The 72,089-nt window shown below is 34.6% G+C and overlaps 1 protein-coding gene and 1 long non-coding RNA gene across 2 annotated transcripts; one reads left to right on the top strand and one right to left on the bottom strand.

Moving 5' to 3' along the window:
* Positions 1-47,376: 47,376 nt before the first annotated feature.
* On the bottom strand, positions 47,377-49,045 carry LOC127126151 (probable inactive patatin-like protein 9). Its single transcript, XM_051055025.1, has 2 exons — positions 47,932-49,045; positions 47,377-47,778 (listed from the first exon to the last, which is right to left on the bottom strand). The coding sequence occupies exons 1-2, from the start codon at positions 48,862-48,864 to the stop codon at positions 47,572-47,574; spliced, it is 1,140 nt and encodes a 379-aa protein (XP_050910982.1). The 5' UTR covers positions 48,865-49,045; the 3' UTR covers positions 47,377-47,571.
* Positions 49,046-63,732: 14,687 nt separating this feature from the next.
* On the top strand, positions 63,733-65,243 carry LOC127129049 (uncharacterized). The gene is made up of 2 exons (XR_007806133.1): positions 63,733-64,234; positions 64,871-65,243. It is a non-coding gene; the product is annotated as an uncharacterized LOC127129049 (long non-coding RNA).
* The last annotated feature ends 6,846 nt before the right edge of the window (positions 65,244-72,089 follow it).

Here is a 72,089-nt window from a genome sequence, read left to right as displayed (position 1 = left end):
CTAAATACTTATGGTTGAGAGTTGCTACAAGATTGTTGAGTGATCATATAGACCTGCATTGAAGAATGTGTAAGTCCACTTCCGTGCGGTATGGGACGTACGAGGTTGATCAGTCGCCTACAATCCCGACGGGGATTATTATTTATGCATGCTAGGCAAGACGAGGGTCTTGGCCTGAATCCTCAGGGACGATCGACTTATAACACCTGGACTCCATGTGAAGTTAGGTGGCGTAGCTCTTGGTAATTGGGAGTACGTTGGTGGCATGTGGTCTTGTGATATCTGATCTTGGTAAATGGGATAGGTATCCTTGACAGCGTTTAGTGGCCTGAGTCAGCATATAGTTCAGGGATGCATTAGAATAAACACTTATAGAGTATAGGTAAATATGGGATAAAGATACGCTTGTTCGAATAATTATGGTTTTCATATATATATATTCCTATTTTACATCCTATTCCCACTTTTAAACTAGTACGTAAATCTTAGCCCTGTATTCTTTTTGTCTTGCATCTTTGGATTGATCTATGACGATCAGGCGACGAGCTAGACCATTTAGAAGGGAAGGCTATAGAGTGACAGATTACGATAATGTCAAGGTTGAAGGTTGCTAGCGTTTTGTCAAACGCTTATCACATCGTTACTACTACGTAATATTATATACAGTTAGTATAAGTGTCAGTCCTGTTGGACTTAGGAGGTCCTTATGTTAAGCTTTCTTTTGATTTTCTTCATGTACTTTTATTTTAAGTTTTATCTATGTGGCAAGGCCACTAGTCTTAACGGTGTCAAACTTTATGTAAAACATATTTGAAGCATATATGTGTGAAGTAGTATATCTTAATTAATTCAGTCTTGTTATTTAAAAAAAATTTAAATTTTTTGTATTTTATTTTAGAATTTCACTAATGGGACATAGGCTGTCTCAGAATACACATCATCAACATCAATGTATTCCTCCCACAAAACTCATAAATCTTCAATTAATGGACTTAGATAAACATCTATGTCGTTTCCAGGTTATCTTAACCCCAAAATCATCATAGATAACAACATAAATTTGTGCTTCATGCACAACCATGGAAATACGTTATAATTCATGAGAAGAACATGACACGAAGTATGGTTAGTACTCAAATTACCAAAGGGGTTCATTTCATCAGTGCCAAGTCCAATCCTAAGGTTTCTTGGCTCATGGGAAAAACCTAGAAACAACGAATAAATTTTCTTCCATTTCAAAGAATCAGCTACATGGAAAATGCTTCCATAACATTTTCTTTCATCAACATGTCATCTAATATTCTTTTCTTCATTAAGATTAGCAAACAGTCTCTTGAACCTTGGAATTATTGGTAGGTATCATAACACTTTGGTAGAAGGATGCTTCTTGCTAACACCATCATTGTCACGATCACTGTTGTCCTTCACCTTATAGCACGACTCCCCACACTTTGGGCGATGATTCAATTTTCATTCTCTTTCCTGTATAATATACAATCATTACGACATACATGTATTTTGATATACTATAAACCCATTAGACACATTACCTTATTGGCCTCATAACTATAGTCTGACAAATTTTTACCTTTTGGAAGCATTTCTTTCATCAACTAAAGAAATTCTGTGAAATTTTTATCCAACCACCCATTTTTTGCTTTCAGACTAAGAAATTTTAACATCACAGACAATCATATAAAATTTGTGCACCTCTTATATAATGACACATCATTGTCACCACATAAAGTATCATACATATGGGCTTCCTAAAATAATCTTCTCCAATATAATGGATCATATCTTCTATTCTATCATATATATCTATATCAACATCATGTCTTTGTGATGTCGCATTTTGGTTTTAATCTACTTCATGATATTACGTCCATATTGTATAATTTTGACAAATTTCATCATAACATAGGTGATGAATATTACTTTCTTTTCAAATTTTTCGATATTCCCGCATATAACACAAAGACAATAAAGATTCCATTATTGTTAGGAATATGTTTTTTGCAAATTCAAGGAATTCAAGAACTCCTTTCTCATACATTGGACCTAATCTATCAAATTTCATCCAACTATGATCCATTATACATTCTAAAATTTATATCAAATGCTTGTAAAATCATTTAAAAATAAAAAATTACAACAACAACACAATAACAATCTTAATACAATAACTTACTAAATCACTTTTAAACAATATGGGAAAACAATATATATAACAATATATATAACAATAATACAACAATACAATAAGAACATTCTTAATAACACAACAACTACAAGAACAATATATAACATTCTCAACAACACAAAAATAATCATAAACTCACTCAATTACAACAACATATAACATTAAACAACAATAATAACAACAACAAAAACACAATAATATTCAACTTTAAAACTCTATGGTTTAGGGTCTTAAGAACAACAACAACAATATTAATGTAACATGAATAGTGGTAAAGTGTTTCATGTCCCGTAAAGGTGGAGAAGAAGAGTCAAAGTTAAGTTTCGTGATCCCTTCTTTTGAGTTTCAACTTTTCTTTCCTTGATTCATAACGAATATGATAGATGTTAATGAAGAAAGGAGTTTAATGAAGATGAGTTTTCACTAGGGAGTTTTTCTGTTTTGAATGGTTTTCGCTTAGGGCATTATTCTGTTATGATGAAAATAAATTTCAAAAGGAATACTTTCACCATGGTTGCTAAAAACGAATGTGGTGATAAAGTACCACATTTCATCGCAATTATATATATAAACTATAGGGAAATGGTCTACATATTTTTTCTATATAAAGGCTTAGCAATTCACCTTTTCACTAACCCTAAATCATTCGGCCTCCAAACTCCACCTTCCATTCTTGTTGTGTTGTTGTATCATAACCCTGGAGGTTTAGGATTTGAAGATACTATAATAGTTTATTGAAAAACTGGGTTTAAAGATTAATGTCAAGTTTCACTTTATCAACATGGTTGAAACATAACATTGGTCTTCAATGCCAAAATTTTCAAGATATATAGTAAAAACTATATTGTAATGTAAAAGTGTCATAAGAATGAGTGAAAAATAAAATTGTATACATTTGGGATTCTAAGTGTGTCTCTGAGAGGGACATTTCCCCACGATTGAAAATTATGATTGTGGTGAAATGTTATTTTCATTTTGATTTAAAAAAAGAAAGAAAGAAATGCACCTAAATGAATAGATTTTACTACGGATGAAAATATGACCAATGTGAAAGTACAAAATGTACATTTTTAATAGAGCGACCACAACACTAATGACTCCATCCATATGAAGGGTTCCACTGAAGAATTGATAAACAAGGGACGCCTGACCGAATACTCTCATGAAGACAATAGGAAATATAACAAGGGAGGGAGTGGGAATCACCAAAACTAAGAAGGTTCACCTAAGAGGAAGCAGTATCCCTAGAAGAATGAGATATCCCTGAGAAGATTCATTGAAATTATGGTCTATAGAGAAGAAGGTGACTGAGGTGGGAAGCATTTGTACATTGATTATGTAACAGATGGTGTTACGGGGCTGAATAACCCTTTGAAAGGCACTATTAAAAGGTGGATAGTCGAGATGATGGTCGCCAGTAAATAGCAAGGAGAAACCTCATCCAAGAAGGCAGAAAGGTTTATCCTCGATTTGTAGACAACAAAAATGTGGGTGCTATTCTGAATGATATCTTCCCTATGAGCCAACCTTGTATTTTACTTTCTAACTAAAGATATTATAATATTTAAGAATGTCATATTTTATGAATATGTTTTCCTGTACAAATATTCAAACTAATAACAAGGAAAAAGTTGTTACTCCCACAACCATTGAGGACTTAACCTTCATTGAGGTTCTTGATCAAGAAGACCACACACAAACCAATAATCAAATTCAAAATATGGCACTCCTTCCAAGCATATTGAAGGAGAATGGTGATCCAAAATGCAGTAGAATTTTAAAATTTCTCCTTTAGTGATCCTTACGAATGGGCATGATTAGTGATAGAATCGTTACCTCTTGTGGCGATTGAAAACTTTGATGCAGATCTACGAAGCCATCACGAACGTTTAACGGTGACTACGCCTCTACTCAGTCCACATGAACGGATTCCTTCAATCTCAGTGCTAGCTGCTACAAATGAAGGCTTTGAGTGAGAGAGAGAGAGAGAGAGAGAGAGAGAGAGAGAAACGAAATTACAACTGCACAAATCCTTCTGCACAAGGGTTCTATTTATAGAACCACTTGTGTGGGATGCAAGCTAAAAATCCCACTTAAGTGTATGTGGCCCATATCTTATAATATGCCAAAATCACTTAAGCGCGTGGTACCTTACCATATTTCGTATTCTACTTGAGTACACTGTACCTTACGATGTTCTACAATTCACTTAAGTGCATCATACCTTACGGTGTTCCTTAGTTACTTTATCTCTCATCAATCTGTCCTTTTGTGTGTGACCTTGTAGGTTTTCGCGGCATTGGAAATTATATTAAATCACGTATTTAACATAATAAACAGTGAGCGGTATCTAGCAACACATCACTGCTACCCAAGACACGAAAATGTCATGTGATCTGACAAATCCTTTTGTGATAATACTTATGTGTACAATTACCCTTTTGCCCTTATGTCTATATTGAACACAAGGCATAGACCGTGTCATCCTTGTCCAGTTCAATATTGGGCCCGTAGACATTTATCCTGTTACACAGGATGGGAAAATTCCATCTAGGTCACTCATGTCCCTCACGATTGCTTCGTGGAGTACCCATCAACTGTCTTTATGGTCATCTAGTTACGGACAATGTTTGATCAATAATAAGGCACTCGACTCTACATCTAGGGTCCATAGTGGTTTCAAGTCGAAGGGTGGTATACACCATTATCACCATGAGAATAACTTATGACACTCTGTATAACATTCTATATAGTATTCTCATAGCGGGTCATTCTAGTATAAATACTACTCTTAATATTCATACCTATGTTTAAGACTTGATAACTCCTTATCCATGATCCATGAGATGTGATCATCAGTCTATATACATAATAGTCTTAATGCTTTAATGTTATCCCATTTCATAATAAAGCTCGACTACGGATACTTTAAGAATATTGTCCTTATGTTTAATGAGATCTCATGATTAAGTCACACTTGATACATTAAACGGACTAGCTATTCTAGGGACTTTATTAAACAAACATAATAAAGAAAAAACCTTTTATTATTAATAAATAATTCGATACAAGTACCAAAATTATTGGCCTCTAGGGCTTACACCAACACATATTACTGTAAGACCCCAATTTTGTCCCTAAGATCCCTCATGGCATCATAACATTTCATTCGCATAGCCTCAAGGATCATTAGCATCTTGGTTCTCTTTCCCTTTGGGTGGGACTCCTTGTGAATGGTTTGAGATCACCAAGCATGCTTGAATTGTATATCATTGCTTTTCTAATTTTTATTCACTAACCAAAAACACAAAAATATGTCACTAACATCTTTTGTTTGTAGCTTGAGTAATCACAAGGCCAAAAGCTTCAAGGAGGTCATTGGTACAAATGCATGGCCAAGAGGAGGTGGAAGCAAGCATGGTAATGGTTCCCAAATCTCTCATCCATCAAATATGCCCCCCTAATATCTCAATTCATCATGTTTGATCAAAGCAAGTCAAAGGGTTTGATGTTTGTTCCCCAGAGAAACCCTAATTCATCTGTGCACCACAATGCCTTGCTCATGAAGCAACCTCAGCCCATGGTCAAATATAATCAAGGGAAGTTCTTTAATTCATAATTTCATGCATATTTGAACTTATTTGAGTGTCCTAAATCATCAATTCATCAAGATATGAGTTGTGGACTTGAAAAGTTGATCAGTCAAATCATCTGACTATTTTGAAATACACTGAGACCTAACTTTTTATGTGTTGGTCAAATGGAGATGGTTCCAAATGAAAAAATGTTCTTAAGGACAATATGAACAACTTTCATGTTCATCAAAATTTGATTTGAAGCTTGGAAAACCATCTTCCATTCCAATACATTATAGGTCATTTTGACTAAAACCCTAATTTTGGGTCAACTTCCCAAGGACATAACTCATTCATTTTTTATGATTTTGAGGTGGGATCAAATGCATTGGAAATCTTAAGATATCTACTTCAAATGTTATGTTGAACAAAATTTCAAAATCTCAAATAAAATACATGTGATAATGCAAGACATTATAGGTCCTTTTGGGTCAAAGGCATTAAAAGTCAAAAAAGTCCAACTTCAAGTGCCCATAACGTCTTCATAAAAAAATCCAAATGATGCAAAATTTAAGTCCATGTTGATTGTATTGAAAATATCTACAACTTTGATGTTGGAGGTTTTTTTCATTTGAAGCTTACATCATCAAAACAGAAGGGCTTAAAAGTTGGCCAATTTTAGAAACCTTGCCTTGGCATGTTTTGCATATCACACTTTAAACTCAAATTTCATAAATTTCCACATTCCAAATGGATTTTTGACCAACATAACATTTGTTCCTCATACAAAAACCTTTCCAACCATTACCCATATGCCTATGCTTGGATTTTCTAAATGGTATTTTCGAAGAGGTGAATGATTAGGTTCAATTGTGGAATTCATGTTGAAACCTTGTTGCACAAGCCAATTCATAGCAAATTACACGTCCAAACCCTTGGCATTTGAACTCAGCTTGCATTTGGATTTGCTTTTGGGCCTTGTGCATGATCATGCAAGCCCATGCAAGTGGTATCCAAGTTTATGCACACGGATCATTCCACCCTTTCCTTGCCAATTCAGCTATAAATACATGCTTCATTCCCTCCATTTAGACACCCAATTTTAACCTGAAATGCTGCTGAAATCGTTCCCTAACCATCACTAAAGAAGCAATTGCATTTTCTTCAAAAACTTTCAGATCTTGAATTCAACTTCATCTGGTTGTTTTCATAGATCAAATGCTTCTAGACCTTCACTCCACACTCCATTGAACTTCTGTTTTGATAAAGCAAGCAAGGTTTCAAGCTCAAATCACCAGAACTCAAACTTGAACTCCAACTGGTATTTTCTTCGATTCTCCTAATCCTTTGACCTATTGGTTGTGATCCTGTGTTGGCTGAAGTCCTCTCAATAGAGGCATCATATTTATGCTTTTGATTTTTGCAATTCATTAAGTTCATGATGAACACCAGAATTTTCAACTTCTGATTTCTCAAATCATAGAGATCTAGAAGGAAAATGATTGGTATAGAGATGATGTACATCATCTTAGCTTTCTATTGATGTATAGATCGCACGTTTTGGTTACCATTTTTTTTCTGCAACTTGGCCGGAATCTGGGAAGCTCACCAGAGAAGACGGTGGCTCTGGTGGCTTCATCATTGCCAGTTTAAATCCTGGCCGTTTGATCCATTCTCCAGATTGAATCTCGTCCCTTGTTTGTTATGACTTTTAATTGTTTCACATGTGCACGCATTGACTTGGATCAACCATACGCGCGCGCTTCCTGGCCTCATGATTTGCCAGCTCAATTAATGAGCTTAGATCAGACGGTCCACGCTTTTTCCAATTTCTATTTTCTGTTTTATTTTCATTTTATTTGCTTTAATTCCAATTATTTTCAAAAATTAATATCTCTTTCATTTTTAATCCAAAAATTATGGGACCAATTGCATTGTTTCCCAAATAAATTCTAGTTTCTATTTCTGATTTTTAATATTTTTTATTTCATCATTTGATATTTTTTGTGAATTTTCTATTTTTTGGTTATTTTTAATTCATTTTAAATAGTTTTTGATATTCAAAAAATACAAAAATATTTTTCTAACCTATTTGAATGATGATGGATCTATGAAAAATATTCTCATCAATTTTTGAATTGATTTGAGATTTATTTGAGATTTTAGTTCAATTAGGTTATTTTTATTCATTTTTAATTGATTAAAAATAGTTTCTGACTTTTAAAAATGCTGAAATTTTTTGTCAAACCTTGTTTGACCTTGTTGGACTTAGGATAAATCACTTGGAACTTTCAAGGTTGATTTGAAGTGATTTTGAAGTTTGACCTTTCCATTTATTTTAATTCAAGTTTATTTTTAATATTAAAATGCCAAAAAATAGTTTATTCATTTCTTGACTTCCAATCTTCATCTCACTTATGTTTTTGATAGTTTGACCTTGACTTTCAATGTTATTGGTCAACATATAAGGATTGGTACATGAGGTTTCATTTAATGCACTTTAATTTTGTCATTTCCATTTCTCTTATCCATCTCTTTTTTCTTCTCCTTCTTCTTCTTTTTTCTTTTTGATCAATGAGTTGAAGGTTGATAAGTTAGCATTGATTAGAGGGATTTAACCTTCCTTGATTCAAATCTAATTCATCTTTATCAATTGATCAAGTGAATGGCTTTGCGTTAAGGATAGGTTGTCTTTTAAATCATGCATAAGGCTTAAACCAATACAAGATCAATTCTCTTCTCCTTTTGGCATGGCAAGTTGTTGGGACTTGGTTCACTAATCAAGACTCCTAACTTGTGTTCGTTGCCTACATTATTATTGACCGGCCTCAGATAGTTGTGACTTCTACATAAGTCCAATTACGATTGCTTAACATAGCGCTAAATTTGCATTATGGCACACTAACTACTAACACTAACTATTGACAATTAACATTTACTTTACGCAATTTACTTTAATGCAATTTACTATTCTTGCACATATTATTCATTTGCTTTTCTCTTTGCTCATTTGAGCACATGTTTATGTTAATGTCATTTGCCTTTTGCTCACTTGAGCACATAATTGTGTATATATTATTTTGCTTGTGTTTTGTTTTGATTGTGGTGAACCAAAATGCAAAGAAATGGACTTAGTTTCTAGGGCTTTCCCTATGCATAGAAATGGAGAATTGGACTTAGTTTCTAGGACCTTCCTTATGCAAAATTGGAGTGAAAGGATCTTAATGATGAAAATGGAATTAGAAGGACCAAATCTCTAAACTCTCTCTTGTCCATTCTTGTTTTACTTCATGGAACTTTTGATGTGTGTGCTTTTGTGCTAGGAGTTTCCATTTGAGCTTAATTGGAGGACCATTGCCATGTTCATCTAAGTGGAAGAAACAAGATGCATTGAGGATCTCTTTTGAGACTTGTTTGATTGCTTATACTTTGTGGTTGCTTATTCCAAGGGATGGGAGCTACTTGGATCATCAATATGACCTCAAGAGAGGGACTCCTAGTGTGGTTTCATTCCTTTCCCTTTCCCTTTTATTTTCCTTAGGACTTATCCATTCTTCTTCTTCTCTCCACTCTAACCCAAGCCAAAATTTTGTGCAAACATTTAACCATTATTTTCAAACATTAGAAACCTAAGCCTTATGCTTTTGATCTTCAAACCTTCTTTTCATAATACTTATTTTGAATTGAACCTTTTAATCTACTTTGACCATTTTTGTATATACTTCTAATTGGTAAATATAACCCATTCAAATGTGCTTCTTGTGGTTCCAATGGCCACTTTCTTAATCAACTTTTCATAACCTTTAGCTATTAGGTTTGAGTTATCTTGATGGTAGATGTAATACTCACCTATATCCTTAGTGATGGACAATGAGTCTTCCATGCTTATTATAGGGTTAACCTCTCACTAGCATGTTGAAGCTATCCTCACATGGTGGATTTGTGGTTTGGTTGAGTTTTCTCCCTTTGATAACAAAAGACCTTAAGGCTTTTGGACCAATCAATTCACCAACTTGTTTTGAGATTTTTACCCCGAACTACGAGGTTTTGATCCTAATCTTTTTATAAGATGGTACGTAGGCAATGGGCTTATCCATCCAAACACAAAATGTAAATAAACTTGTATATTCTCTTCTCATATCTCCAATCATGTTTGCACAAACAAACTTTCACAAAACCAACAACATTTGCAACAAGTGTGAAAAGGGCTCCCTAGGAGTACCTAGGATGTTTTGGGTGCCTAACACCTTCCCATTGCATAACCAACCCCCTTACCCAGATCTCTGTTTCTTTTACTAGTTTTTGTTAAAACTTTTAGGTTTTTGTTCGCTTTCTAACCATTCCTTTGGATAAATAGAAGTGCGGTGGCGACTCGACTTGTATGATTTATCTTGGATTTAATCAATATCTCTAATGGTAACGAATACCCCGCTACAATTACAAATTAGTATACACCTCCTGAAGTAACTTCTCTTATAAAATCCAACAAACTCAAGACACCTTCAGGATACCTTCAAGATTTTCATTACAACATAATTTCACAAACTGGTACTATTTCTCCTTTATATCATATATTGTATGAACTTTCATATAGTAGACTCTCTAAATCTCATTTTAATTTCCTAATTTCCTTAAAGAATTCTATGTAACATACCACATAGAAACAAGCAATTAAATCCCAACATTGGATTGATTCTATAAATAATAAAATTTAAGCACTCAATTAGAATAATCCTTGGGATATAATTGAGTTATCACCCAACAAACATCCAATTAGATGAAAATGGGTATTTAAAACTAAAGATAATAGTGACGGTTCCATAGAAATATATAAGGCTATGCTTATAGCTAAGGGATTTAACCAAGTAGGTAATATAAACTATTTTGAAACCTACTCCCATGTTGCCAAACACACCACCCTTGAGTTTCTTTTTTCCATTAATACTACTAAACAATTATTTATACACCAACTAGAAGTTCATAATACATTTTTTCATGGTATTTAAAATGAATAAGTCTATGTGAATTTACCCCTAGATTTATATTCATTTTTATATAGTCTTGTTTGTAAACTACACAAGTCCACTTATGGTCTCAAACAGTCTAGCCGACAATGGTATACAGTTACATGTCTTACTTTCTATAGGGTATTTTTAATCTAAATTTGACCATTTTTTATTTATTAAATCATGTTTTATATATTTTATGGATGTCTTGATTCATGTTGAAGACATGTTGATCATAGGTAACAACCAGCAAGAGAGCACATCATTTCAACAATTCTTTCACCCTTATTAAATATTAAAGATTTGGGACAACTTAAATACTTCTTAGAGATTGAAGTGGAAAGATCATATAAAGAGATTCACACATGCTAAAGAAAACATAGATTGGATCTTCTTTCAGAAACAAGGCTCTTTCATACCAAACCATGCAACATACATATGCCCAAAGGTACTAAGTTGAGTAAATCCAATAGTTCTCCTTTATCTTATCTAACTCCATATACACAACTTATTTTATATATATATATATATATATATATATATATATATATATATATATATATATATATATATATATATATATATATATATATATATATATATATATATATATATATATATATATATATATATATATATATCACAAATACAAGACCATAATCATTTATGTTATCCAACAATTAAGCTAACATATGCACACACCAACTAATATTCAACATGTAGCTGCCATACATGTTCTCAAATACATCAAAGTTTTCTTTGGTTTTGGCATTCTCCTCCATTATGATTCTTCTACAAAGTTCAAAACCTTTTGTGATAGTGATTGGGCCACTTGTCCTAACACAAGAAGATCAATCATAGGCCTTTATATTTTATGGTAAAACCTCTCATTTCTTAGAAGTCCAAGAAACTTGCAACCATCTTTCGCAACTCTTCTAAAGCTAAATATCGTGTCACGGCTTCAACTACATGAGAAATTCAATTTCTCACTTATATGATGTATGATTTACAACTACTAAATTAACAACTTGCATTATTTCATTATGGCAGTCGGTCAACAAGACATATTTCTACTGATTCATTATTCCATGAGGGAACAAAACATATTGGCCTTTACTATCATTTGGTTAGAGAGAAACTTCAACAAAATTTCTTGCATCTTCTTGGCATACATTTTCACAAAAGCTTTAGATCTTTCCTCCTTTCATAACTTCTTTTCCAAATTGGCCTCATTAGCATTTGTGGCTTAGCTTGAGAGAGATATTTACTATGTATATTAGATTGTGATTAATTGTATTATTCATTAATAGTAAGTTGGCTTAATTAGTTAGATATATTTAATTGTTATAGTTAGTTAAGCAGTTGGAATAACTAGTTGCACTAACAACTATTTAATCCATCTTATTTCTCTTCTAAAGAACAAGCTCTTTTAACTAATGTATAATTCAATATTCATCATTCTGATTCAATATCACTACGATGGATAACACATTTCACTATGGTTGAGAAAAAGATATAACCATGGCTGATGAATTGTGGTAAAGTAGTGTATGGTTGTAAGTGGCCTACTTATGATGACGGTCTATTGGTCGTGGTAAAAAACACAGTAGCATATAATATACCACAACAATTGTTTAAACCAACCCTAGTAAAAGGTTGAGGTTAGGGGGTTCGATACCCCATGTCTAAATTTTTCCAAATTTTAATACATTTCACCGTGGTTATAGAGTTCAATCGTAGTGAAAGACTTAGGACATAATATTTCACCATGGTCTTTGATTCAAATTGTGCTGATATGCTTACATGAGTTTGTTATAACTTATGTGGAATGCTTATTTCACCATCTGCTAACTAAATAAATAAACTTTCAATCTGATTTAGAAATTAATAATATAAAAAATTAATTTATATTAGAAAACAAATTATATTTGTCATTGTTTTACGAGCTTTCTGCAACCCATTATCCATATTTTTCTCTTTAACGGTTAAAACTTATTTCAATACTTCTAGTTCTTCAACTATCTTTTCCTTCACCTCTAGTTGATTTTACAAAATATTATTTAATTTACGGACAAAACTAGAGGTGAAAGAATGGGCAGTTGAAGTACTAGAAGCATTGAAATGAGTTCTAACCGTCAAAGAGAAAAATGCAGATAATGGGCTCTAAAAACCTCGTAAAACAATGATAAGTGTAAGTTGTTTTCTAATATAATTTAGTATCTCATATTATAATTTTCTAATTCAATTCAAAAAGTTATATATTCGGTAAGGGGTTGAAAAAACACTCAAATCATATAAGATATAATAAACTCATCTTCTATGACATGTTGAATAAACAACATGAAAGCGACAATGTCCAAGTAATAACATTATCAATATTGTAATACCTTGTATTTCCTTGAATACTCAAATTCCTATTAATTGAGATCAATTGAGTTCCTATGTGCTCTAAAAGTTATCAGTTGAGATAAATAGATTAAATAGTGAATTTAGATTGACTTAATTAATATTAATTGGGAGTGACCTTTTATTAATTGGGACATTTTGGTAACACTAATAATGAGTCAATTGCTCTGGTAGAACAATTATCTAAGTGTGGTATCACTCAAGATATTTCTTTCTATTCCTACCCACTTTCTAACCACACAATGTTTCATGGCTTGTTGTCCACATGTTCTCACTAGTGGTCTCTTACCAACTATCCTTGTACCACTTCATTTTCTCTATGTATCAGACAAGCTAGTGGAAGGGAGAAGAAGCTCAAGATAAGAAGAGGAAACAAGCTAGTGGAGAGAATAAGAAGGAAGAAAAACTTGGAATCCATACTTCATCACCACCTCATCTCATCATCTTCTTCAACATCCTCTTCTATTCTTATGGTGGGTTCTAGGTAGAACTCTATATTTAGAAGTTAGGGTTGATGAATCTTGGAATTGATAGTAAGATAGATGATATTATGATGAGTCTCTCTATGAATCATGTGAATTTTCATTGATGTTGTCTCTATGTGTGTTCTTTCATTAATTGGATTCTTGGTATATAATGATGTGGTTGTTGTTTGGAAGTTTGTTGATGTGTTATTATGTTCATGTCAAGAGATTGGTAGTTAGAAGTGAAGCAAACATTATGCAGGTTGAAGACCATTTTGTGGTGTAGAGGAAATGGAGTTCTGTGTGTGAAAAAGTGGAAATGGGTTGGGACCAATCAATTGGTCCTTAGTACCAATCAATTACACAAACTTTCTGTTTTGAAGAAAAGGAAATTTTAGCAGGACCAGTCGATTGACAGGGGACTCCAATCGATTGCACAAACTTTCTATTTTGGAAAACTAGAAATTTTTCAGGTGCCAATTGATTGACACTGAGGATCAATCGATTGATCCTCTGCATTCTTTGAAAAACAAAAATGTGAGAGGGGCCAATCGATTGGGCTTCCCCAACCAATCGATTAGCTCATACCAAAAACTTCAAAATTCATTTCTTTAATCTCTCTAAGTGCATTTCATTAACCATTAATCATTTGTGATGTTATACTTGTGTTGAATCAATGTTGAATGTGAGAATTACGTATTGAATCTAGTGAGTTAACTTAGTGATTAATATTAGGCCATAAGTTACACTTATAACTTAGATAACATTAGAAGGCGGCATTCATTCGTATGATGCTTATGTGGAAGTCGAAAATGAATGGTTTCCATAGTTGAGAGTGAGACACTTTGTATGGAAAATGCAATGTTATTGCTTGTATATTGGTGAATAAATTCACTAGTGATTGATGAATCTAGTTATACTTTTTGGAACCGGTCATGTATTCATAATGTTTTGCCCTTGGTGATGCACATTCTTATTTGATATGCTTAGATGAGTAAGCAATAGGATGTGATACCAATGATTCGTGCCTCAATTGGTTTTGAGCCCCAACCATGGCAGAAATGGGGGAAAGGTGGACACCTAAGTGGGTTAGATTCCCATACAGTGAAAGATACCCTAAGTGGGTTAGAGTCTCATACGGGTGATGGTCGCTTGAATTGAGTTTGGAAATCATAGAGGACCTGGTATCCACCGCGAAATTCGAATCATACGAGCATGCATGAACTGGGCTTGCCCTAGATGTAGGTCCGCTCAGGGATTGATGTTTCATGAATCTAAATAATGGTCTTATTTTTTAGTTTTGAGAACTTAGGAGCATGTTGCCATATATTGTGAGCTAGTTCCCCATCACTTAAGTCTTTCTTCCCTTGTTGACTTAAGTTGGATATTGATTAGAAAGCCCTGTAGAGCCGAGTGGATCCATAAGATAGGGAACCCACTGGGATTATTATCTCACCCCATGTTGTTGATTATTTTTCAGGTAGTTCTGAGCAGGCGAAGGGTAAGGACAAGATAGAGTGATGTCTTGCTTACCTGATATTTTGGATGGCTTCTCCACTGTGTAGATATTTTTGAGATCATTCTACAATGATATAGCTCCTAGTTTTATTTTGGACACTTTTGTGTACGTTTTGTGCCATGTAGTGTTTTCTTTTAGGCATGTAAATATGTACATTGTTGCCACTAGGCGCTTATGTATTTCAGTACCAGTATTACACTATGCATAATGTGTATTCTAGACATATATTATATGTGGGTGTTACAAATATCATAAACAATAACATACCTTAAAAAACATAGAACTTTTATAAAAAAACATAGAACTTTTATCAACAACAACACACTTTAAACAACATACAACATAACTCAACAAAAACAAAATCATCAACAACATATAACTTTTATAAACAACAACATACTTTAAACAAAATACAACATAGCTCAACAAAAACAAAATCATCAACAATATAGAACTTTATCAACAACAACATACAACATAACTCAACAAAAACAAAATCATAAACAACATATAACTTTTATCAACAACAACATACCATAAACAACATATAACATAGCTCAATAAAAACAAAATCATCAACAACATACAACTTTTATCATCAACATCATACCCTAGACAACATAGAACTTTAAATGTAAGTATATTTCACTACGGTTGAATAAACCGACCGTGATTAAATGTAAGTACATTTCACACTGGTTACTGACCATGGTGAAATGTATTTTAATTTTAATATAAATATTAAGATTATAAGTGACACACCTATTTTGTGACAATAAAAATGAAAATTGTTGATACTGGGATTCAAAGTAAACACTTAACAATTCATTATAATTGTTATTATGGACATTAGTGAAATGTCATTTAATAAAAGAAATAAAATTAAAGGCGCCTAATTATAAACTATTACTTCGGTTGGCATAATATCTGAGTAATATTATGTTAGCGGAGGTGTTTTCTTTGTAGAAGTGTATTCATATATGTATCAATGTATGTTTTTTTTTTAAAATAATCATATTTTTAGAAAAATATTTCAAAATAACAATATTTCTAAAAAAAAATACCAAAGCAACCTTGTTTCAAAAAAAAAAATCACACACAAGAAGAGTAGTCAGAGGGTATGGTGCATTCATTCATTTTTGATATAGGCGCCATGCATTTATTTTTGTATATAGGCGTCATGCATGATGACGCATGCTTATAGAGACAATCAAAAGGCGTAGGTAAAAGCGTATTTATTGTGGCGTATGCATTCATTTTTATACGTAGGCGCAATGCATAGTGACACATGCTTATAGTGATAGTCAAAAAACGTAGGTAAAAGTCTATTTACCGTAGGTATAGTCCAAAAGACTTATACGTACGAGACTTTTTTTGTGACATATAATTTATTGTCCCTACGGTAAAGTGTCAAAGGAATATGTATTTCGTGTTATACCTACCGTAAATAGACTTTTATCTATACTTTTTTATTGTCACTATAAACATGCGCTATCATACATGGCGCCTACGTACAAAAAATAAATTCATGTGCCATACCTTCTGATTACTTCTCTTTTATGTGAATTTTTTTTGTTTGAAACATGATTATTGTGATTTTTATTTTAAAAAAAATAATTATTTTAGATTTTTTTTTAAAAAAACATGATTATTTAAAAAAATCTCATTGTGTTATTCACATTCTCATTATAATTAAAACGCAATGACATAATGATGTTGTGTATATCGCTTCTATCTTTTTTTTATTAATAAGGTATCTAAAATTACATTTCCAATGTAAAGTACTGAATCTCTATTGGTTTTGTAGGGGTAGAAGTACAGCTTCAGCCTTAGGGTAGCAAGTAAAATTTTATAAGGTGTGGAAAACTTCACTTATTGCAGTCGTTTGGACCATGGCCGAACTACTAAACGACGTTAATGTAAGATCTAGTGGTACTTTTTTACCTTTATAAATACTCATAAAATGGTACTCATGTTAAATCCAATGGTACTTTCTACCTTTCAAAATACTCATAAAATGGTCCAAAGTCTTTGTGTGTGTACAAAACCATTTTACACGTTTACAAAACCATCCATACAATTTGATTTCCCCACAAATGCATTAATAATGCCGTTTCATCAATTGCTATACTTGAGGTTGAAGCCACTCTTACTCAAACTTACCACACACCTAGAAAGCAAATGCATTGACAAATATTATCCAAGTATGAGCAAAGTCGCCATCAATAAAAGTAAAGGGTCTAGTTTAGGGATTTAAACATAAATCAAGATAAATCGGTCTAATATATTTAGAGATTTAAAACAAATTTATAATAAAAAAATTAAAATAAATAAAGCTAATGTGAATTTGTTAAAAAAATTGAGTTAAAGATTTAAATCTAAAAAAATAAAATAAAAACATACTACGTTGCAATAAAGAATATCCCTACGATAAGAGATCTCATATTATTAGCACCTAACTTAATAAAGACATTCATGCAAGAGCTTCTTTTATATGAAAATAATATGGATATAAATGTCTCAATTCTTAATTAGATAACTTCGAGTTAGCTCAAGAGTCTAGCCTATGATGAAGTCTTTAATAGTTCTTCGCTACTAACTGAACTACATGCAGGAAATTAGAAAAATACATTATTTTCTTGAAGCATGCGTCCAACAAAGACTAATACATGCTAATAGAGCATAAATCTCTGCATGTAAAATGTTTGACAAACTCACACTACTAGAATAACCAAAATAGGATTGACCATCTGAGTTGCCCACCACCATAAGTCGATTGTCTCAGGTTCGTTAATGAATTACCATTAATGTTTAAAACCTAAGCATCATTGTCACCATATTTCTAACACACTTTCTTTAGAGGCCGAGGAGAGGGGAAAATATATGAGTTACTAAATGCTCGTTGTAAAATATGATGAAGTGAAAAATTGAAGCAATCGTAGATGTAGCAATTGATTATGTTCTTTCAAAGACAAATTTAATCTTTCTACACCTCATGTTTCATATATTCCAAGGAGCTATGCTACATACCTCAATAACCATATTTTGAGGTATATACTACCACTAATGTTTAAAACTTAAGCATTATTGTCACCATATTTCTAACACACTTTCTTTAGAGGCCGAGGAGAGGGAAAATATATGAGTTACCAAATGCTCGTTGTAAAATATGATGAAGTGAAAAGTTGAAGCAATCGTAGATGTAGCCCTTGATTATGTTCTTTCAAAGACAAATTTAATCTTTCTCCACCTCATGTTTCACATATTCCAAGGAGTTATGCTACATACCTCAATAACCATATTTTGATTAACATTAAAGAATCCCACACTATCAAGTTCAAAAAATCTTATAGGGATATCTAGAAAACCGCACCTAGGTCATTTCGGCACAGCTCATAGAAAAATAGTAAGCTCGTAGAAAAATAGTAAATAATGAGTAATAGTTTAAATATTTTTAACATAGTAAGTATATGAAGGAGAAACATTAACACTTCGATGTTTTAACACAAATTTAGTTCAAAGAGAGTTATGGCAAATTTGTCGAATGGAAAAATTGAATTTTTATCGGAAGAGATAGTATTAGACTATATAAATATAGAAATGGTATAGTTAGAGTTTATTATAACTAATTACTGAATATTTTGTTTAGGATTATTAGGGATACATTATATATATATATATATATATATATATATATATATATATATATATATATATATATATATATATATATATATATCAATGAAAAAGCACGACCAATATTCATCCATCTATCATGGTATCAGTAAGCTTCGGTACTGAACTCTCCTACTAAATCATAGTGTCACCCTTCCCCTCTTAACACTAATCTCTAAATCGCCTCCCCCCCCCCCTCCCCCTCCCTTCTCAATCGCATCTTCTTCCCCTCCCTTCTCTCATGACCGACGAAAGTAACAACACTTCTCTCACCCGCTCCAATAACAATAATTTCACGGTTCAATCTCATCCTGCCACTTCTCTCACGCCTACTCCTATTCATCCTGCTATAACCGTGTCCAATATCATAAACTTCATCAAAATCACACTGAGTATTGAAAAAGGATAGTATAATACATAATCTAAATTATTCAAATAACATGCTCGTGTCTATTAAGTGGTTGATCATATAATCCCACCTCCCCCCTCTACGACACATGTGACTCTCTCACTCAAAGACATTGATCCTGAACTTTGGCTTCGCCTTGATGTCGTTGTGTTACAATGAATATACAACATGATTTCTAATGACCTTCTCAATACCATTATTGAATATGACTCTACCACAAAACTTGCTTGGAACGGGTTCTTTGACATATTTTATGACAACAAAAATTCTACGGCTCTTTACCTAGAGCAAGAGTTTTCACGCGCTCATATAGAACAATTATATGATGCATCATCTTACTTTTAGCATCTCAAATACCTCTATGACCAACTATCTAATGTTGGAACTCCTGTCTCCAATGAACGTCTAGTTCTTCAAATCATCTCAAGCCTAACCGATGCATATGCTACTGTAGGCTTGCAAATTCATCATAGTGATTCTCTTCCATCCTTTTACAAAGCACGCTCCAAGGTCATCTTAGAAGAAACAGCCAGAGCAAAAAAGGTAGTCAACAACACTGACAATGGTGCCTTCATCGCCTCACATACTAATGCATCGACTCATACTCCTTCCAACCACAGTAGAGGTAATAGCAATTATGGTAGAGGAGTTAATGGTCGTGGCTACCGTGGTAGAGGATGAAATAATGAACGCGATAGTGATCGCTCTCAACATCTACAGTTGAGTTTCCCACAGTGGCACCAGCCTTGGTCCATTCCTCCATGTTCGTACCCGACAACTAGAAACTCGAACAAGCAAGTTGGTATTCTTGGTAAAAAGCCAAATTATCAGGCTCATTCAGCGACCACTACACTGTTCCAGGCCAGTCACCAAGGATCCTCTCAATATTCTCTAATAGACATTTAGGCTGTTATGCATACATTCTCTATTTCTCCTCCAGATGATCAATGGTATATGGGCATCAAGGCTAAATCGCATATGACAGTGAACAAAGGTAATCTTATGTCTTATTTAAATACGAGCAACAATATTATTGCTTGGTAGTGGTCATAATATTCTGGTTATTGATTATGGACATGCATCATTAACTACCTCTTCATACTCTTTCAATTTACACAATGTATTACATGCCCCTAAACTAATAAAAAATCTTGTCTTTGTTAAAAAATATTAATAATGATGTTTTCATTAAATTTAACCCCTTTGATTTCTCTAAGAAGGATCTTAAGATATGAATGCATTTAATAAGATGAAATAACTCCATCGACCTCTACCCAATTACCACCAAACCTTACTCTACAACCCAACCACCATCTACCTTTTCCGCATTGTCTAATGAAGTATGGCAAAACCGTTTATGACACCCTGAAGCAAATGTCTTAAATTCTCTACACCGAAACAATTTTCTTGCATGTAATAAGAATAATTTCTTTTGTCACTCTTGTCCACTTGGGAAACAAATAAAATTATCTTTTTTTCTAATTCTTTGTCTTGTACTTTAATGCCTTTTGATATTATCCATAGTGACATTTGAACATCATTTGTTCTTAGTTCAGGGGGGGACACTGTTATTATGTGTTACTTTTAGATGATTTCATGGATTTTCTGTGGAATTTTCCATTACATGATAAATTTCAAGTTTATTATATGTTTCTTCAATTTCGAACTCACATTAAAATCCAATTTGAACGAGATATCAAATGTTTTCAATGTGATAATGGGAAAGAATATGACAATGTTATCTTTAAAAAAATTGGTGAACTCAATGGCATGTCATTTATGTTTTCATGTCCCCATACTTCCCCTCAAAATGGAAAAGCTGAAAGAAAATTTTGTACTATAAATAACATCGTTCGCACCCTTCTAGAACATGCCTCTATCCCATCATCATTTTGGCATCATACCTTGCAGATGGAAACATACTTACATAACATCCACCCAACCAAAAAGCTTGCCCTTCATTCACCCACTAAGATACTCTACCAAGATCCTTCTTATTCAAATCTTTGAGTCTCCGGGTGTTTATGTTATCCTTTAATTCTCTCAACCTCTAGAAATAAATTACAACCTCGGTTAAAACCATGTGTATTCTTAGGTTTTCCACCTAATCATAGAGGATATAAGTGTTATGAGTTGTCTAGTCGTAAAATCTTTATTTCTAGGCATGTCATATTTGAAGAAAATATGTTTCCCTTTTCTACCTTAAATGCTCCTAACGCGGTTGACTATATTTTTTTAGATAATGAATCCGCACATTTCCTTCCTTCCTACTATTATGGCACCCTACACCAAATACTCCAACTCCGACTAACCTTCAATCTAACAATTCACAAACATCAACCTCAAACCCACCTTCATCTATTCCATATACCAACCAACCCTCCCCACTGACATCTTCCTCCACACATATATCTCATTATCCTTAAACTCACGAAAAACAACAAACCTTGGCTAATGTGTTGACGCCCACACCTCCGCCTTCACTAATATTACCATAATTCTTACCTCAAATGACTACCCGAGCCCAACATGGTATAGTCAAACCTCATAAGCTTTTTAACCTACATACTTCATATCAAAAATCCATATCCCTCTTACCTATAAGCCCTATAGATGCATTACATGGCCCTAATTGGAAAATGACCATGAAAGACGAATATAATGCTCTTATTGAAAATAAGACGGGGGACTTAGTTCCTCTTCCTTCTAATTCTAATATTATTTAAAGTTTGTGAATTTTCAGATATAAAAATAATTCAGATGGATCATTTGAGCGGTACAAAGCTCGCTTGGTAGGTAATAGATCGAACCAATAAAAATGTGTTGATTGTGGTGAAACCTTCAGCCATGTAGTCAAATTGGCTACTATCCGTACATTACTCAGTGTTGCCTTGTCAAAATCATGGTGTCTTCATCAATTGGATTTTAAAAATGCCTTCTTGCATGTAAATCTTGATGAAATCGTGTACATGCACTAACCTCTAGGCTTCCATCATCTTCAATTCCTGGACTATGTGTGTTTGCTCTAAAAGTCTCTCTATGGACTTAAACAAGCAACATGCGCCTAGTATCAGTGGTTCATTGATTATGTCACTATAATGGGATTCTCTCACATCATTTATGATCACTCATTATTTATTTATCATAATGGGAATGACATGGCTTACATTATTCTCTATGTAGATGATATTATCCTCATCGCTTCATGTGACTCTCTTCGTGAATATACTATGCCCAAACTGAGTTCTGAATTTGCAATGAAAGACCTAGGTCATCTGAGTTATTTTCTAGGCATGTCTCTTACTAGACATTTAGGAGGTATTTTCCTCTCTTATAAAAAATATGTTGAAGAGATTATTGAACATGCAGGAATGTCCTCATGCAGGAATGTCCTCATGCAAGTCATCCTCAACCCCGGTGGATACCAAATTAAAACTCAGTGGGTCCTCAGGTAATCCCTGTCATGATCCAACCGAATATCGAAGTTTTGTAGGTACATTATAGTACTTGACATTTACAAGACCAGATATATCATATTCAGTTCAACAAGTGTTCCTTTTTATGCATGATCCAAAAACACAACACATGTCTACCTTAAAATAGATAATTCGCTACATTCATGGTACTGTTGAATTTGAAATCCACATGTATTCTTCCTTCATCAACAAGCATGTATCTTACACAGACACCGATTGGGTTGGTTGTCCAGACACAATAAGATCTACGTATGGGTATTGTATGTTTCTTGGTGAAAATTTGTTTTCTTGGTCTGTAAAATGTCAACATACCTTGTCTCGATCGAGTGCAAAGGCCGAATATCAAGGATTGGCTAATGTAGTGTCTGGATCATGCTGGATCCGAAATCTACCTATATAACTACATTGCCTTGTTACAAAAGCAACTTTAGTCTATTATGACAACGTCAGTTCCGTGTACCTTTCTGGAAATCCAGTTCAACATCACCACACCAAACACATTGAAATGGACATACACTTTATGCGGGAAAAAGTTGCTCGCGGTCAAGTGCGTGTATTACATGTTTCCTCTCGTTATCAAATTGTCGATATATTCACGAAGGGCCTTCCACTACAACTTTTTGACGATTTTATGAATAGTCTCAACATTCTTCCACCTCTAGTTTTGACTACGGGGATGTATTAAACTATATAAATATAGAAATGATATAATTAGAATTTACCGTAAATAATTACTGAATATTTTATTTAGGATTATTAAAAATATATATATATATATATATATATATATATATATATATATATATATATATATATATATATATATATATAATATATATATATATATATATATATATATATATATATATATATAATATATATATATATATATATATATATATATATATATATAATATATATATATATATATATATATATATATATATATATATATATATATATCAATGACAAAATATGACCAATATTCATCCATCTATCGGTAATTATTTACGATAAACTATAATTGTACCCTTTCTATATTTATATAATCTAATAGATAACTTTCATATCAAATTTTAGCGATGATTAAAATCATAATTCTAATGTATACATGACAACCAATGAAATCTGCTCCTGGTAGTATATTTCTCAATAATATTTTCACTCAATAATCAAACAAAGTTCAACGGATAAAAAAAAATTTGGTTGCAATCTCATAACCAAAGTAATAACTTTTGGGGGGCAACATGATATTTAAGTATGCATTGATATTCTTACCATCCCCACATAGATATTTGATCTTCAACCTCCTAAATTGAGGCAGGTTATCTTAGACATTCTAAAAAATATTATGTATTGAGAGTCATGGTTGAAATAAAAGAATTGATTTTTATTTCTCCTAGATTGAAAATGAAATCATATTTCAACACTTCTAAATCCTTAAGAATGTATTTCCATGTAGGTCAGAAAACACTTCTAAATCCCTAAACCATACAGGCTTAATAATCTTTTTCTAACCACCCATATGCATGGATCAATCCTCCGTAACATGCCAAATAAAATTCTTCAAAGTTTTATTTAAGGTCTCAAAAAAATATTGAGGAAACCAACAAATTTTCATACTATAGGTAGGTAAAAAAAATAAGAATGATATTGGCAAGAGTGAATCACCCTAACGTGTTCAATAGTCTAACTTTATAAGGAGTCTTAAAGCTACCTACCTTATCATAGGTTTACAAGAAATTATATTTCTTTGTACATCTATACTTCTTTTTGAATCCTATATATTTTTCTAAGTGATTGATAAATTTAATATTGGTGAGCTTCTCAAGATCATTTTAACGATTTGAGTGAGACCTTTAGATGTGTAAGTTCTTAACTTACCTAGACTTACTTTGACTTACTTTGAATCCTAAAAAATACCAAAAATTATTTAAAAGGTTGTTAATGAACTATGCTTGAGAATTTTTACAAACAGGAGCACATAATCCCTATAGAACAAGTAAGATGTTTTACGACCATCATGAGTCGTATATAGATGTTACCAAAGAGTCTTCTAAATTTCTTTATAAATCAAATCACTAAGTATTTTCATTTAAAGTACAAAAATATAAAATATATGGAGACAAAGGATATATGGAGTAGAAATAGTGAGTAGAAATATGACATTGTTAATGCTTAATGAGTAAAATTATGTTATTATCCAAACCCTAAAAACACATTACAATGTGTCGCGACACGAAAAATATTTGAGTGCAGAAATGCTCGAAAGTAATAAATTCACTACCGAAGTTTATTTTTTAAGAGGAAAAACATCTATAAATCCCTTAAAGAACAAAAATATGGTCATCACAAACAAATTCAGGTTTTGGAGTCAGTTATGCGTGAGGAAGGTATTAGCACCCCACAATATTTGTTGTAAATAACAATTAACTTTAATTAACTTTGCGAATAAAAGTGTTCGTCTAAGGTGTTTGATCTCTCCTCATTACTATGTCATATTTACTGGAAAGGAAAAGAAAAAAAAAAATTTTATTAGGGTGTTTGACATGATGATAATGTTGTTCCTACGTATCCTCATGTGAGACGGGAAACTCAAAGTTATATAATTATTTGGTAGCAAAAACTTGTGCATTGGTTGATTTTAAATAAAAATATGTGATTGCGCAGAGGCGGAAAAAAGTTGTAAAAAGATTTACTCGCGCTATGGCGGAAAGGCGAAGAAGTTTGTTGATTGTCATTTTTAGGAGGAAGGCGGGTATTCGAATTTAAACAAGACGTGTGTCTCACGTTCATTTACTCGGGGACGAAGGATGTGCATCTAACTATTCTTTTTTAAATCCGATTTGGGATTTTTTTTCTTTAAAATAAGTATGAGAATTGAAACGACTGAGTTGTGCAACTAGCATCTCACAAACTTAACGTAAAATATATGTTCATTTGTTTAACAACTTTTATTCTTTGCACTTTAATTATTAGTTTAGGACGAGTTATTTATTTTCATGAGAAAGGCAAGTATTTGAATTTAAACAAGACATGCATCTTGCATTCGTTTACTTGAGGATACAAGGATTTGCATTCAATTATTCCCTCTTTAATCTGAAAGAAAAAATTTCATAAACAAAAAAATTATGGGCGACGGGAAAATTTTCACGATGCTAACTCCAATGACGGTCGTCTTGGATGCCATCACGGCAGGAAGATGGGGGACAATCGTCACCTATGATGATGGACAAACCATCATGGATGCGTACCTAGGTGGTGATGATCGTCAACACTTTCACACTTGTGTTTTTTCGTTTATACAACAACTGACTCTCCTCCTCTCTCACTCATTCAACCACTCATAAACAACAACAATGGAAAATTATTTTTTTCATAAACACAAATAAACTTACAGCAACAACACTATTATTTTTATAAATATAAACAACTTAACACATCAACATGAGTATTTTTAAGAATAACAAAACTTCCACTAACATTAACATGAATATTTGTTATGAATAACGACAAGCTTGCAACAAATAAAACATAAATATTACAACAAGTTCATAACAACAACAACATAAATATTACAACAAGTTTATAACAACAATAACATGAATGTTACAACAACTTACAACAACATGAATATTTCTTAAGCAATGATAAAAACTTACCAACTTTGAAAATGAGTGAAGTGAAGCTGATGTTGTTGTTGATAAAAATGAAGGTGGTGGAGGTTTTGGGTATTGTGAAGGTGGTGGTTTGGGTGCATGAAAAATGGTTATTGTTTTGCAAGGTTGGAGAAGATGATGAATAGTATGAAAATGGTGTTAAATCTAGTTTCTCTATTGCATCTTTTTTTCATAGAAGTATCTCTCTCACAAGTGTTTTTTATGCAGCAAAAACAACCCCCTCCTTTGAAGCATCAAAGGTTGCTTATATACCCATGTATTAGGGTTTTCTTGGAGGCAAAACAAATGTTTATTTGCTGTAAAAAAGTGGTGTAATATAATTTTTTGTTGTTGCTTTCTTGCATGCAAATGAAAGCAATTTCTAAACAACCAAGAGAAAGAAAAGTTGGAGGTTACTCCAAAGAGGGAAAATGACATTTTTGACCATTTTCTCTCATGCTATTTTTTTTTATATTTTAAAAGTTGATAAAAATTAAAATTATTACTACAATAATAATAATAGTATTTTTCTTTTTTTGAAAAATGCTCAAACCTTAAAATAAATATATGTTTTTGTGCCAAAATGAACTAACAAGGATGTCAAATGAAACATTAAATTAAAGTGTAATGTCACACATATTTTTTAAAAGTTTTCTTAATTTATTTGATTATTATATTTTTTTTATTGCAAACAATAAAAATCATGAATATATCAAGTCTTATTTTTTGAAATGACTTTATATCCGGATAAAATTGGGGTACTACACAATGCTTTAATGAAAGCAAGGCGTGAGTTTCCGTTGTTAAATTTTGTCTATAACTTTAGTGCTGAGGATAAGAAAAATTGAAAGCTACCATTATAAGATTCAACCCTATTCATAATAAGCTTTATAATTTGTTTTATTGTAATAGTCATTATTCCCTTAATGATAAGTGAATAGTTCTCTTAGATTACGTTATGTATAAATGATGTAACCCTAAACATATTATTTATGTAATTTTTGTGATTGTTTCTCTGATGAATTTATGTCTATAATTATATAATTTTATTTGAGTTTAATAATTTCTCACATCAGTAGAATTGTGAGAACTAATTTGGATAATAAATAAGACTTATTTTGGGATGTAAGTAGAATTGAAAAAACCAATTAAATCGACAATCCAAACTAAATCCAATAAAAAAATGATTTTTAATTATTTGATTCAAAAACCGAACCAAACTGATAAAAGTCGAGTTGGTTTGTTTGGTTCTCGGTTAGTTTATAGGAATCATCAAACCAGTGAACCAAAGTGATGACTATAATTACCTAATTAGAAAAGTTTTTAAGAAAGTCAAAGATGAATAATAATTTAGGAGAACAAATGGATGAAGTGAAACAACTTGAAAAATGTATAAAGATTTTAAAACTTTCTATTATTATTTACTTTATTAATGACATTGTCAAACTAATCTTGTATGATTTTTGTGTATGTTGTAATTTTTAGAAATTGATGAAATACATCTAACTAGTGTTGAGGTTAACAATGATAGAATGACAACATAATGAATCAATTTAAATTTAAATTTAATTTGATATGTTCAAATTAAAAATAAATTCAATGTTATATATTTTAACTTTGTGTTTATTTCAATTTATTTTAGAATATTGAATTGACGATTCAAGTGAGAAAGGAATTTAAATTTTATTTTGGTTGTACTTTATTATTTGATGGAGAAATATCGAACTTGGTTGTATTTTGTATTTGATATGACGGTGAATTTATTTTGTTTATATTAGTCACTATCAAGTGACAACGTTTGTACATGATAGCAGAGAACATGTTGGGGAAGTTTTTCACTATAAAGCATTGAACATTGTGGAACTTTTTTTTCTAAAGCAATACATTTGTAAGAAATACACCATATATTCACCAAAAATCTTAAGATGATAGGTGTGTGGGTTCTCTCATTTATAAATGATCAAATCTTTATGGGATGAATCATAACGCTTTTTAATAGAAGTTTAAATTAACATACATTTCTTATTAAAAATGATTTTATTAAATGAATAATAGCATACTAAATATAATCACTTTTTTAATGGAAGTTTAAATTAATTTATATTTCTTTTGTATAAAAAGTTCGTGAAGCTAGTCTAAAATTTAAATAATTTTTTATTATAAAGAGAGTATATAAGTAACAAAATACTTTTAAAAAAAATTAAACAACATACTTTGAACATTAGTTATTGGACGCATTTCCTAATAGGATATGATGAGTCCATCAATCAATAAGGCCCGATTCCCTGGGACTTTGAACCTATACAGTACGAACCTCAACTAAAGATAAGCTAAGATTCGCTTGAGGCCTATCATTTCATTTGATTTCTATTTAAACAAATCTAATTATCAAAGAAATAAAGTGCATTAATGCTACATAACAAAGGACAACATGATCACAAACTAAAACAATCTAACGAGGGCTCGAATATTATTGTCAAAGAATTAAAAAAGCATCCAAAACATTACAAAATGCATTCGTAAAGGATGACAAACGATAAAACAATTATGAATCAATGCTCTGATGAGAACGATATATGGTTGCAATCACACCAAAGATTATTAGACATTGGACTCCAACTCACATTGGTCATGTAAAGAATGGAGTAAGATATACTCAGAATTTGTCAAATTATGATCGTCTAAATCTTTTAGGAGTTGGTTACTATTAATATTCGAAAACCCACATGGGGTATCACAATTCTAATAACAAGGTCAAGCCTTAACTTAATTAGTTAAAACGAGACGTTAACATGTCGAGATCCCACTTTGGACTCTCCAACTTCTCTATGTTTAGAACTTATCGAGTTCTACGACATCAATTGGTCGATATCCACTATAGCTCTCTGACATCTCTATGTCTAGAACTTATCAAGATTTGCGACGCCGATAGATCGAGATCCCACTAGGGCTCTCTAACTTCTCTATGTCTAGAACCTACCAAGTTATACAACACCAACAGGTCGAGATCCCACTGGAACTCTCTGGCTTCTCTAGAATCCACCAGAGTTCTCCGACTCCTTCATCAAAATCATAAATATTCCCAATATGCGTAAGGAATTGATTCATCCTTAAAACTATGAACTAAAAGGGAGTTTACTCTCTTAAAATACGATTATGACAAATTTACGTGATCCGGGATAAACTCAAAACACTTCACCCCTGTAGGCCTCGTGCTTTGTGGGCTTATGTATATCCCGGGATTTTTATGAGGCTGGGCCACGAGCTCCATGCACATCTCATACTCAATTTATTGGGCTCTAGATGGACCGTCCAAGTCGAAGTTGTTATGAAATTCATGGAACAATCAAGGGTCGAATCCGTTACAAAACGATTTTTGATGAGTCGGTTACAAATGATTAATGGTTACTAAAACCTATTAAAATCATGCATCTTTAGTATCCAAATAGGGGGAAGACTTACAAATAAATAGTTCATTGAGACCAAACAAAAGGAGGGAGAATCAGATTGATGAATAACCTAAAAAGAGGAAACACGTAAAAAACCTTGGACCACCATCAATGGTGGTCATTCATCCCTTGCTAACATACCTCCTACATATAAGACAATTGTGATACCACGTGACCGACTTTAGGGAGATTAACCAAATAATTGAATCCATGTATTTTTATTTATTTATCTAATATAACTATTTCGTTGAGATTTGGTGTATATCTTTTAGACTTACACTTGGTGTCAGCTGATCCTGACTATATAATTCGTTGATATCAGGTGTAAGTCTGAAAGACTTACACCAAATCTCAATCATTAATATGATTGAATCAAACGATCATCTTAAATGAAATTAAAAAAATACATGGTTATTTTTTCCCAAAAAAATAGGCTATGTATATGATCGTTTGATTTATTTATATTAACGATTAAGATTTGGTGTTAGACTTTTAGACTTATATCTGGTATCAACGGGTCCCGACTTATATATATATATATATATATATATATATATATATATATATATATATATATATATATATATATATATATATATATATATATATATATATATATATATATATATATATATATATATATATATATATATATATATATATTAAGAAAATAAAACTTATTCTAAATTCAGCCTTTATTTTTATTCCCATCTATAGCACCATCTTATTTTTATATTTTATAAATTATAAATAATTATTTTACATTAAGAAATTATTATAATAATTGTTTATCTTAAATACCATGTACAATATTATTAAATAGCTAAATTAAGTATTTTTTTATAGAAAATTTCTTCATTATTATCCTTTAAAAAAAGTTGATCAAACTCTTCTTTATTAGTCAAATAAAATAAATAAAGATAAAGTATAACATTTTTAAAACATAAATTCTTTATTTTTAAAACTATCATAAAAATTCTATTTTATGTTTCTCAATAATACAATGAGTAGATTTCAAACATAGTGACATTTTATTGTTGTGAATTGGATATATGTATTTGATAAAATAAAATAAAATAAAATAAAATAAAATAGATATATATTTTTTATTAAAATCAATTTTATTGGATGAACCATCACACTTTTTAGTGGAAGTTTAAATTAATATATTTCTCATTCAAAATCGATTTTATTAAATGAATAATCACATACTAAATATAATCACTTTTTTAATGGAAGTTTAAATTAATTGATAATTCTTCTATATAAAAAGTACATGAATCTAGTCTAAAATTTAAATAAAATACATATACTTGTTTTTTACTAGAGAGTATATAGTTAACAAAATACTTTAAAAAAAGAATTAAACAACGTAGTACTTTGAACATTAGTTATTAGACTCATTTTCTAATAGGATATGATGAGACTCATTTTCCTATTAGACTTATTAGACTCATTTTCTAATAGAATTAAACAATACTATGTACTTTCAAGAAATTTGTTTAAAGATTGGGTAATTGATAGGAACAATTTGATTTATTGACTTTGTTATTTTTATGGTTAAGGGTAATTTAAGTACAAGCTAGATCCACTAATCATGATCTATAGTTGTACTATATTTTAACAATAAGACTTAAAATGGTCGAATTGCCATTATTTTGTCCAACATGAGTGTAATATCATATTCCGCATGTGGGGTTAATAAAACGCATAAAATCACCGCTCATTTAAGGTTCGACAAATCTTAGTCGGTTTGTCGTTTATGACTTAACCAAATTTAGCCATGTGTTGTGCACGTACTTGAAATTAATGTCCAATTTATAATCTTCATAAGCTAATTTGTATATGATTCTATTGCAAGATCTACAAATTAAATAAAATATGTAGTTTGAGATTTATCATTGTGTTGTATTTAAGGATTTTTATGTCATACATAAATTTCTTAGAATTTAATAATCTTTTTAATAGGATGGAGAGAAAAAAAGAAAGAGATGTTCTCAAAAATTTTTAAAAAACATCATTAAGGAAAAAAAACTAAAGAATAAAAAATAAGATCTCCTCTATCAAAGATGGATTCATGTTATTAATGAGAGAATAATAAAGATGAATGGAGGTGGACCAAATCTTTTGTAAGATAGAGAGTATTAAACAAATCAAATCTTATTTCAAATAATAATAATAGTTGTCTACAAAAATATTTTCCTATATTTTTAATTAAAATTATGAGATATATTTAAAACTTTTGAAATATATTCAAGGTTTACAACATAATTGAGTTATCAAGAATAGATAACGAGTAAATATCTTAAAAAGATTGTTGAAGATTATAATATCAAATTAATTGATATTCAATGTTGTATTTATTTAGATTCAAAAGAAACACAAATCAATAACAAATTCAATGAGTAATTAAGTTGAATCAGAAGAAAAAATGTTTCTTCCATTTTAAAATCGTACATATTAAGGTTTTGTATACATATTTAAAAGGTGAATTTCAGCCATCAAACTACTTGATAACAAAAAGTTTTGTTTACATTTAAAAAATAAAATACATGTCGGTCAAAATTCCTTGATAAATGATTAATAGATAGATGGATTTTCATCATCCTGTTGCAAGAGATTTTACTATAGGTTATACCAATGAATCTTTGATACAAGCAAATTAAGAGATTTTACACGGCCTTATTCACCCTAATCAAAATAGAGCTTTTTCACAGGATGAACTCACGAACCAAGCAGAGATTTCAGCAGCTGATCTCAATAACCAAACATAACTTTTGGAGGTTGAGTTTAATAACCAAAACAGATATTTTCAATGGTTGATCTCAAGAATCAAACTCAATTTTTCAAGGGTATTGCACTCTTGAAAATAACAATATTGACACGATATCAATACAACTTTTTCTTCACAAGTAGTTTTCACTCACAAGGCACAAAGACAACTTTAGTGAAAGAAAATATTTAAAGAGAGAGATGAGATATATCAATTGTAATAATTAGGAAAACTCTGAATTCTGGTGTGTAATGGAGTGAGGAGAAGCCATCTTTATATAGGAAAAATTTGCCTCAAATGGAACCAATTCATGGGTCAAATTAATGGCCTAATCGATTAGGTGTGTCAAATAATCAATTATTGTTGTCCAAAAAAGGAAGGTTTTAATATAGATTAATTACCAATCATTAAGAGATTGTCATAATCAATTATATACTCTATTAGGTATCATCTAAAATTGCATGTCCCTAATACATTTAAGGGGAGAACCCCAATATAATTGTGTTGCTTGTTTTGTCACTTTCGTTTCGCTTATTATTGTTTATTGAGTCTCTTTCATGATTTCACATCTCTGATCGAGTTTTGAATTGATTCGTTTTTAGCATGCATAATTCAAATTGTTTTATTTGAGTTTGATCATGATGTTTTAAGACAATTGCTTGAGTTAGTGAAACAAGAACCATATGTGGTAATAGAAGAGTCATCAATATTGTGTGTAGTCAAGGAATCAATAAATTATCTCACAAATTTCTTAAAGTATTGACTATCCAATCAGAATAAGATGTTGTGGTATGAGAAAGGAAAAGGGAAAGAAGAAAAGAAGAAAAGAAAAAAAGAAAGGAAATGAAGGAAAGAAAGAAGAGAAAGAGAGGAAGATAAAGAAGAAGAGGAACTTCAAGAAGCCATAGAAGCTCATCACCATCATTTCATCATCTTCACTATTCAAGGTGAGTTCTTAGCTAGTTGTAGCTTGGGGGAAAAACATGAAAATATTGGGTTAGGCTTTACGAATCCATGCTAAGTTGTGTTATTTGATGCTTTGAGATAATGTATGTTGATTTTTTGGTGGTTTTTCCTTCTTTGGTGCGTTTATGATCTGCCTAGGATCTGTCATCCTTGCTAAGCGGGAATGAGCTCACTAAGTGAGCACTCTTATGTTTTCCAGAAATTGAGTTATGTGATGCTCACTACTTCTCGATATGTCTCGCTAACCGAGAGTTCCTCGTTATGACTTCGCTAGACCTCACTAAGCGAGGAAGTAGAATTATCCAGTTTTTTGGCTACTGTCCTGTCTCGCTGGGAACTCGCTATGGCTTGCTAAGCGAGCATGACAACATGGAGAAAAATGTTATTTCCCTATTTCCACCATAAAACGGGAATTGTAGTTCCGATTGATATGAGGTCAAATATATTAGAATAAGGTAAAATTCATGATATGAAATGCTATAGTATGTTAAGACATGACTGGGTAAGGTTTAGTTGGTTAAGGATTGAATAAAATGGGTTTAAGAGTGACATTTAGGTGGTTTTGTCTTGTCATTTTTGCTAAGCGAGGGGGATTCTCGCTTAGTGAAATATGTTGATATGAGAAATTTAACAATATTGGAAATAATGTATCTAGAGTTTCGTAAGTAGAAATGAGACGCGGTCGGATGCGTTGGAAATCTCATCCAATGCTCTATCCTTTTATGAAATAGAATCATGCATGTATGTTTATTAATGCTTGATGAGAAATTATGAACTCTTATGTTTATGTTATGAACTATATTATGAATTATTTTTTGTATTGATTATGTAATAATATGATTAAAAACCTTATAATGATGACTGAGGAAACTTAAGAGTATAACTAGGTGAGTGAACTAGAAAGATAACTTAGGTTGTGATACTTGGACGCAAAGGTACCTCAGTATGTATCGCGGACGAGTATTCACTTGATTAATGAATCAATATGATTTATATTAAACATGTGGAAATAACATGTTAATGGGTGAAGATGATCACCTAGTATTTGATGGAAATACATGAGAATTGGTGAATGTGATCACCTAGTGATTGATGAGAGCAATCACGATGATATGAAACCTAATCATGTATTCATATGTTTTCCTTTTATTGTGCACATACCATTTGAGATGCTTATATAAAGTAGAAAACGGGGATGTGGCACCAATGGTTCGTGCCCCAATTGGGTTTGAGTCCCAACTATGGCAAAGCATGAGAGAGAGGTGAACGCCTAAGTGAGTTTGAGTCCCATACGGTGAAAGATACTCAAAGTCGGTCAGAGTCCCACACGAGTGATGGTTCTTGAAGTGGGCTCGAGTCCCATAGAGAACCCGATATCCACACGAAAGTTGAATCATACGAGCATGTATGAACTGAGCCTTGCCCTAGACATACGTCCAGTCGGGGATCGATGTTTTGTGAACTCAAATAGTGATTTATTGAGTTATGTGAACTCAAGTGACATGTTGCTATACATTGCGAATATCCATTAGATATGTAAGTCTTAGTTATGTTGTGTGAGTGATACACAAGTAATGGAAGATGAAGACTTAAGACATGAATCAATTAGAAATCCTGTAGAGCCGAGTGAACCCATAGGATATAGGAACTCACTGAGATTATTATCTCACCCCAATATTATTGGGTATTGTTTGTAGGTTATGTACATGAGAAGTTGTATATTGATGTTTCGCAGGATTATGATTGTTGTAATCTTCCACTATGGATTGTGTGTAATGAAGATATTGCACATAGATCTTAGTTTTTATTTTTAGGCATTATTGTATGTCATGTGTCATATTTTGTATTTTACTTTATGGACATGTATATAATGATGTTATTATGTATTTGTGTTGTATCAATACCAAGTTAATATCTCATATAATGTATTTTCTAGATGTATATTATATGGGGTATTAAAGTTATCATTGGTAGTGGCAAATTCCAATGATAAGAAGAAAGTTCTTCTCTCCAACTGACCTTTTATGAGACTGTGTGGAAGACTATATATGTTATCCAACACCATCTAATCGATAGACATATAATCTAATCGATTAGACAGTTTGAAAAAATTCTCCCAGTCAAGTATACAGTCCCTAATAAACTAGGTAGATCTTAAAAATATTTTTAGGTGATTTTGTTAAGTAAAGATAAGCTTTAAAAGTATTTTAAATGTGTGTGCGTGTGTATGTGTGTACGCGTGTGCGTGCATGCGCGTGTGTGTGTGTGTGTGCGCGTGTGTGTGAGTGTGTGTATGTGTGTATGTGTGTGTGTGTGTTTATTTGTTTGTGTGTGTGTGAGAGAGAGAGGGAGAGAGAGGGAGAAAGAGATAATGTGCGTGTGTATGTGTTGGTGTAAGCCCTAAAGGCTAATACTTTTGGTACTTGTATCGAATTATTTATTAATAATAAAAGGCTTTTTCTTTATTATGTTTGTTTAATAAAGTCTCTGGAATAGCTAGTCCGTTTAATGTATCAAGTGTGACTTAATCATGAGATCACATTAAACATAAGGAAATTATTCTTAAAGTATTTGTAGTTGAGCTTTGTTGTGAAGTGGGATAACATTAAAGCATTAAGACTATTATGTATATAGATTGATGATCACATCTCATGGATCATAGATAAGGAGTTATCAAGTCTTAAACATAGGTATGAATATTAAGAGTAATATTTATACTGGATTGACCCGCTATGAGAATACTATATAGAATGTTATGCAAAGTGTCATAAGTTATTCTCATGGTGATAATGATGTATATCATCCTTCGACCTGAAACCATTATGGACCCTAGATGTAGAGTCGAGTGCTTTATTGCTGATTAAACATTGTCCGTAACTGGATGACCATAAAGACAGTTGATGAGTACTCCACGAAGCATGCTAAGGGACACGAGTGACCTAGATGGAATTTTCCCATCCTGCGTAACAGGATAAATGTCTATGGGCCCAATATTGAACTGAACAAGGATGATACGGTCTATGCCTTGTGTTCAATATAGATATAAGGGAAAAAGGGTAATTGTACACATAAGTATTATCACAAAAGGATTTGTCAGATCACATGACATTTTCGTGTCTTGGGTAGCATTGATGTGTTGCTAGATACCGCTCACTGTTTATTATGTTAAATACGTGATTTAATATAATTTCCAATGCCACGAAAACCTACAGGGTCACATGTTGGTGTAAGCCCTAGAGGCCAATACTTTTTGGTACTTGTATCGAATAATAAAAGGCATTCTCTTTATTATGGTTGATTAATAAAGTCCCTGGAATAGATAGTCCGTTTAATGTATTAAGTGTGACTTAATCATGAGAACACATTAAACATAAGGACACTATTCCTAAAGTATCCGTAGTCGAGCTTTAGTGTGAAGTGGGATAACATTAAAGCATTAAGACTATTATGTTTGTAGACTGATGATCACATCTCATGGATCATGGATAAAGAGTTATCAAGTCTTAAACATAGGTATGAATATTAGGAGTAATATTTATACCGGATTGACCCGCTATGAGAATACTATATAGAACGTTATGCAAAGTGTCATAAGTTATTCTCATGGTGATAATAGTGTATTCCACTCTTCGACCTGAAACCACTATGGATCCTAGGTGTGGAGTCGAGTGCTTTATTGCTGATCCAACGTTGTCCGTAACTGGATAACCATAAAGACAGTTGATGGGTACTCCACGAAGCATGCTGAGGGACATGAGTGACCTAGATGGAATTTGCCCATCCTGCATAACAGGATAAATGTCTATGGGCCCAATATTGAACTGGACAAGGATGACACGGTCTATGCCTTGTGTTCAATATAGACATAAGGGCAAAAGGGTAATTATACACATAAGTATTATCACAGAAGGTTTTGTCAGATCACATGACATTTTCGTGTCTTGGGTAGCAGTGATGTGTTGCTAGATACCGCTCACTGTTTATTATGTTAAATACATGATTTAATATAATTGCCAACGCCGCGAAAACCTACAGGGTCACACACAAAGGACGGATTAATGAGAGATAGAGTAACTAAGGAATACCGTAAGGTACGGTGCCCTTAAGTGAGTTATGGAACATCGTAAGGTACGGTGTACTTGAGTAGAATACGAAATATGGTAAGATACCATGGGCTTAAGTGATTTTGGGCATATTATAAGATATGGGCCAAAATACACTTAAGTGGGCTTTTAGCTTGAAGCCCACACAAGTGGTTCTATAAATAGAACCCTTGTGCAGAAGCAAAAATTTTGCGGTTGCATTATTTTCGTTTTCTTTCTCACTCTCTCTCTCTCACTCAAAGCCTTCATTCGTACCAGCTAGCACTGAGATTGAAGGAACCCGTTCGTGTGGACTGAGTAGAGACGTTGTCATCGTTCAACGTTCGTGATCGCTTCGTGGATTTGCATCAAAAGGTTTTGATTGTCACAAGAGATCTGCACCAAAGGTTTCAACCGTCAAAAGAGGTAAATATTCTATCACTGATCATGACCATTCGTAAGGATCTCTAAGGAGAAATTTTTTATTTCCGCTGCGCTTTGGGTCGCAATTCTCCTTCAGTGGTATCAGAGCCACTTACGAAACCATGACTCGGATAGCTGTTTATTTTCTGTATTAATATGATTAAAAGACAGAATGAATCAATTAATTAAACGGGCAATTAAATTTGGCATCATGAGTGTACGAGTTGGATGATTGATGTTGACTATGCTTCGGAATCCGACATTAGTATGGTGAAGCAGCGATACATCGATCGTCCATAGGTTACACAATTGAGACCGATCAACTTATATATGATATAAGTAATCCTAATGCAAAGTACGGTATATGTGATATACTGTTTCTGTTTCATTCACTCGAACACTAAATGGTTGTTTTCCTTTGAGCGATCAATGGTCATTTGCTTCGGAATCCGACATTAGTATGGTGAAGCAATGACCTGTTGATCAATCATACTGAATCAACAATCGAGGTGTGTTTGACGGTATGAAATTGGCGCATTAGGGTTGGTGACGGCGCAAGGGTTGTACCGTCAAAGAGTTGTGAATTTAGGGTTTTTGGAAGAGGTCCGTAGACTGTTTCAAAGTCCTATTATTTTGGCTGCGTGAAGCTCGTGTGACGAGCGTGTTGACTGTTTCAAAGTTTGTTACTTAGGCTGCGTGAAGCTCGTATGACGAGCGTAACAGGCGTAACAAACTGGATGCGTGACGGTCGTAACACACCCATGACGGTCGTCACACTCACATTGCCTGTGACGGTCGTCACACACCTGTGACGGTCGTCACACTCCCAGAGTCAAAATTTTGGGGTTCCTGTTTTGTGACTACGCAACGGTTGTGTTCAAGCAAAACAATGTCCATTTCAAATGAATTGTTCATTAAAATTTTGGACAGGGGCGCTGCCCCTCCAACCCCGCAAGGGCGCTGCCCCTTGACCCCGTCCGCTGATCGGTCAGCGGAACCACCGTCCGCTGACCGGGCAGTGGAACCCCCGGCTAACTCTGCGTAGTATGATCGGTCGCCGAAATTTAATTTGGTTTTAATTAATTAAAGGAATTAAGATTAATAATAATAATAATGTGTTTATTATTGTTGCCTTGTTGTGATCAGTTATGGCCTTAGTCTTTCTTTATTTTATTTTGGGTTTTTAAATACGACCTGCGTGTCGTGCCTCTCCTTTTGATCTCTTAATGTAACTTCTTTTCTCATCTAAATCCCTCGTATGAAAACGAGTTTCTTCTGTAATGTAATGATATGAAGAAAGAGAAGAATTCAATATCAAAGGAGAATAATGATATGAAGAAAGAGAAGAATTCAAGATCAAAGGAGGACAACCTTGAAGATCTTGCTTGGAGAAGCTTAGAGAAGAATTCAATACTAAAGGAGGACAACCTTGAAGATCTTGCTTGGAGAAGCTTAGATCGTTATTAGGTTAGCTTAGGTTCTCTCATTGGCTTGGGAGAACAATTGCGCTAGGGGCCATAACTGTTTCATTGTGTATGTATGTTGATGCATGTGTATGTATGTTGATGCATGTGAGAGACGATTTATATGATAAATAAGCCGGTGAGATCATAACAATTGCAATTCCCTCAACCTAAAATATTAAGTTTATGCTTTCCAAGTTTTAGCACTCATCAAGACTAGTATCGAATAATGTAGGTTTCGCCAAAGCGAGGTGCATGTTTTATATTGGTATGGTGCGATGGGATAATTGTAATATCCAACTGCTAAAACAATGGGTCAAACTTAACTAAACAAATTATGAGAATATTATATATGTTTGCTTTCCAAGTTTTAGCACTCATCAAGACTAGTATCGAATAATGTAGGTTTCGCCAAAGCGAGGTGCATGTTCTATATTGGTAAGGTGCGATGGGATAATTGTAATATCCAACTGCTAAAACAATGGGTCAAACTTAATTATAATTTTCTTATATATGTTTAGAAGCAAGAGTTGGGAATGATCCATATGATGGATTGGAATAAGGAGTTATTCACCCAACTGAAATTTCGAGAGTTGTATGAGATACAATTGGAAGGAGTTCCTACCTAAATAACCTAGTTTTGTGTAATCCGCCTACGCGGACTTAGAACGAAGTGAAATAGGGATCTCGACCCACTAGAAAATCTTCCAACGGGATTTTCCGAATCAAATGATGAGGGTCATTTGTTTTGAGTAAAATAGTGGGAGCATATTTGATTAAAGGCCTAATTAAATATGTCAATGATACTTATATTTTCTTAATCCTTATGTAGATAACCATGACAGCAAACACCTCTAACAACATCTTGCGATCAATCCTTGACAAGGAAAAATTGTCTGGGACAAACTTTCTGGATTGGCACCGAAACCTGAGGATTGTCCTCAAACATGATAAAAAGCTGTATGTCTTGGAGACACCTGTTCCTGAAGAGGAACCTCCTAGTTCTGCACCTAAGGCAGAAAGAGATGCTTATAAGAAGCATGTCGATGATGCCAATGAAACTGCTTGTCTCATGCTAGCTACCATGAACTCAGAATTGCAAAAGCAACATGAGAACATGTCAGCGTTCGATATGATCGAACACCTGAAGTTGCTCTATCAAGAGCAAGCAAGGCATGAGAGGTTTGAAGTTTCAAAAGCCCTTTTCCAAAGCAAGTTAGCAGAGGGAGCCCCTGTAGGTCCCCATGTACTCAAGATGATTGGGTATGTGGAAAACCTTGAGAGATTGGGCTTTCCCCTCGAAAAGGAACTTGCGACTGATTTGATCTTGCAATCGTTGCCAGATAGTTTCAGTCAATTTGTCCTAAATTTCAATATGAATGATATGGACAAATCTCTTCCTGAACTGCTAGCCATGTTAAGAACTGCTGAGCAGAATCTGAAGTCAAAAGGGAAGTCCATTCTGATGATCGGAAATGGAAAGAGGCAGAACAAAAGGCCCACTAAGCAGAGTGATAAGGGGAAGGGCAAGGAAGTTGCAAATCCCAGACCCACTGCTGCTTTGAAGCCTAGTGGAGGCATAGCAAAAGAAGGCACCTGCTTCCATTGCGGTAAGACCGGACACTGGAAGAGAAACTGCCCAAAGTACCTGGAAGATAAGAAGAATGGAGTAGAGACTTCAACTTCAGGTATTTTTGTTATTAATTCATCTACTTATGCATCATGAGTATTAGATACTGGATGCGGTTCTCACACTTGTACAAATGTGCAGGGGCTGAAAGGGAGTAGAGATTTGGCAAAAGGTGAAGTTGACCTACGAGTTGGCAATGGAGCAAAGGTTGCTACTTTAGCCGTAGGATCTTATGTATTGACTTTACCTAGTGGTTTTATAATTCAGTTAGAGAACTGTTATTATGTATCTGCAATTAGCAGGAATATTATTTCCATTTCTTGTTTGGACAAGTTTGGTTTTTCATTTATAATAAAGAACAATTGTTGCTCAATTTATTTGAATGATATATTCTATGCTACTGCACAAATGAGCAATGGACTATATGTCCTTGATCTCATAATGCCAACTTATAACATTAATACTAAAAGGATGAAACCTAATGAGTTAAATCCATGATGAGTCACGTTGATCTTCCAAACTCCATTTGCGGACATGCACTATTGACAACAGCTTACACACTTAACCGTATTCCATCCAAAAGGTTAATAAGACACCATATGAGATATGGAGTGGTAAGAAACCACATATGTCTTACATAAAGATTTGGGGTTGCGAGGTTTATGTGAAACGACAAATTTCAACTAAGCTTGAGCCCAAATCTGACAAATGCTTATTTGTGGGGTATCCTAAAGAAACAAGAGGATATTATTTCTACAATCCTTCTGATGGCAAAGTGTTTGTCGCTCGAACTTGAGTTTTCCTAGAAAGGGATTTTATTTCCAAAGGAATCAGTGGGAGGAAAGTAGAACTTGAAGAAATTCAAGAATCACAAAGTATCGACACACCTATGGAGGAATTAGAGCAGGAAACACAAGTAGTTGTGTAAGAGCAGCCTGCTCAAGTAGAACAAGACCAGCGTAGGTCAGGCAGGATACGTCACCTGACTAAGATATATGGATATCTGATCTAGGTGATGTATTACTCATGAATCAAGATGAGCCTGTGACCTACTCATGGAATCTTCGTTTTGATGAAACAGTAAAACAATATGGATTCATCAAGAACGAAGATGAGCCTTGTGTCTACAAGAAGGTTAGTGGGAGCATGATCGTATTCCTGGTATTATATGTATTTGACATATTACTTATTGGAAACGATATCCCTACCCTGCAACAAGCAAAGTCTTGGTTGGGGAAATGCTTTTCTATGAGGGACCTAGGTGAAGCAGCCTATATATTAGGAATTAGAATCTATAGAGATAGATCATAAAATGCTCGGCCTGAGTCAGAGTACATAGACAAGGTGCTGAGACGCTTTAATATGAATGATTCCAATGGTTATGTGTTTTGCTTAAATGGTGGCGCTGTGAGCTTGAAAAGTTCAAAGCAAGATACAGTTGCTGATTCTACAACCGAGGCCGAGTATATTGCTGCCTCAAGTGCAGCAAAAGAAGTTGTTTGGATCAAAAAGTTCATTAGTGAACTTGGCATAGTCCCTAGCATTGTGGATCCCATTGGTATCTATTATGATAACAATGGTGCTATCGCACAAGCTAAGGAGCCTAGATCTCACCGACGATCCAAACACATACTTAGACGTTGTGTGAGAATATGCAGAGTACCTACACTTGACAATATAGTTGACCCACTGACAAAGCCTCTTGCGCAGCAGAAGCATGATGGCCATACTAGATCAATGGGCATAAGGGGTATGCCTGAATTGGCTCTAGTGCTAGTGGGAGATTGTTGGTGTAAGCCCTAGAGGCCAATACTTTTTGGTACTTGTATCGAATAATAAAAGGCATTCTCTTTATTATGGTTGATTAATAAAGTCCCTGGAATAGATAGTCCGTTTAATGTATTAAGTGTGACTTAATCATGAGAACACATTAAACATAAGGACACTATTCCTAAAGTATCCGTAGTCGAGCTTTAGTGTGAAGTGGGATAACATTAAAGCATTAAGACTATTATGTTTGTAGACTGATGATCACATCTCATGGATCATGGATAAAGAGTTATCAAGTCTTAAACATAGGTATGAATATTAGGAGTAATATTTATACCGGATTGACCCGCTATGAGAATACTATATAGAACGTTATGCAAAGTGTCATAAGTTATTCTCATGGTGATAATAGTGTATTCCACTCTTCGACCTGAAACCACTATGGATCCTAGGTGTGGAGTCGAGTGCTTTATTGCTGATCCAACGTTGTCCGTAACTGGATAACCATAAAGACAGTTGATGGGTACTCCACGAAGCATGCTGAGGGACATGAGTGACCTAGATGGAATTTGCCCATCCTGCATAACAGGATAAATGTCTATGGGCCCAATATTGAACTGGACAAGGATGACACGGTCTATGCCTTGTGTTCAATATAGACATAAGGGCAAAAGGGTAATTATACACATAAGTATTATCACAGAAGGTTTTGTCAGATCACATGACATTTTCGTGTCTTGGGTAGCAGTGATGTGTTGCTAGATACCGCTCACTGTTTATTATGTTAAATACATGATTTAATATAATTGCCAACGCCGCGAAAACCTACAGGGTCACACACAAAGGACGGATTAATGAGAGATAGAGTAACTAAGGAATACCGTAAGGTACGGTGCCCTTAAGTGAGTTATGGAACATCGTAAGGTACGGTGTACTTGAGTAGAATACGAAATATGGTAAGATACCATGGGCTTAAGTGATTTTGGGCATATTATAAGATATGGGCCAAAATACACTTAAGTGGGCTTTTAGCTTGAAGCCCACACAAGTGGTTCTATAAATAGAACCCTTGTGCAGAAGCAAAAATTTTGCGGTTGCATTATTTTCGTTTTCTTTCTCACTCTCTCTCTCTCACTCAAAGCCTTCATTCGTACCAGCTAGCACTGAGATTGAAGGAACCCGTTCGTGTGGACTGAGTAGAGACGTTGTCATCGTTCAACGTTCGTGATCGCTTCGTGGATTTGCATCAAAAGGTTTTGATTGTCACAAGAGATCTGCACCAAAGGTTTCAACCGTCAAAAGAGGTAAATATTCTATCACTGATCATGACCATTCGTAAGGATCTCTAAGGAGAAATTTTTTATTTCCGCTGCGCTTTGGGTCGCAATTCTCCTTCATCACACACAAAAGAAATGACTGATGAGAGATAAAGTAACTAAGGAACACCATAAGGTACGGTGCACTTAAGTGAATTGTAGAACATCGTAAGGTACAGTGTACTTAAGTAGAATACGAAATATGATAAGGTACCACGCGCTTAAATGATTTGGTATATTATAAGATATGGGCCACATACACTTAAGTGGGTTTTTTAGCTTGCAGCCCACACAAGTGGTTCTATAAATAGAACTCTTGTGCAGAAACATTTGTGTAGTTGCAATTTAGTTTCTCTCTCTCTCTCTCTCTCTCTCTCTCTCACTCAAAGCCTTTATTTGTAGCAGCTAGCACTGAGATTAAAGGAATCTGTTCGTGTGGACTGAGTAGAGTGTTGTCATCGTTCAATGTTCGTGATCGCTCTGTAGATCTGCATCAAAGGTTACAATCGCCACAAGAGGTAACGATTCTATCACTGATCATGCCCATTCGTAAGGATCACTAAAGGAGTTTTTTTTTTAAATTCCGCTGTATTTTGGATCGCTCTTCTCCTTCAGTATGTGTGTGTGTGTGAGTGTGTGTGTGCTTGTGCGTATGTGTGTGTGTGTATGCGCGTACACGCGAGCACGCATGCGTGTTGTTGTGTGTGTGTGTGTGTGTGTGTGTGTTATCTTAGTATATTAGGAGTTACTCTCCTGCTTTCCCAAGACTATGGCCGCTCACAGAGACAAGAGCAAACGAGCATTCATACATCATTTATTTCACAACTTTAAAAGTTTCAAGTTCCTTTGCAATATATACCGATCATATGAGCACTTCACTAGGACCTTTAATCATCAACTTGACGAAGCTTGAGATATTTTCAAGTTTATCATCATCCTTAAAGAGTTGGAAATATATTACCATTGACTTCAACATCCATCAATTTTGTTGTCATCAATACATCAAGAAGGTTGTCAAAATTAGGATCATCAACTTCATACCTACAAGCCCATAGATTCACAATGATACATATAATCAGACTAATATTCAATTTGAATATGTATATATGGAAGTGAGGCCATATACAACACTCACACAAATCAATATGCAACAAGTGCTTTCTCACGGCAACACTAAGTAGGTGAACAACATGTTTACCCTAGAGGACACATATTCAACCTAATACCAAGAATTCAAAGATAGCTTATGGATTATTCAATTCTAAAGTTATGAAAAAAAGTATCTCATCAGTTATTCCTTCAACATCCTTGCCACGATCTTACGGACTAATGTTTCCTTTGGTGGATTTGAGGACTCCTAAACCAGTTATTGGTTACGTTGGTGAACAACCATGAATTTAGAAATCCACTTTACTAATGTAATAGAGTAATAATTTTTGAAACTCTTACAAGAAATAGTATTGAAGTAAGCCAATAACTGACACGAGTAATCTCCCAACTTAGGTTCAGTTTCTATATAGTTTCCAAAAATCCCCAAACAATATCATGCATCATCCTACTACAAACAAGGCTAGACCTCATACACAATTGGATCCCAACCTCATAACATTGGATCCCAACCTTATAACACATATATTCAAGAGGTAACTATGCAGCATATTTGAAAGTTTCACATGCAAAAATATGAGGGAAATTAGAAAAAACTCTACCAACTCAATACAAACCTAGATAGATATTGAAAAATATTTTCATAGTAAGTATGGGTGTGAATATATCAAACTTGAACCTGACCTACAATAAATTTGTAAAACTTGAGTCTGGCCTATGATCTAATTTAAGTTTTTTTTCTCTGGCATGATCATTTTAAAAGTCTGACATGCCCTTAAAGGCTATTTAAAATTTTGTTTTACATTAAAACTTTCAAATAGTTTATTTTACCTATTTTTAAATGGAATACACAACTATTTAAATATTATTTAGCCTATTTAAAAATATATTGAGGCTGGCATATATATATATATATATATATATATATATATATATATATATATATATATATATATATATATATATATATATATATATATATATATATATATATATATATATATATATATGTGTGTGTTATGTATGTATGTATGTCAGCCTCAATATATATTTTTTTAATAACATAAACTTAACCTATTTAATTAAACATAATGTTTAAAAAACTTAAATTTAACCATTTTATTAAACAAGTCAAATTAGACCATACTTAAATAGGTTCGAATATATGTCTCCATAAATTCTCATCGCTATGTTCCAGCCATATATTTCATTTAGAGGTTTAAAAATAAGGTTGGAAATAACAGCATGAAGGACAATTTTTTTAAAGAAAATACACAGCTTTTACACATCTATCTAAAAGAGTAAGATAAATACGAATCCTCCACTCCTACTTCACTAACAATATTGCCTCATCGGTTCTCAAAATCTCTCCTTCACCTTTAGCTTTACACGATTTTTTCTTGTTGGTGCAATGGATTTTATTGTAAGTGTCCTTACTTTCCCACCAAAAGTTACATATAAGGTTTTCCACCTTTTAAGAAACGCTTTTAGGATTAACCTAACAACTCGTGATATATAAGTAGGTAAAGCTCGGCAACAACTTTTATAAAATTACTTATGCCTGCAAAACATAAGTTTTATCTTTCCGTCCTTTGAGTTTAGATCAAACTCTACTTTTAATGAACTAAAATACTAATATTCTTAGATATATTATTGGTGATACGGATGGTCAACCATTATTTAAACCTCTTGTTATTAAGTTATTATTGGCTTTCGTAGTGAGCATATAATAAGCTCGTAAATAGTAGTAACTCGTTCTCAAATTAAATTTGACAATTAATCTTGAATAGTATTCCTCCTTGCGCGGAACAGTGTTACTTTCCTCTCCAAATAAAAGGAGATTTGGCACGACTCACGAGTGCAGTCGTGGGTGGTTCTCCAACTCCACGAATCACGCAGCCATTTAAGGAAATTAACAATATCACGATGACCGTAATTACCACTATTTATCTAAACGCGTCCCATTTAAGAAAAGAAACGGTACTAGTTATGAAACTCCAAAAAAATCAATATCAGAGGAAGCAGCAAAACAAAGTACTGAAAATCACTACACTCAAGTACACTACGGAGTAGTAGAATTATTAACCTGGAACAAGTTAAAAAAAAAACTACAGAATTATAAAAGATTAAAAAAAAATTGACCTTAATAGTAGTACAAGTTACAACTTACAAGTCAAAATAATACAATTAAAAGAGACCGTTAGCAAGGGACTAACGGCGTAACCTTGCAAGGACTAGGTGGTAAACTAGACTTTCCAGTAGCAACAAGACGTTGCACAAATCTCTCGATTCTGTTACCGTTTGTTTCTTGTAGTAACCGCTTCCCACCAAACGGTAACGACTCCAACACTCTCTCCTTCAACACCTCCATTTCCTCCCAACTTCCATTTTCTCCTAAATTATACGCCTGCAGTAAAACACACTGTTAAGTAACGCCGTTAAATATAAAACTAATCAGTTTCAGTTAATTTTCCTTTTCAAGTTCCTCTGTTTATTTCTTTCCCGGGAACAAAAAACAGTGCCTAAGAAAGATAAAGAGAAAGAGCCATTGATGTAGTACCTGAATTCTGGCGTAGTCAGTACGGTTCCAACTGAAGGCGTTTCCTAACATCTGATCAACGGTTTCCGAAACGCCGTCGAGAGCAATGTCAACCACCGTCGATGTTGAGCATTCGCGAACGTCACGGACTCTGTTCGCCGGCGCTCCGTTTCCGATCGAGAGAACCATCAGATCCTCCACGCTATTGACCGACGGGAAATCACGTTTGTTGTGGAGAACATGCGTGACAGCCGCTGCCGCCGGATTGTTCATCACAAGACCACCGTCCACAGCTGAGCAAGATGTTTTACCATCTAAAGAAGCGAACTGGAAGGGTTTGAAGAGGCCTGGAGTCGATGACGTGGCGCGACAAACCTTCCATAGCTCGAAGTTGAAACTCTCTGACTCGGACGCGTCGGCTCGTGAGAAAACGAAGGGCGCTGAAGTCTTGAGATCAAAGCAAGGGATAAGCAATGGCTTACACGTGTCCTTTAATGTCAACGATTTTCCTCCATTTTCTTTTCTTTGAAACATTTGCTTCAACAAACTCTCAACACTTTTTGAAGAGAATCCTCGCCGCCGGCGAAAAACGCCTACAGATTTCGGTTTGTAAAGTTCATGATTCTTATCGGCGATGAAAGTAACGGCATCTTTTGCAGTGTATAGAGGCCTACCAAAGCCGTCATCAGCAGTGATCATAGCAGCGAGTATTGCGCCAATGCCTGTGCCGGTGATGATGTCGAAGTAATCAGTGATTTGAGCATGAGGATCGTTGGTTTGTGAGCGGATCTGGTCCTCGAGATGGATTAAGGCAGCGCCGGAGACAATGGCGGTTGTTCCTCCACCGTCAATGCTTAGTATGCGGGTTTTGGAGGTGACTCCACATTGTGAAACGGAAAGCCATTGTTGTTCAAGTTTCGTGAATATCTCTAACGTCACTTTACTAAGCTCCATTTTGTGAATCGTAATGTTTTTAGGTTATGATTTTGAGTAAAAAAAAAATCAGTTATCAGTGTTTAGTTCAGTCTTTGTAGAGAAAGAACGTGGTTACTGATTTCTACTTTCTACACCCTCAATTTGAGTTTGAGTTGGTGAGTGATAAAGGAGAGGAAGTGAGAGTTGCAGTTACTCTTGGTTTGGGAATGGGGTAGTTATATGGAGGATCCTTTTGTCCTTGTCGTTATATTTTTTAAATATATTTTTGTTTTATTTTTTATTAATTAAGTTAAATTAATAATTAATTAATTAATATGAGTCGCCCCTGTTTCCACTACCCACTTCCATAAGTACAGTTATAGGACCGTGAGTGTGTTTACGTGTTAGGAAGAAGGGATTGCACGTGCAAGTGCGCGTGTTGTTTAGCGAGAAGCGTGAAATTCGGCTTGTCAGCCGGCTCGGCTAGCGCTTCTCAGAGTTATTCACTATCACTGTTCACTACTCAGTGAGGCTGTCACTGCCCCTCTGTTTGTTTTTTGTGTTAGCTCTATTGTGTTTTTTATTTATTTATTATGAAGTGTAGTACAGTACTGGTATTTGGGATGGTTCCAAATTTCTTTCTTTGAATTAAATTTTTGGTCAGCTTATTTTGTGCTGTTTTACTGCTCGGTTATCTAGGTGAGGAAGATTACTTGGGGATTTCCAGTCGTGTTTCCGAGAAGGGAAGTTAAGGGTTTTGAGGAGGAAAACAAGTGCATAGCTTGTGGAGTAGTATTATTAATGCAAGCAAGTAGCACGAGTTTATCTCCATGACACTACTCTAGTAATTTAAAAATAATACTGTTTAGATTATATATATATATATATATATATATATATATATATATATATATATATATATATATTTTAAGTGTCATTTTTTAACTTTTTACATATATCAAGAAAATTAATCATTATTATTATTTTTTAAATAATAATTTTCTTTTTACCTATAATACCCTTAATTATATATTACATTGATTTTACTTTCGCTCTCTCTATAATAATTACAAAGGAGTAATTTTGATAAAAATACATTTAATATTACCTTAAACTTTTCAAATAATATTTAAAAAAAACAAAAATTTATTAAAAAAGTAACATTTAAAAAGGAACGGAGGGAGTATATATATATATATATATATATATATATATATATATATATATATATATATATATATATATATATATATATATATATATATATATATATATATATATATATATATATATATATATATTAATGACTATGCATTGTCAGTGTAAAAAAATTTACAATATCAATTCATCACCATCATCTGTTTCCATTACTTTATAGATTTTTAAAATAAAAGTCAAACTTGTTTCAACATCCAATGTTCATGATTAACTGACGGTGTAAAATCCTTTTACACTATCAGTGTATTTCAATTAAATATATATATATATATATATATATATATATATATATATATATATATATATATATATATATATATATATATATATATATATAATGTTTGTTAAATACTATTTAGAGAAACTTCTTTGAAGTTAGTCATGTGAAGCCACAATCGTCATATTTTGTTAGGAGGTATATTCGTCGTCTTTCTCCTCATGGAGGAAGTTTTCTTTTATACCTTTTCATTCATCAATGATCCTTAAAAGGGTGCTTCTTCATATCCCTTTTTAAGGCAACTTTGGATAACGTTCTTCGTCCTCTACAATCATTACATAATGTATTTTCCTTCGGTTTCTGTAACCCCCTATCATCATAAAGATGTTTCATAATCATCTATTGTGTCTGTTCATATGGCTTCCTAGCACCGCTCATAAGGTCAGAGCCGACTTGTTCTTCTGTCAGAGTCTATTATGATACCGACTCCGACGTGTTTGCTTTGCAGGCATGTGAATCCTAATCGGGTTCCGACTTGTGCAAGGTTTGTGCTTATCCAACTTACTTGCTTTCTTGTACTCAATTTGCAAAACCTCGGCCTTTTAGAAATTTCGGGATGTACATAAGCCTCCCGATTACGAGGTCCAATCGGATTGAAGTATTCAGACTAGAAAATCTTGGAATTCCTTCTTCCTTAAGTTGATCTCCTATTCGGAGATTTACTGGATGCCAGTCATTTAATGATGACAAACTTTTCTCTTTCCTCGTCATGATGACTTTTATGGGAACTCCAATTTGTCATCATTACACTTGTTCGATACATATTCTTGACCGTTGTAACTTATTTCAAATAAAAGGATTATTCTCTTCCTTTGCTTTTTCACCAAAGTTAGTGATACTTCCTTCAAGCGCTGCTGACGAATTTCTTCACTTCATCAGCCACTCGTTCTTTCTGTAAACTCAAGCCCCATGTAATGTTTTTCTTTTCCTTCACAATCTCTTTTTCTACTCTTTGTTATGGCTTTAATACGAGATTGTGACCATTCGAGTTAGTCTTCGATTCCCCTTACTGCCAATGAGAGAAATATGATTTGGAATTGATCCGTTGTCGCACACGGGTCAAAAACGAGTAATAAAATATAGTAAGCGGGAAGTGACACCTCGAGTATCGTATCGCAAGGATTCTTGTATTATTCTTAACCTAATGAAATCGATTTAAGGGCGGTTTATGTTTTAGTGGTCGATTTAGAAAACAAAGCAAAAAAAGTGATTAAAATAAGCGATCAAAATGCAGAACTCCAAGCAATATTTTGATGTGTTGCAGGCCTCATGATGCAGGTGTTTGATGCAAGTCGGTTATTTGGTTATGGCTTGATGTAAGAGGTTCATAGGTTTGGCTGATGCTGCATGATGTTGGTTTATAGTAAGGTCATGTGGTTTAGCAGATGGATTATGAGCCCAATGTTGCTGCAAGTTCACAAGCCTTGATATGGTTCTGCAGCAGGTATACATGGTAAGTGCTTGGACTTGTAGCCTTGTTTTTAAATGCTTGAAAATGTCATGGATTAGAATGGTTTGAAATTGGTATAATGCTCGGCCTCAATGATTGTATGCTAGTGTGATGCAATAGCCTAGGTTATGTTTGAAACAGTTATGACTTGTTCTTGACTTGGTTGGTTTTCTAGGTTTGTGGAAATGGACATGACATGGACAATGTTACTTGTAAATGAAGAAATCATGATGGAAGCAAGCTAACATGAATTTTGGATGATAAATCGAGGCCCATGGGGGGATTAGGATTAAGTTTAGGGAATTAGGATTTTAGGATTTGGTTGACTTTTGTCAAAGTTGACCAAAAAGTCAATTGTTGACCAAAGTCAATATTTGGTCAAAACTTCATTTTTTTTTGTATTTTCCTCATGTAAGGACATTTTTATGATCTATTTAATGGAATTTGATATTTGAATGAAGTGGATTGGTATTTGAATGGATGACTTTCATTTGATGCTTGAATTGAATAGATGAATTTGAATGAATCCCTGATCTTGTATGAACTTGAAATGGATTGAAACGAACAAGATTGAAATGACATTGAATGAATGAACATGGATGATAATCAAGGCTATGTGTTGAATGAAACATTAGCATGAATCCCAAAGACATGAATTATGGATGGACCAAAACCAAACCAATGAGAATGATGGATGGTACAAAGCATAGATCAACTTAGGCCTTAACATGGACTAATGGATAATGACTTGGATGGACAATACCAAGCATGAAGCAGAGCTTTAGCAAAACCCTAGGTGTACCATGAAATAGAACTTAAACAAATATTCATGGACCAAGCACCAATGGAATGATAATGGCAATAGATGGACTTGAAATACAATGAACATATGAAATAGTAAAGCATAGACTAAGCCTTTGAAATGGCCATGTGGGCTTGGCCTAAGCAAGACATGAGCTTGGACTAGGCTTGAAGAAATGATCATATGAGTTTCTTAAGGATGAACTGAATCATGTGGAAGTCATGATGCCATGGAAATGGGCTTGAACCAATGAACATAGACGAGCAAAAAATGAACATGTAAAGCCATGAAGTGAATGTTCCATAATGGGCCATGAACAAGTGGGCCTTGAAGGGATATTGACCAAGAAAATAAAACACACATACACCATGGAATGATGATGAACCAATGATATTGGGTTAGAGGCACACACAAGGAGTTGTTGTAACACCCCAAATAAAGTAAAAGAATTATTTAATTAAGTTAATAATATATTTAATAATTTAATTAAATAAATTGAATTATTGGATTATTATTATTATTTTGGAATAATAATTATTATTGGAAAATATATAAGTGGAATAAGAGAAAAGGTTTTCATTTTTGGAAAGGGTTTTTTACGTGAAAACTGAGAAGCTGCAGAGAAGAGGAAAAGGGCAAAGAGCTGTAGAGCAAAGGTTGGAGAACGGAAAAGCTTGAAGCTCGAAGAGTTGCCGGATTGTTAAGGTAAGGGGGGTTTATCGTCGTTTAATGGGTATTATAGAATAACATGTCATGGGTAGTGAGAAGCCGTTGATTTTAACCCTAATTGGAACTGTATATGCTGAAATTGACGTTGAATAAACCGTGTTAAAAACTGTAAATTGAATTGATAGTTGTGTGAGTCGAAAATGTTAGACCAGGGTACGAATCCCAATTAAAAACTTGAATCGGCGCTACCAATTTACCGGACGAATGGTTCTGTTTAGAGATGGTTGTAGTTGAGGAAACGGCCGGAAAACCTGCGAAACGTAAGCTAACGGAACCCTGGAAAACTCAGAAAAATCTGAGTCTGCGCGCGAGCGGTCGACCATAGGGTCGGCGTGCGCTGACCCGTGAGGCCTGCGCTGACTGCATGCGTCGACGCATGGTAGTTTTGCGCCGACCAGTGAGCTAAGCGTCGACTGTATGCGTCGACGCATAAGGCTTTTGCGCCGACTCCCTCCAGTTGAGCAGAGTCTTTGCAGAATGGAAAATAGTTGATTTTATGTTGTGAGTGCAAGTGGTAGCTGGCCTATCATAGTTAATTGTGAGGAATGAATTTATTAGGTTTATGGTTGTGAAATGTTGATGCAATAATGTTGAAAAGTTGATTTTTTTAGTTGCCTTGTTGAAATTATTAAGTTGTAGGCCGATGAGCCAACGTTGATTCTAAGTTGATTTGTTGAGCATTACTGAGTTGTAGGCTGAAGAGCCAAAGTTGATTATGAGTTGTTCTGTTGAAAAGCTGTTATGTGGCTGTTGTTATTATGTTGTTGAGCTTTCAAGTCGTACATGACATATACATTCATATGCATTAAGTCGGGGCTTTTGCTCACACCACGTTGGCCTGGATTGGCAAAAATATGGGGCTTTTGCTCACACCACGTTGGCCTGGATTGGCAAATTTTTAAGTTGAAAGTTGAAGGCTTATGCCTTGATGCCCACTAAACTGGCAATGATTTTAAGTTGGGAGTTTTACTCCAAATGGTACCACATGCATGAAGAGTCGAGTCTCATTGAGTTGCATTTTATGTTGTTATTGAGTTGCCTTTACGTTGTGTTTGAATATGATAATTGAGTTGACTGTGCCGTTGCCTAATGCATGATATAATTAGGGTGATTAACGTGTAGAATTACTTAACATAACATGATAAATTATAATATTCGTTATATCGATTGAGGAACTCACCCTTACAGCTATATTTTTCAGGTAACGAGCAGTGAGTCGAATAGAAGCTAGTGCTTGAAGTCTAGTGTGGTTAGAGGGTCATGCTCTGATAGATGTAACATCGGGACGGGATGTTTGAATTGTTGAATAAATGTTAATTTTGATGAATTACAGATGTTGAAATATTTTATCCGCTGCGTATTGTTAAAGAAGTTTTATGTTGAATAAAATTGAGCATGACTGATTTTATATTGACTTTTGTGAAGAAGTTGTTATGTGACACCCTTGAGATGCATGATTACTCTGATATGTATGATTTAATTGTTGTTGTTTTATTATTAAACATTTGGGGTATTTTAGAAGGGTGTTACATTAGTGGTATCAGAGCAGGTTGGTCTGTCCGGCCAGTTGTCGTGTCGTTACTGTCTAACAATTGTGTAATTGTTATTAATCTAACGTTAAGTTGTGTTGTATTGATAAGTTGAAATGGCTGGAAGGAATGACGCTGCAATGGCTGCCGCAATGCAAGCAATGGCACAAGCGGTGCAGAACTTGCCAAATGCTGGTGGTGATGCTGGGTCATGTAGCTTGGCGACTTTTCAGAGAGAGAATCCGCCGGTGTTTAAAGGGAAGCATGATCCAGATGCAGCCTTGGGATGGTTGAAAGAGATTGAGAGAATATTCCGTGTTATGGATTGTACTCCAGCTCAGAAGGTTCGGTATGGTACTCACATGCTAGCAGTCGAAGCTGATGACTGGTGGCTAGAGACTCACGAGAGGTTGACCGCGGCAGGTGAAGTCGTTACTTGGGATGTATTCCGTAGGGAATTTCTGAGGAAGTATTATCCAGAGGATGTCCGTGGTAAGAAGGAGATTGAATTCCTTGAGCTGAAGCAAGGAAACATGTCTGTCACTGATTATGCTGCGAAATTTGTGGAGTTGTCCAAATTTTATCCTCATTACACTGGTGCTGGTGCTGAATTTTCAAAGTGCATCAAGTTTGAAAATGGATTGCGCTCTGAAATTAAGAAAGCTGTTGGGTATCAGAAGATACGCATTTTTACTGAATTGGTTGATAGCTGCAGGATATTTGAAGAGGACAATAATGCTCATTATAAGATTGTCAGTGACCGCAAGGGAAAGCAGCATCAAAATCGTGGCAAGCCATATGATGTTCCAGCTGGAAAAGGGAAGCAAGTAGCTGCTCCGGCTCAGAGGACTAGTAGGGGAGGTGCTCCTACTGGTATAGTTTGCTTCAAGTATGGTCAGGCTGGTCATAAGAGTAATGTATGCACTGCTGAAGTAAAGAGGTGTTTTCGCTGTGGTAAGATTGGCCATGCAATAGCTGATTGCAAGCACAAGGAAGTGATTTGTTTTAATTGCGGAGAAGAAGGGCATATTGGAAGTCAGTGTCAGAAGCCGAAGAAAGGGAATCAGTCAGGAGGCAAGGTCTTTGCTTTATCGGGTTCTGAGACTTCTGCAGATGATCGTTTGATCCGAGGTACGTGTTATATTAATGGCTTTCCTCTTGTAGCTATTATTGACACAGGTGCGACTCATTCCTTTATATCTTTGGATTGTGCTGTGAAACTTAAGTTAGAGGTATCTGAGATGTTTGGAAGTATGGTAATTGATACTCCTGCGAAGGGTTCAGTGACTACTACTTCGGTTTGTTTAAATTGTCCTTTGAGTATTTTTGGTAGAGACTTTGGGATGGACCTAGTGTGCCTTCCACTAGTGCAGATTGATGTTATTCTGGGTATGAACTGGTTGGTGTTTAACCGAGTTTCTATCAATTGTTTTGATAAGACTGTGATATTTCCTGAGAGTGAGGAAGGAAAGAGTTTGTTTCTATCAGCGAGACAAGTGGATGAGGAAGTAGCTGATGGGGCAGGGTTGTTTATGCTGTTAGCAACTTTGGAGGCTAAAGATAAACTGATGATTTGCGATCTAGCTGTGGTGTGTGATTTTCCTGATGTGTTTCCGGAAGAAGTGAATGAATTGCCGCCAGAGCGTGAAGTGGAGTTCTCTATTGACTTGGTACCTGGTACTAGGCCGATATCGATGGCTCCGTACCGTATGTCTGCTGTTGAGTTAACTGAATTGAAGAGTCAGTTGGAAGATCTATTGGATAAGAAATTTATTCGTCCGAGTGTGTCACCGTGGGGTGCACCAGTGCTATTGGTTAAGAAGAAAGAAGGTACTATGAGGTTGTGTGTGGACTACAGGCAACTGAATAAAGTGACGATCAAGAATCGGTATCCTTTGCCGAGGATTGATGATTTGATGGATCAGTTGGTTGGTGCAAGTGTGTTCAGTAAAATAGATTTGAGATCTGGGTATCATCAGATCCGTGTGAAAACAGAGGATATTCAGAAGACTGCTTTCAGAACAAGGTATGGACATTATGAGTATTCTGTAATGCCTTTTGGTGTGACTAATGCACCTGGAGTATTTATGGAGTATATGAATAGGATTTTCCATCCGTACCTAGACAAGTTTGTTGTGGTGTTTATTGATGATATTTTGGTGTATTCGAAATCTGAAGAAGAGCATGCTGAGCATTTGAGAGTGGTTTTAGAAGTTCTCCGAGAAAAGAAGTTATTTGCTAAATTGTCCAAGTGCGAATTTTGGTTAGGAGAGGTAAGTTTTCTTGGTCATGTGATTTCAAGAGGTGGTGTGGCTGTTGATCCTTCTAAGATAGAAGCGGTATCTAAGTGGGAAGCTCCGAAGTCTGTTGCTGAGATTCGAAGTTTTCTTGGTTTGGCTGGTTATTATAGGAAGTTCATTGAGGGATTTTCTAAGTTGGCGTTACCGTTGACGATGTTGACTAGAAAGGGGCAAGCGTTTGTTTGGGGCTCAAAATGTGAAGAAGGTTTCCAAGAGCTAAAGAGAAGGTTGACTACTGCTCCTATTCTGATATTACCGAGTTCGTCGGAATCATTTGAAGTTTATTGCGATGCTTCATTGTTGGGTTTGGGTGGCGTGTTGATGCAGAATAAGCAGGTTATAGCTTATGCTTCAAGACAGCTGAGGGTTCATGAGAGGAACTATCCGACGCACGATTTAGAGTTGGCAGCTGTGGTGTTTGTTCTGAAGTTATGGAGACATTACTTGTACGGGTCAAGATTTGAGGTTTTCAGTGACCACAAAAGTTTAAAGTATTTGTTTGATCAGAAAGAGCTGAATATGAGACAGAGGAGATGGTTAGAGTTTCTGAAGGATTATGACTTTGGTTTGAATTACCATCCGGGTAAAGCAAACGTAGTGGCTGATGCATTGAGTCGGAAATCATTGCATATGTCTATGCTAATGGTTAAGGAGTTGGATCTAATCGAACAGTTTAGAGATTTGAGTTTGGTGTGTGAGAGTACTCACAATAGTGTTAAATTGGGAATGTTGAAATTAACAAGTGGTATTCTGGATGAGATCCGAGAGGGTCAGAAATCTGATGTGCTTTTGGTTGATAAGTTGACTCTAGTGAGTCAAGGTCAAGGTGGCGAATTCAGAATTGATGAGACTGGTATTTTGAAATTTGGTAGTCGGGTGTGTATTCCGGATGTTACAGAACTTAAGAAGAGTATTCTTGAAGAAGGACATCGTAGTGGGTTGAGTATTCATCCTGGAGCTACGAAGATGTATCATGATTTGAAGAAGTTATTTTGGTGGCCGGGAATGAAAAGAGATATCGCGAGTTTCGTTTATTCTTGTTTGACGTGTCAGAAGTCAAAGATTGAGCATCAGAAGCCGTCTGGGCTAATGCAACCGTTGGCGATTCCAGAGTGGAAATGGGATAGTATCAGTATGGATTTTGTTTCTGGTTTACCGAGGACAAGTAAGAATTTTGAGGCTATTTGGGTGATTGTGGATAGATTGACGAAGTCGGCTCATTTCATTCCGATCAGAATGGATTATCCGTTAGAAAAATTGGCTGAGTTGTATATTGAGAAGATTGTAAGCTTGCATGGTATTCCGTCGAGTATTGTTTCGGACAGAGATCCTAGATTTACATCGAAGTTCTGGGAAGGTTTGCAGAGGGCTTTGGGAACTAAGCTGAGATTGAGCTCTGCATATCACCCGCAGACTGATGGTCAGACTGAGAGGACGATTCAGTCATTAGAGGATCTTTTGAGAGCTTGTGTTTTGGAAAAGGGAGGTAGTTGGGATTGTTATTTACCTTTGATTGAGTTTACCTACAACAATAGTTTTCATTCGAGCATTGGTATGGCGCCGTTTGAAGCTTTGTATGGTAGGAGATGTCGGACACCTTTATGTTGGTATGAGTCCGGTGAGAGTGCTGTGGTCGGACCGGAAATTGTTCAACAGACTACAGAAAAGATTAAGATGATTCAGGAGAAGATGAGGATGGCTCAGAGTCGTCAGAAGAGTTATCATGACAAGAGGAGGAAGTCACTTGAGTTTCAAGAGGGAGATCATGTGTTTCTTCGTGTCACTCCGATAACTGGTGTTGGTCGAGCTTTGAAGTCGAAGAAGTTGACACCTCGATTTATTGGTCCTTATCAGATTTTAGAGAGGATAGGAGAGGTAGCCTATCGTATCGCTTTACCGCCGTCACTTGCGAATTTGCATGAGGTTTTTCATGTGTCTCAGTTGAGGAGGTACATTCATGATCCGTCGCATGTAGTCCAAGTGGATGATGTACAGGTGAGAGATAACCTGACTGTTGAAACATCGCCTATGAGGATCGAGGATCGAGAGTTGAAGCAGTTGCGGGGTAAAGAGATTGCCTTAGTGAAGGTAGCTTGGGGAGGACCAGCAGGTGGCAATGTGACTTGGGAACGGGAGAGTCAGATGAAGGAGTCCTATCCAGAGTTATTTGTTTGAGGTATGTTTTCGAGGACGAAAACTCTTTTAGTGGGGGAGAGTTGTAACACCCCAAATAAAGTAAAAGAATTATTTAATTAAGTTAATAATATATTTAATAATTTAATTAAATAAATTGAATTATTGGATTATTATTATTATTTTGGAATAATAATTATTATTGGAAAATATATAAGTGGAATAAGAGAAAAGGTTTTCATTTTTGGAAAGGGTTTTTTACGTGAAAACTGAGAAGCTGCAGAGAAGAGGAAAAGGGCAAAGAGCTGTAGAGCAAAGGTTGGAGAACGGAAAAGCTTGAAGCTCGAAGAGTTGCCGGATTGTTAAGGTAAGGGGGGTTTATCGTCGTTTAATGGGTATTATAGAATAACATGTCATGGGTAGTGAGAAGCCGTTGATTTTAACCCTAATTGGAACTGTATATGCTGAAATTGACGTTGAATAAACCGTGTTAAAAACTGTAAATTGAATTGATAGTTGTGTGAGTCGAAAATGTTAGACCAGGGTACGAATCCCAATTAAAAACTTGAATCGGCGCTACCAATTTACCGGACGAATGGTTCTGTTTAGAGATGGTTGTAGTTGAGGAAACGGCCGGAAAACCTGCGAAACGTAAGCTAACGGAACCCTGGAAAACTCAGAAAAATCTGAGTCTGCGCGCGAGCGGTCGACCATAGGGTCGGCGTGCGCTGACCCGTGAGGCCTGCGCTGACTGCATGCGTCGACGCATGGTAGTTTTGCGCCGACCAGTGAGCTAAGCGTCGACTGTATGCGTCGACGCATAAGGCTTTTGCGCCGACTCCCTCCAGTTGAGCAGAGTCTTTGCAGAATGGAAAATAGTTGATTTTATGTTGTGAGTGCAAGTGGTAGCTGGCCTATCATAGTTAATTGTGAGGAATGAATTTATTAGGTTTATGGTTGTGAAATGTTGATGCAATAATGTTGAAAAGTTGATTTTTTTAGTTGCCTTGTTGAAATTATTAAGTTGTAGGCCGATGAGCCAACGTTGATTCTAAGTTGATTTGTTGAGCATTACTGAGTTGTAGGCTGAAGAGCCAAAGTTGATTATGAGTTGTTCTGTTGAAAAGCTGTTATGTGGCTGTTGTTATTATGTTGTTGAGCTTTCAAGTCGTACATGACATATACATTCATATGCATTAAGTCGGGGCTTTTGCTCACACCACGTTGGCCTGGATTGGCAAAAATATGGGGCTTTTGCTCACACCACGTTGGCCTGGATTGGCAAATTTTTAAGTTGAAAGTTGAAGGCTTATGCCTTGATGCCCACTAAACTGGCAATGATTTTAAGTTGGGAGTTTTACTCCAAATGGTACCACATGCATGAAGAGTCGAGTCTCATTGAGTTGCATTTTATGTTGTTATTGAGTTGCCTTTACGTTGTGTTTGAATATGATAATTGAGTTGACTGTGCCGTTGCCTAATGCATGATATAATTAGGGTGATTAACGTGTAGAATTACTTAACATAACATGATAAATTATAATATTCGTTATATCGATTGAGGAACTCACCCTTACAGCTATATTTTTCAGGTAACGAGCAGTGAGTCGAATAGAAGCTAGTGCTTGAAGTCTAGTGTGGTTAGAGGGTCATGCTCTGATAGATGTAACATCGGGACGGGATGTTTGAATTGTTGAATAAATGTTAATTTTGATGAATTACAGATGTTGAAATATTTTATCCGCTGCGTATTGTTAAAGAAGTTTTATGTTGAATAAAATTGAGCATGACTGATTTTATATTGACTTTTGTGAAGAAGTTGTTATGTGACACCCTTGAGATGCATGATTACTCTGATATGTATGATTTAATTGTTGTTGTTTTATTATTAAACATTTGGGGTATTTTAGAAGGGTGTTACAGTTGTGGCCATGAATTAGGCTTTGGGGACACCATGATCAAGTGAGGATCCCAAATTAGGGTTTTGTTTCACCAAGAAGCCACAGATGAATCACCAATGTTGGGCACAAAACACAAGCTTCAAGAGCTACCTCCAATTAGGTTTTGATTGATTTAACCACCTTTAGTTGTAGAGAAACCCTAGCTTCCACTAGGTCCAAGCACACAACTTTGAATCCATGATATATGTCCTCTTGTATTGGACCAATGACTATGCAGGTGAAATGAATGATATGAAGATATGCATATGACTAGGGTTAGTGACCTAGATGAACTTTGTGAAGGGTAGGGTGGATTTTGGGGTATGAGAATCTCTTGGTTCACAAGATAGACAAATGTCCTAAAAGGGTAGGTATGGGACCCACAAGGAAGTGTTATTGGGTACAATGATCAATAATCATTGTATGGAACACATAAGTATGATATTGATTGGTGAAGAATAATAAATGGGGTAGAAATAAATAAGGTAGCTCGCGAAGAATCTGAATTCTCATACCTACGTATTCTCACTGTGCAATGAGAAAGTCAGAGCTTTCGTAGTTCAGCCTACTATGGATGATAACAAGAGATTAATGAGGCAAGAGGTATGATTGGTGATGAAATATGGAGAGTGCTTGACAGTCATTTGATATGAACCACACTAAAGTTTATGAATTAAGGAGAATGCTTTGAATAGATAAGGCCTACGCCCCATACGCAAAGTCACTCTAGACAAGGATATGAGGAACTCTATATCATCATTCCTCATTACTTAGGGCTCATGGCGTGTGGTTTTTATCATAACTGAAAATTTGTTGGAGAAGAATCCTTATTGCTGCTCTTTGAGTTGATGTTACTTTATGGAAGAAGACTTGGAAATTTATTTGATTCACATTGTATTAAAGTCTATGAATGAGGACGAATGCTTTGAATAGCTAGGGCCTACGCCCCATACGCAAATTCACTCTAGACAAGGGTAGGAGAAACTATGTCTCATCATTCCACATTACTTAAGGCTCGTGGCATACAATTTGAATCGTAGTTACCAAGCATTGACCTTTGTTATGTCTTGTATAATCCGCTACTTGATTTGACTGGGATGCCTTTCATGAAAGTTTTGACTTGAAGCTTTGAGATCCACAACATTAGAAATAGTCTTATCAAGTGATCAAGGGACTTTTGATCACTTGAATAGACCGTGGGATTATAAATGATCAAAGGATTTAGTCAATCAAAATTGCTTTTTATCAACTTGAATCGGAGGGTTTTATTTAGATTGAAAATTATGACTAACCTAGTCTAAGTGTTAAGATTATTCACAAGTTATTCCTAAGGGAGCATGCCACAATTAAAGTCATGTTAATCAGATACTTCATGAAAAATCAACTTGATTAAAATTAGCTAACTATTCTAAGTCAAATTTTCATCCTAAAGGAATATGCATTTCTATGGCTAGAATAACAAAAATAACCTATAAGGATAAAAAGGTCATTTCACATGAAATATTCAAGTAGGAACAAAATTACATCCTCATCAAAGTTCTATCAAAGTTCTAACTAGAACCTAAAATTTGATCGAAGTTCTAAAATCTATTTTAAACCTAATTGCTTAGAATCTAAACTAAATTCTAAAAAGAAATTAAAATTCTAATTAAACCTAAATTTTATTCTAATTAAAATTCTAAGCTAATTAGTTATAAATTCTAGTTAATCTCTAAATTTTAATTAAGTCCTAAAAAATTGATTAACCTAAGTAAAATTGATTAACAAGAATTTATCCTAATTAAGCTAAAAAATTAGAACTAATCTTGATTAAACTTAATAAACTGTTGGGGGTGTAGAACTGGAAATGGAATATGTACAACAATTGGCCTTAGGCCTCAAACCCTTTTCTTGCGAATAATAAAGGGCCAATTTGTTTTAACTTTAAAAAAATGGATTTTTTCTTTGTATTTTTGAAAATGGATTCTAAAAAAAAAAAAAAATTACAAGTTTTTTTAAATTTGTTTTTTATAAATTAAAAGATTGAATTGTTCATTCTATAACATAAATATATATTATTGAAGATCAAAATATAGTCAAGTGAAAAAATTGTATCTCAAAAATGATTTTTATGAAAAACTATTTGAAATAGCTTCAAAATTAATTGATTTTTTAAAATATTGATATCCAAATTTTTTTTCGATAAAATGATGAAATACCTAAAATAACATTTTAAGAATAACTATTCAAATCAAATTTTCAATTGAAGCTTTCATGAAAAATTTCTTTGTAAATTTTTTTTACACTAAAATATTTAACACTATAAAAATCATTTTAAAAAAAAGTCAAAACAAACTGTCCAAAATCCGATCCACAATACTACAACACAGGGGTGTATGAATCAAACTGGGATGATGATGAATGAAGGCTTGTTAGGCCAAAAATGTTGTAAGCCCATCAGAAACGCTTGCCAAAATGATCCAACACATGCACCAAAAATTGAATTTAAATGAAGATCAAACGCGCGCCATCTCAGCTCACTATCTCAGATCAATGTTCGTCGCGGGCCACCGCGCCGCTGGAAATTGCCTCCAGCGGAAGTAGCCACCAGAAATGACTGTAAGATACAACAAAAGATTTGTTTCTATCTCCCCAATCCAAATCTACCTTCCATTTCAACTTGAATCGGAGAAGATGAAGTAGCGATGGAAAATCACTTGATTAACAAGTACGATCTTGGCTCTTTCCTTGATGTCTACTTCTTATTCTACTTAATTCGTCCTCTTCCGAATACTCTCCCTCCCCTGCTTTTTCTATGGTGTTGCAACTCGTGGTTATGGATGTGATGAGAGCAAAGCCTCAGAGACATTATGAGGAGTGCAAATCGAACTTGCAGAAGATTGAAGTTGCAGAAGATGCAGAATGAAGCTCGAAGTGAAGGATCCTAGAATGAAGCAGAGTGAAGATGTTATATAGAGGATGAGTATGTAACCAACTCGGGCAGGCTTTAGGCAATTCTGTTAGAGGCGTTAGGTCAGTTAGTCATCATAGGGTAAGTTTGTTATCCATCTTAACTCTGTTTGGATTTTCTGTTAATTTCAGTTATGGTTAGTTAATGAATTTGAAGTGAATTAGAAAGTTTGTTATGTTGTATTATATGCTATTAAAAATTTAATTGTGATATTAGTAGGTTACAAGGTTTTGTTATGCTATGAGTTAACTTGTGTTGAAAATGATGTGAATTGAAAATGCTAATGGAAAGTGTATGTTATGGATTATCAATTAAATTAGCATGCTAGGGATAGTCATGGAATGATTCATCATGAATGATTTTATGAACTGTCATATGCCTACTGTTATTGACTTATGCTGCAATAGAATGGAGATGCTAAAATGTAATGCTTGTTATACAGGTATGCATATTGCCAATTAGTGCTAGGATGTGCTGTGAATTAGCTATATTACTGCCTAGTTATTAATGTTGATTGCTTGATTAACTAAACCATCATCATGGACTTTGAAATATTGTCAATTAATGAATGGTGAATGAATTTGTCAGGCTTAAGTCACCTATTGTAGTGCATTATTGTCATGTTTCCATTGATTCAACTATTGCCTTGTTATTACTGAAGTTAAATTATGATTGATGAATAATGCAAGTCATTTTATTTGATGGTGGTGAGCCAAGGGTTGTAGTTGGAAACAGGGCATTTTGCTGACTTGTTCAAGGCTTGAGACCCCTGCTAAGGTGATGATCTGAGGGCGTAGAAGATTTGTCTTGGGATTGCAGGTCCACTAGGCTTGAGTTTAGTCATGTCCAACTGGTTTGTGCAGCCATGATATGCTCAGAATTTGGCCTGGTGTGGTGCATTGCCTTTGGTCATGGAGGTCGTGGATTTATGGTGATTGGTTTGAATTAGATGTATCCATGTATGTGGTTTATGTTATGTAGAACAAGGTATAGGCATGTTGATTGTATGTCACTTGGTCGTATGACTTGTAAAGGTTACATAATGATTTAGACTCATATTGCATTTTAATGGTTGTAAGGCTTTTGTAAATGGTTTAGAATGAAGATTTGGAATTGTAATGAAGCTGAATGATTGGTTTTGTGGTTGAATATTGTAATGTAAAAATTTGGTTTGAATGGTGTATGAACTCATTGATTTGTATGAATAGGCTTGTATGAATGTAAGGAAAAGTTTGAAGAGTTTGGTTATGAATTGAATTCTTGAACTTGTATGTAACCATTGAATTATGTATTGTGGTGGATGTTACAAAGTTTGGATGAAATGTGCATTTAGTCATAATGAGATGGAAAATATATTGAGTTGTAAATGGGAATTGGAATGGTTTATGGAACCTTGGTTTTGTATTGAAGGTTTTGAAGCTTAATGAATGAATATTAGGTTTTGAAAGTTTGGATAATGTATAGATGTATTGGTTGGTCATGATAATGGCAATGTCATGCTAAAGTGAATGGTCTTGAATTGTCTAGAATGTAATAAAATGTAGCTTGATTTTTGTAGGATGGTTGTATTGAAATTGCACTTGGTATGACCAATTAGAATGATTGGTTGATAGAAAGACTTATGATGGAATTATGTGAATGCAAAAGGGACTTTAGTTTGAAAATAGACTTGAAGGTTGGATATTGAATGGTAAATACAATGGATTGTAGTCAAAGATGGATCAAGGTTTGAAATGAATCAAAGCCTTTGAAATGGACATGGATTAAAGATGAATGACTTGAATGTGACTTCTAGAAAGTGGTTGACTTTGATTAACTAGTTGACCAAAAAAGACAACAGTTGACCAAAGTCAATTGTTGATCTCAAACTAGGGTTTTCTTGTATGGACTTATGTAGGTTGACATGAACCCTGATTAAACACAGATGAACCCATAATGATGACCTAGAAATGGTTTAAAAGCCTTGATAGATCAAAAGCAAACCAAAGCCCAAAAGATTAATGTATTGGTGCAAGCATGACCCCAAGAACCAATGACCAATAATCCACATGATATGAATAAGAGACATGATCTTGAAAGAACTAGGAAGATGTGTAGGTTTAGTTGACAAGATGTAGGGCAAGATCCTTCCCCCAATGGGCTAAGGTTTCAGTCAAACCAAGATGATTCCAAGTCAAGCTTTACTAGCATAGGCCTTCAAGCACCTGAGATTAGGGTTTCAATAACACATCTTTCAATCAAGGCCTTTGGATTTATTGGTATGCTTCCCCATAAAGTCTTAAACATATATGATCCCCCAACTAGGGTCTAGAAGTCAAGATAAGACCCAAGGAACAATCATGAAGCCTCACCGCCAAATCATCAGCAAATTAGGGTTTGAGACCCTTGAGGAGTACCATGATGGAACCTTGTTGAATTCATGCTTCAAAGATCAAGCCATTATGGTTTTTCATCCCCTATAATCAGATGAACACCTAAGTCATGCTCTAGGGTTTCATCCACATACAAACCCTAGCTTTGCAAGCCAAGAACCTTGAATCCATAATGATCAGTCACCAGGTATGAATGAATGCTTGATGTTGTCATACCCTAATTTTTAATCCTAAGATCTCACATCTCATTTTCATCTTTTGCATACAAGCAAGGTCACATCTTGGCCCTTCCCCTAACCATCTTTGGGTTTGCTTCTTGCAGGGATCACCAAGCACCTATTTGTTTTACCTTTGTGTTTATTTGATTCATTGCTTATCTAACCACTAATAAAATACCAAAATATGTCTTGTTTCCTTAAGTTTATTGTGTAAGGTAGGGCTTTTCAATCAAGAGCATCTCAAAGTTTTAAGGCTTACTTCTCAACGAAAGTCAAAGGTTCATGTGTTTATTTTCATGCCTTAGTCAATAAGTAACTTCAAGCTTTGAGCAATATAATCAAGAGTAATTCAAGGACAACTTATATTGCGTTCATATGATCACCCATGTGCTTTGAAGTTCAATAAAAATCCAAATACACAAGCTTGTTCTAAGATGTTTGACCTAAAAGTCAATATTTTGAAGTCAAAGTTCCAAGGATCACAACTCCTTCAATTCTCAACATTTTTGAATTCCCCTTTTTGCATGTTACTCTTATAAATATCCTCTATAACTTCTCTTTACATAAAAGAGCCAATTATGCTTGGAATATAATCAAAATTTTGGAGACATTATAGGTCATTTGTGGACTTAGTGAAATTTGACCTATTTTCAAGTGACTTTTTGTCAACTTTCAAAGATCATAACTTCTTAAAATTTCAATATATGGAGCTAATTCTTTTTTCACAATGTCATTGGTGATACCCTCTACAGTTTTTCTTCAAGGGCCAAGTTCAAAATATGATTAGAAGACCATGGAATTCATTGGAACATTATAGGTCATTTTCAGCCATGAAACACTCAAATTTTTCTAAGTTATGGAACCAGTATTTTATGCCAACTTTAACACACCATAACTTTGTGCTCAAAAATCCAAATGAAACCTTTCTTGGCACATTCTAATCTTGGCCATGATGTTAACATATTGCAAAAAGAGTGGGATCAAAAAGCCTCTTGAGCAGGATGCCCCATTGAGTTGAACATGGTGACTTGGAACTGAAGAAATCACCATTGCCCAAATTTTGATCATGACTAAACTCAATTCCAAGCCAAATTATCAAGTGTTTTGGTCCTAAACATGTTTTAACAAACCTCCAGAAGTTAAGTGACACTTAAAATATATCATTTGGTTGAGTTTTGATAAGTTTCAAGTCACACTTTTCACACACTTGGATCAAATTTGTTTTGCATGAATTCAACATCATTCCACAAGTATTTGGATCCAAACACATTCCCTATAAATATAGGAAGATATTTCCTTCATTTGCAAGCTTTTGAGAGCCAAGAAACCCCTGTTGCAACTTGAAGTTTTTCCAAAAAATTCAACTATCGTGTTTTGAGTTTCAACTTCTTTCAATATATTTTCTTGATTCTATTAGCTCCATCGATATCCTCTGAAAGTTTTGCAACAATTCCCAGGCTTTAAGACATTATGAATTGCTCCAACCAGATCGAGTTTCATCAACTTCTAAACATCATCTGGACAAGGTAGTTTTGAGCATCATTTGAACTCAAACAAGTTACCACAATGTAGTCCTTCACTCTCTGATGCTTTCCCTTAACTTATCTGGTGTTGATTGATCGTTTTCATCATTTAATTTTATTTTTCGTGGCTTGCTTGTTTCTGAAACTTCTTTGAAATTCCCTTTGCTCAGTTCACATAAATGAATTTGAGACATAAGGTTGAATTCAGGATGAGAAGAGGATCACAATGGTAGTGATCTCATGTCTTGAAGTTACCAAACGATGAAACTCCGGTGAGAGCTCATCAGAGAAGATGGCCGGAGTATTTCTCAGGTGGTATGAGTTTGGACCAGACACGTTGGTATTTTGAAATGTTTTGATTGGTTAAATTCAAACTGGATTCCGTGTTCTGATTGCAGCGTGTTCCATCGTGTTTCTCATCATTTGAAGTGTTGGTTCTGTCACGTCAATTAATGAGGTGTGATCCAACACTCCTGGTTTTTTCTGATTTTAATTATTTTTCTTTTATTATTTTAAATTTCTTTTTCTTTAAAATTCGTAGTAATTTTATTTTTTATCCAAAAAATCCCAAAATAATTTCTAAAAGTCCCTTTTATTTTTCCTCATCTGATTTTTATTTTCCCACATTTTATTTCACTGATTTTCTATTTTTCATGAATTTTCTATTTTCTCCTTTGTTTTAATTGGTTTAAAAATACTTTTCTGCATTTTAAAATTTTGAAAAATCTATTATATACTTCTCATTTTATTTCCAACCTTCCATAATTTTCTTGGCCATTTTTTTGGTGTTTTGAAGGATTGTGGATTTTCCATTTTAAAAAATACCTTTAATGCATTTTTATTTCATATAGTTGCATTTTAAATTTGATTAACTTTGTGTACTTTTGTTGGCCTTGGATCATGATGATTTTGACTTCAAGTCTCATCAAACTCAATGGATCCTGGATGTTGATGGGGTGAAAATCCTAGTCCACCAAAATGGATGATTGATTTTGATGATGCCTTGATCAAATTTGTGATTCAATTGGGTGTGATCTCTCTTATCCCCTTCTTCTTCATCTCATTCTTTTTCCTTTGACCAATTGGACGGATTGTGTTCATCTTATTCATGATGTGTGGATTGGTACTTAATGAACTTTAATCATTTCAAGTCTACCTTCTAAATGATCATGAATTATTTAAGGTACTTTGGATTGATGCATAAGTTTTTCCTAAGTGTCATGAAGTGTGGATTGAAGTAATAGACCATCCTCCTAGCCTTTGTGCTTGATTGTCATACGGTGAACTGACTTTGTGTGTTTTGCTTTGGAAAGCAAATGTCGCGGATAGCGAGAGTCGCCACCGACTTTTCTTTTATCCAATAAGGAAAGGTGGAAAAGAACAGGAAAGACCTTAATTAGATTTTGGGTTCGGGAGGTACATTATACAAAGGGAAGGTATTAGCACCCTTTGTATCCATGGTTATCCATGGGCTCTTAATTGCTTGATCACTTATGTTTGTCTGGAAAGTGTTTGTGAATTGCTTAAAAAATGTTTTGAAAAGAGAGCTTAACTTTGTAATGATTCTCGTACGAATGTATACAAAGTGTTTATCTCGTTTAAATTTTGAAAGCGGTTTAGAAAAATTTAACTTGGTAACGATTCTAGTACGAATGTATACCAAGTGGTGATTTTCTAGTATTTGCAAAGTGTGAGGTATGAAAAATATTTTAGGTTGTGAGCTAGCAATTAAGAGTTATACCACCCAAGGTCTTTATGGGCATTTCCTATCCTTATGAGGGTAAAACTGTCCTTACTATTGAGAAGTAAGTAGTCTTATCCCTTTGGATGTAAAGGGACATCGTAGGGTCATCGTTTGGTCATTGAAGGCAACATTTGTAAGGATACCTTAGCATTCGAAGGGACGATCATCATTTAACCGTAGGCTACAACGAAGGGTCATCGAGGGACAAAATCATATATTCGCAGGCAACGTCCGAGGGACTATGATTTATTTTATAGGGACATGATGATTTAACCGAAGGGTCTTTGCTAAGTGTATCCCCACATTCGCGGGACATGACCATAATACCGTAATATCGTAAGGCAACAAAGAGAGGTCCAAGATCACATATTCAAAGGCAATATTTTACAATCAATTAAGTAGTTGTAATCAATTAGGTAATTAGGTCCATATTAATTAAGTAATTAGGATGACTCTCCATGTTAAAATCAATTAAGTAAATAGGATGAATCTACACATTAAAATCAATTAAGTAAATAGGATGAATCTCCACAAGGGTATCCCACAAATAAAGTGGGATACCTAGCAAGCTACCCTCTTCGGGAGTATGTGAGTCCTTACAACATTCAGCAAACAGGTCAGAATACCAAATGGGAGTGCAATCGAGGATTACACCGCAAAAGAAACACAGCAGTAGGAATGTCAGGCAAAATAACGCATGATTAAAATAGAACAGATCAGATAAGCATAGAACAGAACAGCCAAAGTATTAGCAACTGTCACGTTCGCCTCTGCCTCGCCTAGCGAAGGCTTAGCGAATACTCGCTACATGCTCACTTAGCGATGTGCTAGCGAGCGGCTGCGGGTTTTGAATTTCAGAACAGTACGATCTCAGCATGTTGCACGCCCTATGGCATTCAATTACAGAAATAATATGGTCAAACATTCAGGATATTCAGGCACATTTAAACTCACATGCAAACTCTAATTACATATCCAGAAATTCAATCGTGATGCATTATGTATTAAGATTACAGATTGGAAGCATAAATCAGTAGTGATGCGCAAACCTGTTTGCAATTGAATTGCAACGTTGAATTGGCAGGTCCTTTTAGTATCGGATTGAGTTGGGCGGAGGTAACCTTTGTGCAGATGAGTTGCCTTCAGAGTTTCCTTTAGGGTTGCTCTGAATTCTCTTGGTTAGCCTCCAAGGTTTGATTGCTAGGGTTCCGGTTCGTCTTCCTCTGTCGTCTTCCTTCCGTTTTCGTTCTCCCTTTTTCTCACTGAAGTTGTGGTATTTATAATGCTCTTTTTATGACCTAATGGGCTCAGAATGAAGCCCAGAATTTTCTGGTATTCGCAAGCTTCGCTAGGCGAGTGACATAGCGAAGGGTTCGCTAGGCGAAGGAGTTGCTCGCCTAGCGAGCATGCCAGTTTGAGTCTTTTTCTGGATTGGGCCATTTGTGAGCTGGGTCTTTGCTCCTTTAAGGTCAATGTCTTGAACAATAAGTTGGAGTGCCTTGAAAAATGCCTTGTAATATTAGCGGGCAAATTTTGGGGTATGACAGCTGCCCCTGTTCAATATTCTTAAACCGAGAGAGTTAGAATGCTATGTATGCCATTCGTGGTCTGGAGGTGGAAGATTATTGAACACTTAGAATGCCCCAAAAATTTGCACTTGTTAATTAAAAGTTAGTCTTGATGGAGATGAGCTTAAAGATGCCCTCCAGGAAGTTTGATAATGAGAGCTTCGGAGTGCGTCGTACATTAGACGACGTCTGAAGACATGGGTGTCATACCAGGTCATTCACTAGATCGTATCGCGAGTCCTCCATTGTCGACTTCGCCGGGGAGTCAGAGTGTGTTATACGTTGCTGGGGATAAGAGATCAGAATGGATCATACACTAGACCGTATCTGAATAGCAGAGTGAGTTGTTCATTAGGTGGATGACTTCGCTGGGGATGAAAGATCAGAATGGATCATACGCTAGATTGTATCTGAGTTGAAGATCCAAATGGGTCGTACATTAGACCGTATTGGAGTTGCAGAATGAACCGTACGTTAGGCTGTATCTGAAGAAGAAAGTAGTCGTACGCTA

The sequence above is a fragment of the Lathyrus oleraceus genome, chromosome 3 (assembly GCF_024323335.1).
Source record: "Lathyrus oleraceus cultivar Zhongwan6 chromosome 3, CAAS_Psat_ZW6_1.0, whole genome shotgun sequence".
NCBI lineage: Eukaryota > Viridiplantae > Streptophyta > Magnoliopsida > Fabales > Fabaceae > Lathyrus > Lathyrus oleraceus.
The sequence above is the reverse complement of the archived record's forward strand: the minus strand, read 5'-3'. Positions and strand labels throughout refer to the sequence as shown.

Excerpts from the sequence above, each read along its gene's own strand:
- LOC127126151 (XM_051055025.1), bottom strand. The coding sequence starts at position 48,864 with ATGGAGCTTAGTAAAGTGACGTTAGAGATATTCACGAAACTTGAACAA. Across the intron at positions 47,779-47,931 it reads CTGACTACGCCAGAATTCAG|GCGTATAATTTAGGAGAAAA; the intron begins GTACTACATCAA and ends GTTTTACTGCAG.